Source organism: Xenopus laevis, chromosome 1L, assembly GCF_017654675.1.
Source record: "Xenopus laevis strain J_2021 chromosome 1L, Xenopus_laevis_v10.1, whole genome shotgun sequence".
In the NCBI taxonomy this organism is placed as follows: domain Eukaryota; kingdom Metazoa; phylum Chordata; class Amphibia; order Anura; family Pipidae; genus Xenopus; species Xenopus laevis.
The window spans coordinates 50,379,327-50,440,274 of record NC_054371.1 but is presented as its reverse complement, the minus strand read 5'-3'; the positions used below and the strand labels follow the sequence as shown (position 1 = coordinate 50,440,274).

The window sequence follows — 60,948 nt, the reverse complement described above, 5'->3', positions numbered from 1 at the left end:
CTATAGGTCCAAGTAATGGCTAATTAGGTATTATGTGGTCCTTGGTGCTTCACCTTTACCTTCCTTCAGTGTTCCCTGGACACTAATGCTTTTAATACTTTATCTTATTTTTCTCTCTGTTCTTTAGTGTTCACTATGTCAGTAAGAAATTACAAATTAATTCAGTATTTTCTATTATATTCTATTATACAAGATGAAATATGGTTTTAAAAAAAAACATATTCTTTGTTTTTAGATTTTAACCAATGGTTGGTATAAATCAACATAACTACAGTATGGCCTTCATTTATGTGCCATTTATTTGACTTGGAACAATTTATACAAAATTAGTATTCATTTCAATACAATTAAAATGCAGCAGCCCATTTTTCTCCAGCATCTTGCAACAGTGTGCTTAACATGGCTGACGATGAATTGGAACTGACACTTGATGACACGTAGCTTCTGTTTCCTTGCTTAACGGTGATTTCTTTAAACTGAACGTTAGCTTTGCTCCTAATGTCAGTCCCACCTTAAAACACAGAGGAAACAGAGAAGTCACAATGTGCTGACTCTAAATGCAGCAGATTTCTGTAAACACCCTAATCATAAATACTCAACCAAACTAAACACAAGCATGACGTTTTTGCTTTTGAAAGTGAGGTTATTCTGCAAACGATACACCCATAGACGCACCAATGATATCATATGAAACTAATTTTCGGATGATATTCGTATGATGGGAGACAAGCCGACTATTGGTAAAAGACTTGGATATCGATCGGGCTGGCCTGAAAATTTTGATCAGGCACCTTTGAAGGCACCCAAACATCGGCCATTGTTAGTGCTGAATCGTCAGATAAAGGTAGAACTCTATTGTTTCTATATGTATATCTGACGATTCAGCGCTACACGTGTGTATTGAAACGAACGATCTTTCCTGGAAAGATATTTTCCAGGAAAGATCATAATTGTAATGTCTATGGTCACCTTAAAGGAGAATTAAACCCTAAATATTAACGTGGCAAATAATACCATATTTTATATACTGAACTTATTGCACCAGCCTAAAGTTTCAGCTTGTCAATAGCAGCAATGATCCAGGACTTCAAACTTGTCACAGGGGGTCACCATCTTGGAAAGTGTCTGCGACACTCACATGCTCAGTGGGCTCTGAGCAGCTGTTGAGAAGCTAAGCTTAGGGGTTGTTGCAAATTATCAAGCAGAAAATGAGGTTTGTCTGTAATATATGAAATTCTGATGCTAATTGCACTGGTTTCTGTGCTGCCATGTAGTAATTATCTGTATTAGTTACTAATCAGATTATATTGTGACATTTCTATTCTATGTGTACTGTATATTGTGAGTGGGTCCCTAAGCTCAGTAAGTGACAGCAGCACAGAGCATGTGCAGTGAATCAGCAGAAAAGAAGATGGGGAGCTACTGGGGCATCTTTGGAGACACAGATCTTTCCTGCTAAAGGGCTGTGGTTGCCTTGGGCTGGTACAGAAGCCCAAAATATAATGTACAACATTTTTAGCTACTTCTTTAGTTAAGCTTAAGTTCTCCTTTAAGGCACAATTCTTTCTATAAATACAATGCATTCAGCCATAGGAATAAACTGTCTGTATCCACACAAACTGCAGAAATGGATTTATTTTCACGTTTACTGTATAAAATTCACATTATACTCACTGATAACTTTATATATGCATTTTAATACTCACTGGAAGCAGAGGAGGACTGTGATCTGTTTGAGAGGTTGTCATAACTATCACTTTTATTTCCTGCTGGTGGAACACGTATAGCAAGCTCACCCAGTGACGGTTTCACATTAAATCGTTCTGTTAGAAACAAAATTGTATCAGAGTCAGGTTTTTTTCTCATTTCTTTTTTTTTTTTTAATAATCTGAAAATCAGCCAAGCATGTATCCAAGGAGAAAGGTATGCATACAAAGCCTACTGGCTACATTTTGGAGGGGGTTAACTAATTGTTTACAGTAATTTGTAGAACCTTGCAGTCATGGCACATGAGTTAGAGTGCAGAATCCCTGCTGATGAGCTTCAAACAGGTCTTACAATGACACAGCTGAATGACACTGAGGAAAATTCTGGGGGGGGAAGGGTTACACCAATGCTTAAAGGGGAATTATTGTGAAAAGGAAAATTTAATATAAGCTTCGGAATACTGAAATAGATAGTGAAGATAAACTTGATTATTTCAGAAATGGTACAGAATTGATTGAATTTAGAAAGTGTCTTATTTCAGTATGCTGAAGCTTATATTAAATTTTCATTTTCGCGATAGTTCCCCTTTAAGGACCAGGTAGATATGGGGGAAGCAGTGCAATAAAGTGGGGGTGATGTACATTGGAGCTAATACAGCAGCCTCATTTAGTAAAACCAAATGGTTGAAGGGCTTTAGTTGCCCTTTAATTGTACAAAGAAACAGATTTTTTTTACATTCTAGACTAATCCTGAACCAATGCCATGCATATGAAGTAACACATTAATATCTCAGTAAAATCATTACTCACTTGGATCTTCAATTCTCTCCTGCTGTCTCTGTTGCAAATGTAAGCCCATCAGAGCCTGAACCTTCTGCTTATTTACTAGGATATCAGGCTCCGCCAGGATTTCAGTCAGGGTAACATTGCTTTTCACAGTCTTTGTTGCTGTAGATCTAGCAACCATAGGCAGCTTCTTTTGATAATGACAGTCAGTAAAATCAACTTCATTATCCTGAATGGTTTTTATCCTTAAAAAAATCAAAAGTAATAATTGATGCGACAAGCTCATACACCTTTATGTTATGCTGCGTATATTAACGTGTTATAAAGGATGTTTGTCTGCTTAATTCACGATACGCAAAGAATCTAAAACTGCTAGGTTGGATGAAACTGTCAAGTACCCTTTGCTATATGTAGATCACTGAATAAACTTGCGGCCCAATCTATTTATTTAGTATAAGTATGGGTATATATATAATTTATGTGAAAGTAGGGAGGGGTGTGTGTATGGATGCTGGGTTTTCATTTGGAGGGGTTGAACTTGATGGACTTTGTCTTTTTTCAACCTGATTTAACTATGTAACTATTAGGATCTGATGCTTACCCCTGCAATCTTCTTGACTTGAAACATTCCACTGTGCGTAGTAAGGTAAGCTTAGCGGTTAAAGGAGAAGGAAAGCTACCAAGGCAGTTTATTACCAATAGATTAGCTGATATAGTGTAAGCTAGAATGTTATATTTATGCTGCAGAATGCTTTATTATACCTGAGTAAACAGCTCTAGAAGCTCTCGGTTTGTTTAGGATAGCAGCCGCCATATTAGCTTGGTGTGACATCACTTCTGGAGTCTCTGCCTGTTCCCTCATAGCTCTAGGCTCCGATTACAGCAGGGAGGGGAGAAGTGAGAGGGAGAGAGGAGCAAACTGAGCATGCTCAAGCCCTAGCCTTGGAGGTTTATACTGAAAACAGGAAGTCTGATACAGAAGCCCATGTGTACACAATAGAAGGAAAGAAATGCACTGTTTCTTTTGACAGAGGACTCAGATCAGCATTACTTTGATGGTTTACTAGTGTATTTACTGTATATAGACCTTTGTGATAAAGCTTACTTAATTTTAACTTTACCTTCTCCTTTAAAGAACAAACATAAAGTGCAACTTTTTGAATTAATTCCACCACCTTTTAGGGTAAATTGTATACTGTTGTGTTTCAGTTAGAAACTCGGTTCAATGAATCATTGTAGATTATATATCAACACCAATAACTCTTGTTTACACGCTGTACTGTATATTTTCTTAGAAAAGACAAAACACAGAACTTACCGTCTGTTTGTCAGCATGACGTACATTTCCTGGATGAATAATTCTGCAGCTTCTGGTTTGCAGTGAATGGTGCCGTCCATTAATGCTTTGGTAACCTTCAGATTCCTTTTCATGAAGAACTATAAAACAAACATCTGGCCACTGGACTATACTATATCATTTTTCGGAATTTGTTAAACCCCGAGGATGGGAAAAGTCAGAATCTGAAAATCCGGCATCTCAGACCTGTCGAGTTTGCATATAAGTCAATGGGAAAAGTCCCAATGTTTTTTTGATGTGCGCTGGGTTTTTGGCAATACCCTGAAGTTTTCGGCCAAAATTATGAATTTTCGAATTGGGGGGCTTATGCATTCTTTGATGTCTCATTAGCTTCTGTTATTGTACAAAGAATATCTCTTACAGATATATATTTATAGATCTTATAGTTCGTTATAGTTCTGAACTGACATTTCAATGAACAACTACTGACAGTTTTTGCATTATTCATGTAAAATTGCTCACCTTCTCCAGTTGTGACCAGTTGCTCAATCTATTAGCTAGGGACGTCCCATTCTCGTAGGAATGCAGTTGGATGTCTTCTGGAAAGTACCAGTAGAATATCTCAGCTATAAGGTATCCATTTGAGAAATCTCTAAAAGAAACAACCACAATAACACGTTAATAGTTTACTTGTTACAGGAAGCCGGAAGCCTTGTGTTTGTGCTCAAGCTTCAGCTTTAATACATGTTTTCCAGTTGATCTTTTTTATAGATCTTTTTTTCTTGATATCTCCAAGGAAGATTTTTCACTGAAAACACTGTCTGTACATATACAACAATGTGCCCACAAATGTACTGCTGTAAATAGCACAAAAAGAAATCCATGGAATAATATAGCAATAGCACTATTAATAATTCTGCACTGTCAGTGAATGTATCGATAAACATTATGCTTCAACTCAGATGTGGCAGAACCGTATTCATTTCTTTTTTTTTATAAAATGAAAATATTTTCTACGCATCTATAATTCTGTAGAAGTCATGAGAATCCTTTGGAAATGGTGGAATTACACTACAGGTACAATTTTACTACTTTGACAAAAATTCGATTGACATCTATTTTACTCTAGCTGTAGAAGAGATTGTGGATATATATATATATACTGTATATATATATATATACTGTATATATATATATATATATATATATATATATATATATATATATATATATATATATATATATATAATGTACGAAGTTCAGCATTGCTGCAGGCAGAGAATTTGTATACAGACTGAGAAACTCCAAGGTAAGATCCTCAAATGTTATTTATAATAAACACATAATATGGCACAAGTGACATCTGATTGTAAGCATAGATTGTAAGCTCTATGGAGCAGGGCCATCTTAAACTTAACACTCTTCTATTGTACAACTCTGCCGGCCATGATAGATCTAGCACCATCTATAAGGAAATATTTTATAGGGCACTTGTTCATATACAGTATGTGCGTGTTAAAGTACACTTAGGGGGTTATTTACTAAAACTTGATTTTTTTTTTCTGGTCGGGCTTTTTGGGGCAAATATAAATCAATGGGAGATGTCCCTGTATCAATTGGAAGTTATCATGGCTTGCGCTGCCCGATAATCCGATATTTTCGGGGTTTTCGAGAAGAACCAAAAAAGAGAAAAATCTGGAAAAAAAGTTAAAAAAATCATACGACTTGGGTTTTACTCTCGATTTTATTGAGTTTTTTTCCCTAACCGATTTATTTTATTAATAAATGAGGGAAAATTGGGGATGGGAATTTGGTCATGCTTTTTTGATTTCAATTATGAGATAAATTCGAATTTTAGTAAATAACCCCTTAATCCCATGTCACTGTAAGTAGTGGGGGTTCTTATACAGCAGGAATCCTTTACTTTTGAGTCAGGGTGCTATAGAGATCCCCAAGCTACACTCACCTTTAATACAATAAAATGTCTTTCTACAACTGGCATAAAGGAAAGCAGAACCAGCACATGGAATAGCCGAGCCACAGGGTGTACCCCTAGTGCTTTATTGTGTTATGGACAACAGTGATTAGATAGAGAAGCATAATTAATGCTAAGCAATTATCATAAGCTCACACAAAGGGGCATATACTAAAGGGCAAAATGTAACATTTGGATTATTTGCCACAAATCACCAGTTTACAAAAAGGTGAGGACAAGTTCTGGCAAATTAACTGGCAATGAGTGGGGGCGAATACACTCTTTGCAATGAATTTATGGCAGCAAATATTTTCTGCATAATACACTTGCAATGTCATACTTCAACAAAGGACCAAACAGGATTCCTAGTAAATATGAGATGCAGTCGTCAAATAAACCCGGTGAATTAAGATGAACTTCTGCTGCTCTCCATGTATATGGGATTTTTTAAAGACATATTCATCAAATGGTGAGCTGTCAGCTAAAGGGGTGGTTCACCTTTAAGTTAACTTTTAGTATGTTATAGAATGGCCATTTCTAAGCAACTTTTCAATTAGTCTTCATTATTTATCTTTTATTGTTTTTTCATTTTTTGCCTTCTGCTTCTGACTCTTTCCAGCTTTTAAATGGTGGTCACTGACCCCAGCTAAAAAACAAATGCTCTGTGCGGCTACACATTAAGGGGCAAATTTACTTAAGGTCGAATATCGAGGGTTAATTAACCCTCGATATTCGACTGCCGAATTGAAATCCTTCGACTATCGAAGTCGAAGAATTTACCGCAATTCGTTTGATCCATCAAACGATTTTTCTTTGACCAAAAAAAGATAGCAAAGCCTATTGGGACCTTCCCCATAGGCTAACATTGACTTCGGTAAGTTTTAGGTGGCGAACTAGGGGGTCGAATGGTCGAATAGACGAACAATTTTTATTTAGAATCGTTCGATTCTAAGTCGAAGGTCAAAGTAGCCCATTCGATGGTCGAATTAGCCAAAAAAAACATTTAAAATTCTACGTTTTTTTTTCCTCTATTCCTTCACTCGAGCTAAGTAAATGGGCTCCCAATTGTCATTGCTACTTTTTATTACTCATCTTTCTATTCAGGCCTCTCCTATTCATTTTCCAGTCTCTTATTCAAATCAGTGCATGGTTTGCTAGGGTAGTTTGGACTGCTGAATACAAAGCTAAATAACTCAAAAATAACAAATAATAAAAAATTAAACCCAATTGCAAATTGTCTCAGAATATCACTCTCTACATCTACATCATCCTGAAAGTTTACTCAAAGTTGAACAACTCCTTTAAAGGAAAACTGTACCCCCCAAACAATGTAGGTCTCTATAAAAAGATATTGCATAAAACAGCTCATATGTAAAACCCAGCTTCATGTAAATAAACCATTTTCATAATAATATACTTTTCTAGTAGTATGTGCCATTGGGTAATCATAAATAGAAAATTGCCATTTTAAAAAATAAGGGCCGCCCCCTGGGATCGTAGGATTCACTGTGCTCACAAACATACCAACAAACCATACATGTTAGGTCACATGAGCCAATCGACAGAGTTGTGTCTTTTGCTTCCACACTTCTTCCTGTTACAGTTAGAGCTGCAGTATTTCTGGTCAGGTGATCTCTGAGGCAGCACACAGACCATCACGAAATGGTGGCTCAAGGCAAGAGATGTAAAAGGGCAATATTTACTTAAATATATATTCCAGTTTGGTAAGATTCTTTAATATGCCACTTAATATGATATGAACTATCTATTGCTTAAGTGTTCATTTTGGGGGTATAGTTTTCCTTTAATGAATAGGCTCCCAGAAATGCAATAGAAACAAAAAAAAGAGAGAGGCAGACTTTTAATATTTGATAAACATGCCCCAAATACTTTTTGTCCAGATTGTGCAATGGAGGTGATGCGCATAATCGAACTGTAGTTCCTGCACTGGTGCTTTGTACTGTATACAAGTATCTGCACAAAATGCCATGACAAAAAAACTGGGCAGGCCAGGACTGGCAAACGGTGGGCTCTCCAAGACAAAAAAAGAAAAAATTGAGGGCACACTGCCTTGTAAAATAAAAACCATTGTATATTATAACATTAAAAAACAGGTGGCTGCAGTGAAATGGACACCTTAGGCCGTAGGCATCCATTTCACAGCGGCCACCTGTTTTTTAATGTTATAATATACAATGGTTTTTATTTTACAAGGCAGTGTGCCCTCAATTTTTTCTTTTTTGTCTTGGATAGTGGCAGTTTGCGGAGCTCTGCATGAATGTTGCACACTGAATCCTCTGCAGTCTGTCTGTGATGTCTAGTGAAGGGAGCAGGGGTAGGTCGGGTTTGTTTTGCAATTTGTGGGTTCTGCCAAATACCAGGAGGGCTGCTGTAAGATGCCATAAACAATCACTATTTATTGGGCTGGTGGGGGGCTGTTTGGGTCTCTGTGTACCTGAAATGTCATGGCCTATTTTGAATCCTAGTCCAGAGCTGAAGCGGAGTCCTAAACTGCAGCAGTTACATGAGGGTGGACAGTTTCCATCAGCTGAGAGTCTGAGACACATTGACATAAGGGATAAGTAAGTGTAAGGGAAAGAGCAAGTGAGAGAGAAATGCTGATAAGTTATGATGCTGTATGTGCAAATAAAACACACTGGCAGCTGATAGGGTCGCAGGGGACAGGGAAGGGTTTCTGAGCAAAATGTTATACTGTATGGTCAGTTGCCATCTTTTACATGACAGTTGCACTTGATTCCAATAATGCCAGTACTTCTGCCTTCCAACAGGTGAGTATGAAGTTGGTTGTTGCCACCAATGACGTCAGGAACCTTTCAGCTGTCTCAGTGTAGCAAGGGATGCTGGGTAATGAACAAAATGACTGCCAAAGTAAACAATAATCCGAGTCCAAACAACGGCATGCAATTCCTATACACTACCTGCGGAAGTTCTTAGGGGATACACTTAGGTCCAAGCTCTGCAGCCATTTCAGTACTTCACGGGGCAGCCCGGTCCTACGCGGGACCTCCGAGTATGACGCCATAACCCGAGGGAGCAACCAGGCGACTCGCAACATTCAGCGAACTGGGAAGCGTTACGAGGCGCCTTGGAAACCGTTACTATGGTTACAGGCACCGCAACACGATATCCAATTGCACGTCGAGCAGAAAAAGAAAAGTTTACCACGCCCATCTCTGCAGTTGTAGTAGCGCGGAGAGTGTAGATGTTTTTAATCTGTTGTTGTACTCTAAACATTTCCTGATGTCTTTTTTTATAATGGGGAATCCATTCAAAACAGAGACAGACATTTTTATTAAGTGTCAGCCGCTCAGCCGAGGAGCGTAGCTACAGCCTCACGCTGATTGGTCCTTGTTTCCTGTGGCAATGTCAGTAGTGCAGAGGGTGAACTATTTATTTACAGGTGAAATGCAACAACACCTCCACACATAGAATTCCTTTGCGTCAACAAATGTCTCATTTCATATGGGAGAGGTGTAGGGTACTCAAGGATTTAGGTCCCCTTCTAGTAGATGCCCAAAGTTATATATAAGGGTAGGAAGCACGTGGTTCTTTGTTCTTGAACCTGGTTGGATCATGTGCTAAGGAGTCTCAGTAAAAATACCTGCAGGTTTCTCAGTTATGCACCTTTTCACACAGCCTGCAGAAAGGGTTGCCACCTTTTCTGGAAAAAAATACCGGCCTTCCTATATATTTATCTTTTTTCCCTATTAATAACATTTGGATCAGCCTTCGTTTTTAACGGCCAGGCCGCTAAATTACTGGCCAGGTGGCAAGCAACCCTAGCTGCAGAGGGAACCCTGGCACACCAGCTTAAAGGAGTTGTTCACATTTGAGAACATTTGAACTTTTAGTATGGTGTAGAGATGGATATTCTGAGACAATTTGCAATTGGTTTTCATTTTTTATTATTTGTGGTTTTTGAGTTATTTAGCTTTTTATTTCAGCAGCTCATAACGCTTGCAATTTCAGCCATCTGGTTGCTAGGGTCCAAATTACCATAACAACCATGCATTGATTTGAATAAGAGGCTGGAATATGAATAGGAGAGGCCTGAATAGAAAGACGAGTAATATAAAGTAGCAATAACAATACATTAGTAGCCTTACAGAGTATTTGTCTTTAGGTGGGGTCAGTGACCCCCATTTGAAAGCTGGAAAGAGTCAGAAGAAGGCAAATCATTTACAAACAATAACAAACAAATAACGACAAGCAATTGATATAGAATTGGTATTCTATAACATACTAAAAGTTAACTTAAGGGTGAAGCACACCTTTAAAGGTGGCAGGTAGCTCCAGGGTTCCCCTGTGTCTAGGGTTGCCACCTGGCCGGTAAAAATTATGGTTGATCCCAATGCTATTTATAGGGGAAAACGAAACCATTTATGTCTCTCAGAAGAGAAGGCAGGACAGACATACTGGTGAAAAGCTTAACTATAGAAAAGTTGTTTTTGCAGCTACGGCCATAAATGAGCCCTTCATTTTCTCATAATGCTCTGCTAAAAACGAATTGCTTTTTGGTTTCTGTTGGTAACTGTAATAGTCTAATTTAGCATGTTAGTAAATCAGCCGCCATTCATACTTTTCAGTTTCCCACAACTGTGCGTAAAAAGTTACAGAATGCAATAAGGTGGCAATGGCCATTGTCCTGTTTCTGCAACAGTTAGTGCACCTACAGTATGTGGACTTCCATTGCATGGCTCTTACTTATTCAGGTAGTTAGGGGAGTGTAGATATAAAGCCTTAACATTTAACATCTTTGCTGCACTAACTTCAGCATCCCATTCTTTTACTTCTGCCCCACTCTCAGCCAGCATGGTAGACACACATCCCAGTGCTGTGGGGAAAAAAACAGGTTTGCATGCAGATGAATGCAATGATATTCAAAAAAATGTCACCTGACTCCAGACAAGTCACAGGTATGGGATCCATTATCCCGAAACCCGTTATCCAGAAAGCTCCGGATTACGGGAAGTCCATCTCAGATGCACTCTATTTTATCCAAATAATCAAAATTTTTTAAAAATGATTTCCTTTTTCTCTGTAATAATAAAACAGTACCTTGAACTTGATCCAAACTAAGATATAATTAATCCTTATTAGAAGCAAAACCAACATATTGGGTTTATTTAATATTTACATGATTTTCTAGTAGACTTAAGTTATGAAGATCCAAATTACGGAAAGATCCGTTATCTGGAAAACCCCAGGTCCCATACCTGTACTATTAGAATTTTCTACTGTGTGACCCTGACTGTGCAATCCCAATAATGGCAGACTGTGAGGAAAGATGTACTTATGGCAATGACTTGTAACAATGTCTAGTTGGGAAAATACAGCAATTACTCAGGATGGTTGTGCTGTTGAATTTAAATGTATCCAAGTACCTTGGCCTATAAAAATGCAACATAACTGTACATGTACTGTATCAGGCGTGCTAACTTTGCGTTTTCTATTTTCTTCAGTCTAGTGCTCATTAATGTTACCGTTAAACATTGCATTATCATATTAATGATCTATTGTTTGCCTTCTTTTTAAATAGTTCAGGAACCTTTACCTTAAAGGGATACTGTCATGGGGAAAAAAAATGTTTTTAAAATGAATCAGTTAATAGTGCTGCTCCAGCAGAATTCTGCGCTGAAATCCATTTCTCAAAAGAGCAAACAGATTTTTGAGATTCTGGGTCTTTCAGCAGGTAATATCATTACAGATAGTGGGACTTATTTAAAGGGCAATTAAAGCCCACTTCCAATGTTTCCACTCCTGTTAGGTTGGTTCCCCTGTAACACAATCAAGTTCATTATAGAATAATTCTGTACAAAGCCTATTTAATAGTGGCAAAAGCTTGGCACTTTTCACATCATGACTTATTATTATAACTGGAATGCTGGACCACAAGTGAGTTGATCAATGGGTGGACACACTAAAATCGACTAGAAAATAGTATTTCAGGCTTTTGGTGTCTGCTAGAAATATTTTTGGAAGTGATTGTAATCCAAGTCTGACCCTAACCTGAATTTTGAAATTTATAGGGGACTTCTATTTAAACTATTGCGTCATACTCATACCTCCCAACATTTTGGAAACAGAAAGATGGATAAAAAGATTTGCCGCCCATAGCGCAATGAATTTTTTTTTTGACCATGCCCAATTTGTGGCTACACCCCCTAATTACCATGTTCATTTTACAAAATTTGGCAGGTTATGAAAGTTTGAACACATTTCTGTGCTTTTTATGTGTTATTACAGTTTTGCTAATGAAGGTGAATTGCCCTTTAAAGGAGAACTAAACCCTAAAAATTAATTTGGCTAAAAATGCCATATTTTATATACTAAACTTATTGCACCAGCCTAAAGTTTGAGCTTCTCGATAGCAGCAATGATCCAGGACTTCAAACCAGGTCTGGACTGGGAGTCAAAATAGGCCCTGGCATTCCAAGTACTCAAAGGCCCAAATAATCCTCCTCCAGCCCACTTTATAGTGATTGTCTATGGGACCTTACAGCAGCCCCTTTGGCATTTGCCAGACCCCACAGATTTCTGGCTGTTCAGTACAGGAGATCAAAGAGAAAGTCAGGACATTTCAGTAAAAAACCTGGGACTGTGGGCTAAGCTGTCAAAATCGGAACAGTCCCGCGAAATACGGGACAGTTGGGAGGTACTGTATGTCATAGTGTATTGTGTAATTGATATTATGAGACAATTTGCAATTGGTTTTCATGTTTTATTATTTGTGGTTTTTGCGTTATTTAGCTTTTTAAACAGCAGTTCTCCAATTTGCAATTACGGCAATCTGGTTGCTATTGTGCAAATTACCCTAGCAACCGTGCATTGATTTGTTTTATAGATGGAGTTGGTGACCCCATTCGTAAGCTGGAAAGAGTCAGGGCAATTATTCAAAAGCTATAAAAAAGAAATCATAAAAAACAATTGAAAAGTTGGTTAGAATTTGCCATTCTATAATATACTAAAAGTAAACCGAAAGGTGAACCACCCCTTTAATAAAGCACTAAACAATAAAGCAATAAACAAATGTAACTGAAAAGTGTAACTTGGTTTCTTAGAGGTAAATCATACATCACCTCTGTAAATGGAGCTGCTTCTGCTTCGTAGACTGAGATTTATTTCTTGTTACAGAACTGAGCTGTGTCGGCTTTATAGTCATGGTTTCTTCTCAGAAAGAAGAGGGGCAAGCAGAATTCTTGTTATTAGCCAATGGGCATAGTTTGGCAGACTGGGAGTGTGGGGGAATTGGGTAGATTGGGACATGCAACCCAACTGCACCCCAAGTGTTTTACAAAGAACTGTCAACACTGACAAATGTATCACTCAGACATGGAAGTGACTTGCTGAAGCCTTATAGGATCATAGGGGCAAATTTACTAAAGGGCGAAGTGACTAACACTGGCGAAAATTCGCCAGCGTGACTTAATTTCTGTACTTTGCCGATTTACTAACGGGCGCAGGTGTCACCTAGTTAGCGAAAAAGGCGCTCATTCGCACTCAATCGCCAGGCAAAGTTGCACTCTGGCGAAAGGACGTAACTACACAAATTCACTAAGAATCGGATTTTACTGAGGGTTATCCTCTTGCGCCAGACTTGCCTTCGCAACCTAAGACCAGGCGAATTGCAATAGAGTAGATAGGACTTCCTCAAACTTTAGTTGAACATTTTTCTAAGTCCCAAAAATACTCTGGCGTCTCTTCCTTTCTTCACACATTTCCTAACATATGGCACATAAACTATACACTGGGCTCATGTGTAGGGCAATATAACAACTTTATTTTCTTTTATTAAAGGGATACTTGTGTAGTGTAATGTATTTAACTTCCTGCCGTATGCAAATTAGCCAATGCTATCGCAACTTCGCCAGCGTTCGGCACCCTGGACACAACTTTGCATGTTAGTAAATTAGCGCTGTCTGTGTGAATTTAGTCTAGTGAAGTGTTGCTCTGCCTGCGAAGTCGTTGCTGGCGAATTTTCGCCGCTTAGTAAATTTGCCGCAGCTGCTTTTGCTGAAATTTTTTGTTTGAAGCAAATTACCATTATCTTACACTGGTGTGTGAATATATTTTGGTGTTTAGAGATCTCTGTAGAGGGTGCAATGCATTTGCTTCTTTTCAAGGGTAAAGTACCACTAACATAGTCAGTAAAGGAATAGCAATTGTGAATATAACATCAGATTGGTATATTAATTATTTTATTTTTACATTTTTATTCATATTTACCTTCTGTACGTGCTTTACATTTGTAAATGTCATTATTTGGTTAGAGATAGTCTTTTACTTTCATGTCAAATATATATATATATATATCTACACATTCACACAAATTATTAAAAGTTTCTTATACTTTCTCGATACTGTAAGAAATCTTTTAGTACTGTTGGAAGCTGGAGTTGTGGAATAAGATGAAATCTGGATCTTCCTATGCAGTTTCGGATACATAATCTGCACAGCTGACAGAGTGAACGTGGAGTAGCTAAATAAAATAGAAAATATCATTAATATAAAAATAAAAATCTATAATATACTTCTAAACAAAATATCTGTTTTTCGCAGTTAAGGGGGGTTCTGTAAACGTTGTTGAGGTGCATACTTTTCAAGCTATAGTTCTGAAACATGTTGCATGTGTTAAAAACTATTTTGTACTGGGCAACACAGTGAGATGGATTTAGCAGTACAGACAGCATGGAAAACATTTGCATTAAAAAGATGAACTACCCCTTTAATCAAACAGAAGGTTGGGGCTGCTATGATAACCTGAAGTTACATTTGCCACATTTGCCGGACTTGGTGAGTGAGATTGTTGCTGACTTCAATGTATTTAAAGTTCAATTGATCAACTCTAAGGGGCACATTTACGAAGCTCAAGTGAAGGATTCGAAGTTAAAAAACTTTGAATTTCGATTTTTTTTTTTGAGTACTTCGACCATCGAATAGGCTACTACGACCTTCAACTACGGCTTTGATTTGAACGATTCGAACTAAAAATCGTTTGAATATTCGACAATTCGATAGTCAAAGTACTGTCTCTTTAAAAAAAACTTTGACTACATATTTCGCCACTTTAAACCTACCGAGCTACAATGTTAGCCTATGGGGACCTTCCCCATCACTTTTCTTAGGTTTTTTTGATCAAAGGAAAATCGTTCGTTCAATCGATTAAAATCCTTCGAATTTTCCTTCAATCATTGGATTTGCGGTAAATCCTACGAATTTGATATTCGAATTTGAGGGATTTTACCTCGAGGGTCGAATTTGAGGGTTTATTAACCCTCGATATTCGACCCTTAGTAAATGTGCCCCTAAGTGTTGGACCTGGGGTTTTTACACCCAGGTCAACTGTCCAATTAGGTGAGCTACAGTTCATTGTTTTGTTTCGGCACTATAGATTTTTAAGCGCTTAAACAGTGTTGCGCTTTTGAATAAATTTAAGGGAAGTTACAGGGATTAGAGCCGGCAAAATTTATTTTTGGCCACAGTAGTTGAAAAACTCATGCTTGCCCTTTAATGTGCATGGCAGTTTCCAGTATATCTCACTCCAGATATTATTGAATGTTCTCACAACATTAAGGGGCAGATTTACTAAGGGTCGAATATCGAGGGTTAATTAACCCTCGATATTCGACCAGGAACTAAAATCGTTCGACTTCGAATATCGAAGTCGAACGATTTAGCGCAAATCCTGCGATCGAACGATTCGAAGGATTTTAATCCAACGATCGAACGAATATCCTTCGATCAAAAAAACGCAGGCAAGCCTATGGGGACCTTCCCCATAGGCTAACATTGAGTTCGGTAGCTTTTAGCTGCCGAACTAGGGGGTCGAAGTTTTTCTTAAAGAGACAGTACTTCGATTATCGAATGGTCGAATAGTCGAACGATTTTTAGTTCGAATCGTTCGATTCGAAGTCGAAGTAGTAGTCGAAGGTCGAACTAGCCCATTCGATGGTCGAAGTAGCCAAAAAAACACTTCGAAATTCGAAGTTTTTTTAATTCGAATCCTTCACTCGAGCTTTGTAAATGTGCCCCTAAATAAACTTTAAAATAACCCCAGCATTTAATGGCATAGTTGACCCAAACATATAATTGCAGAGAAAAAGATGGACAAGAGTGCATGTATTCTGGCAACAAATAAACATATATTTATAGACTCATTTTTAAAACCATAAAGAGGGGGTGCAATGTGGCTGTGAGCACAAAATTCATATAGACAATTACAAGAGGTCCTCTGCACTCAACCCATTATCAATATATTAAGGACACCGAGATATTTTGTGCCTTAAGCTACTAAAAAAAGAATGAATCAGCTGAAAGTTGAGTGTAGGACTGGCCAGACCAGGGATGACTTTGATGTAGTTGGCCATCTTAAATATATTGCAATATATGGCAAACAATCCCTGTTTTGTTCAAAGGACTACAGAACTAAAGCCTAACTAAAGAAGTAGCTAGAAATGTTGTACATTATGTTTGGGCTTCTCCAGTCCAAGGGAACCACAGCCCTTTAGCAGTAACAATTTGTGTCTCCAAAGATGCCCCAGTAGCTCCCCATCTTCTTTTCTGTTGATTCACTGCACATGCTCTCTGCTGCTGTCATTTACTGAGCTTAGGGACTGACTCACAATATACAATACACAGAATACAAATGTCTCAAATATAAGGCTGATTAGTAATTAATACAGATAATTACTACATGGCAGCATAGAAACCAGTGCAATTAGCATCAGAATTTAAAAATCAGCCCTGTATCAACAGTTTATATTAGAGGCCAACCCCATTTTCTGTTTGATAATTTGCAACGACCCCTAAGCTTAGCTTCCGAACAGCTGCTCAGAGCCCACTGAGCATGTCAGTGTCACAGACACTTTCCAAGATGCGACCCCCTGTGACAAGTTTGAAGTCCTGGATCATTGCTGCTATTGAGAAGCTGAAACTTTAGGCTGGTGCAATAAGTTCAGTATATAAAACATGGCATTTTTAGCTGTATAAATGTTTAGGGTTAAGTTCTCCTTTAAAGGGTAAGTCATTTTTAGCTTACAAAATGTCTCAACGTTCTAGATATATTGATAATGGCTTGTGTGTAGAGGACCTCTTGGATTTGTTTATATATAGTGAATAAAGTACCCCCTCTTGGAAAATATAAGGAGTTTCATGACCATATAAAAACATGAGGCCAAAGGCTTTTATAAAGGTCATGGAACTTCAAGGTAACTTCTAATATCCTCATATTTTGCAACTGGGGTACTTTAGTTATTATAATACACAAATTTCAGTGAGTCATGTGACAGAAATGACATCAGAACTCACCATTTATAAGTGATGACATCAGAACTCATCGTTTATAAGGATATAATTTACAAGATATTCTTGTTTTTTGCGATTATAAGGATATAATTTACAAGATATTCATGGCTTTTGTGTATTATGTATTTATAACATAATTAATTCTTTGTCCTATTTGTCTATTCTCAATCATGCTTTCTGTAGGGATATGTATAATGAAGGACATGAATTGAATATATGCATTTGGCGATGCATATGAAAATATAAGATTATAACCAATACCTTCTTATCCTGAAGTACAGCTTACCTTCATACATCAACAAGTGCCTTTCCACCAAGCTTCTTGCAGCAGCAACATCAACTGGGCGTTTAAAGTCTATATTTTTGGCATTTATATCTGCACCAAAGTCCAGTAATAAGTTAACAATGTCTGCATTGGACTGCTGAGCAGCAGCATGTAATGGAGTGTCTAAATGTCTACCATGCTGGACATTAGCACCTAAGAAAGGAAAAGAGTTATTTTATTGTTCAATGTTTCCAAGACATCCCTGCTTCAATTTTTTCTCACAAGGGTGAGAGTTTTGGGTAATCTATGCACAGTGCAGTGGGCACCATATTAAATGGGGGACTTAGTTCACTGCATTTTAAATTGTTGAGGTTAACCCACTGTACTATATTGTACATACTCTATTTTCTCAAAGGTCCTAGACTCAAACTATGTGTATTTATTGGATATTTGTTTTTTATATGTTCTCTACTGGAGGGGTGCATTGGGACACATGAAGAATATACATTAACTTGTATTGAAGGCTTATTCTCCGTAAAGAACATTCTGTATAAATATAATACAAATGATATGATTGGCGTTGAACTGTTTTAGCTTTAAGTTCCATATTCACCTGCATATAAGAGCTTTCGTACACAGCTGATATGTTGGCCTTTACAAGCAACATAAAGAGGAGTTCCTAAATGAGGAATGTCTTGGTCCACGTCTATACCCCAGGAAATCAGTACATCTAAGCATTCGCTGTGCCCTGTGAAAGTAAACATTTATACTATAAAATATCTAGATTTGTAATAACCTACATGTAATAACCTACATGTTAAACTACTGGCCCATCTATGCTAAAGGGTAATGGACAAGGTGTGGACAAGATACAATCTTCCAAGTTTTAAGGAAATTGTTGCAGGACTGTTAAACGAGAAGTCAACCCTTACTCCATACTTACCCCTCTGCGCAGATTCTTCCAGTGGAGTTGCACGCGTCCATCTTCCGCGATCTCTGTTAGCTGACTGAGAGATTGGCAATTTCCGTGTAATTTCACGCATGCGCAGAAATACCGATTGCTCAGTCAGCTTACAGAGATCGCAGAAGATGAACGCTGCAAGAATCTGCGCAGAGGGTTAAGTATGGGGCATCTCCCCGGGGGGGGGGGGTAGTTAGCCTGGGGGGAGGAGGGAGAGGGGTCTACCTGGGGTGGGGGGGTACGGGTTTTTTTACAAACAGGTTGAATTCTCCTTTAAGAAAAAAACTCAAATCCTCCACCCTACGGAGAACCACCTCCCTCCTCCCCCCAGCCTAACTGCGCCTGAGAAAATGCCCCATACTTTATACTTACCCCTTGGCGCGGATTCTGGCATCAAAGTTCCACGCAGCCGTCTTCCGAGTCTTCGTGTCCGCTTCCAGCGCTTCGGCAATTTTCACGAGTTTCAGGCCGGCAAATTGCTCCAAGTACACATGCGCCAACATGTCGATCTCCCACTCAGCTTGCCGAAGACCTGGAAGATGGATGCGCGGAACTCCGATGCCAGAATCTGTGCCGAGGGTTAAGTATAAAGTATGGGGCATTCCCCGGGGGGGGGGTCAGTTAGGCTGGGGGAAGGAGGGAGGGGGGTCTCCGTGGGGTGGGGAGTACGAGGTTTTTCTTAAAGGGTTGACTTCTCCTTTAAACCTATGCGCCTGGACAAATGAATGGTTGTGTGGACCTGATAATTATTTTGGGAGGGATCAATGGTGGGATCGCTTTGTGGAAGCTGTGATATTATTAAATAACTAAAGGTTTCCAGAAATGCCTATTTCAAAAAGTAATGTCTTGCTTTTCTATAATCCTTTTTATAAATGAATGCCAATCAGCCATAATGCTTTTTAATGAAAATGAGTTGCAAAAATGTGGTCTGCCTTGTGGGTAATTTTATCTAGGGCACATGCATGTACATTTGTTCTTTTTGAATTCAATTTTGCTCTCTGACAAATAATATTTTAGGCGTCAGTTAAAGAAACTGAGCACCGATACAATAGTCGTTTAGACTAAGGGGGCTATTTACTAAAACTCGAATTAATCTATTTTTTATCGCGGATCTTCTCAATAGTGAGTTGAGTTTTGTTTGTTTTTTTCTGATCACGCCTACTTCTAATGGTGTCACTTCCGGTTTACAATGACAGCACTTCCTGTTTTACTTCTTTTTTTCTGATCACGCCTACTTCTAATGATATAACTTCCGGTTAACAATGAAAGCACTTCCTGTTTCTTGATGGTCAGCGGATCGGGTTGCGGATAAGGTACTTGTGGGTCAGGAAGCGGGTCCAGGAAGGTAAGTATGCGGGTTTCGGGTGCAGGTTGCGGGTTGGGTTTAACAAATTGGTTCCGCGCAGGACTCTGCTTCAGGGAAATCTGCCATTGACTTCTACATGACCATGGCAGGTTTGAGATATTTTCGGATTTTTAACAGCTTTGGGATATAACAAATTCTAGTTTTTTTTCCCCCCTAAAAAATTTGACGTTTAATAAATGGGCCCCTAAATGTCATGAATAAGCCCTAGTGTGTTTGCCAATATAATTGTCAAAAAAAGCGTAAAAGAAAATTTCCAACACCTTATGGGTCACTTTAGGACCACCCATCCACTTTGGTCCCTATTTCTTTTAGATCTGGCTGGCCAGTTTTTTATTTTAAAAAAAATATTACTAAAACAGGGCAATACAATAACTCACTTTGGGATTATTGGGCTTCATTTATTATTTACAAAAAAAGAGTAAAAACTATAATTTAAAAGAAATAAAGCATTACTGAAAATATCAACAGAAAATAAAACAAATGTATAAAAACTTAAAGGCCCCTAATTTATCGATGCTCAGGCAAAATCTAATTTGCATTGTCTGATTTTTTTTATATGTTACTCCATGTCAATCCAGGATAGGGTTGCTACCTGTTCGACCCGGTTTTTCAAGAGGCTGTCTGGATCAGTGTTTTCAACGTTCTGAAAAACGGGCAGCAATCCCCCAACTTGCGTCTGACAGATGCAATAATCCTGCCCACAACATCATCACAGTGTCCAAAACGTCACATTTTGCTACCGACGTCACCTAACACATAGGCTGTCTACACTCCAGCCAGTCAGTCTTGACACCAGTAATTATTGTATTGTATTATTATTGTACACCTGTACTATGAGCTCAAACTGATGTTCATTACCAAAAAAACCCCATAAATGACAACACAAATTATACACACTGGACTCAATGCAAACTACAAGGTCCGATTTTTCTATAATTTCCTGTATATTATATAAATATATTTATTTGAGTTTGTTTGCTACTTATTTTGGATACTATTTATAGTTAGTTTGCAACAATATTAACATGTGGCTACATGTTATCAAGGATGTAACAACCCTTGAGGGTAATATAAATCACTTCTTTCAGAATACAGAGTTTTTTAAGGTATAGAAGTTTTTCAAGATATTTACATTTTAGACATTTTGGAATGTCTTTTTATAATATTTTATTCACTATTGAAGATTACTGATTGTTATATGCAAATGTGTCACGTGGTTAATGAATTGTGGTTGGTGATTGGTATATTTTAAATATTTAAATTGTGTGTTTATTGAACGGTTCAGAATGGAACTGAAATGCTAAATTTACAAACAGAAGACAGGCAATCTTGCCAAGGCTAACTTCTACTGTAATGCAGGAAAGAAATTGACATCAGTATCGACTTTTGTACAGACTGTGGCACATGTAATAATATAACTCAATTTCTCATGCAAAATGCAAATGTTTCTTCTCGATGAAGGTGTTCTGTTGTTAGACTATACAAATAGAAAATACAAAAGATATAGCTTTGGCTTTTGTTTTAACTTAAATGTAATAAGGGCCAGAATGGAGCAACACGTTAACATTGCTGGAGTGTCAGCCAAGAGGAAATTCTAGAAATATAAATATAACTTGGGCACACTATTTATGTACTCATTACCTTTACTTGATGCTTCATGTATCGGTGAAGGAAGACATATTTCCAACTGTGCTTTTGCACCATACTCCAAAAGAAGCTCCACACAACTAGCGCTGCCTCTTGAACATGCATTAAATAAGGGAGTCACTCCATCAATTGTTGTGGCATTCACCTAAAACATATCACAAAATGTCTAGGGGCAGGCAGGAAGTAAGTTATAAATGAGCTCATATATAGCCATAGGGTTATGAATATATATACGGTATATATATACTGATCATTATGATTTTGAAGAGTTTAGTTTGATACCTGGACATCTATAAGTATAAGACTAGCAGTATTATTGGATATCATGTTACAACAGACACGTTTTTTTAACAATTGACAAAATACATCAAATAATTCCTAAAAAATATATAATATATAATAATCCTGGTGATTTCAAATCTAAAGCATGACAAGGGCAAAGCATGTGCTCCTGAAATGGGAAGTATATTGGGTTGGGGAATAAAAGAAAACTAATTATTCCAGTGATTTCTATTCATCCAGCTATGTGACCAGTAAAAGTCCTTATATTCCGCACTGTACTTCAAGAGCTCTTGAGTTGGCAGACTATTTTTTTGTGAATCCAGACGAAGGTATTGGCTGTACAATAGCAAACAGGATATCAAGAGCATTACATTGTTGCATTGCAACAGTCTTGTTTTAACAGCCTGATCTATCACACACTTGGACTACTGGGTCACCTATATGTCACTGCAGACTTGGGCACTTGATGCAAATTCATAAACAAAGCTCTTCTGAGGCTGCAAATTCTAAGGCCATGGATAAAAAAAAAATATCTGCATCATGGTTATACTTCTTTATGAAAAATAAGAGATACGCATTGTGCAGTACTGCAACGCTGTACAGAATTTCTCATTCTACTTAACCTTTCTTCATAGCATTTTTCCTTCTCACTATCTGATAGCACCCAAGCTCTGAATTTATCTCAGTATTTCTAAGATGAAAATCTGAGCAACTCCGAATTCCCGAATGGACCTTTTTTTATCATTCAAAAAAATAGGTTCGGCGAAACTTCAGACCTTTGCCTGAAAAGTCCAAAGTTTTTGGACTTTTCCCTAAAAACCACTAATTTTACGGAGATTTTGGACTTTTTTGGCCCAAAATCCCCAAAATCAACGGATAATGGTACTGACAACAGCGCAGACACTGGGACCTTCCCCATTGACTATGACAGGACCCCGAGAGCTTTGAGATGCCAGTTTTCAGATTCTGAATTTTCATACCATCTGACTTTTTTAAGGTCTGAAAAATCCGAATTTATTGGATTTCGGTATTCGGAGCTAAATAAATACCCCCCTAGTGTGCACTGTTTAATTTTTTCAAAGTAATTGATACTTCTTGTCATTGCAGGGAGGAAATATTATTTCCTGTCCTAGAAGTTCTTGGAACAATAGGAAAATGACTGATACAACTTTACTTGCCTATATCTATAGCTTTTATGAGCTAAAGGAAGCCCTAACCAAAGGCTGGAGCCCCAAAACGGACTTAAATTGAAAAAGGTATAATGTAACAAATATTATCTAAAATAGTATTTTATTAGTATTTTAATAGTTCTGACAGCATTCCTTTAACCAGAGAGGGGCTGTGGAAAAATGCTATGACACAGTTGGACTGGCCCACAGGGATACCAGGAAAAGTCCCGGTGGGCCCAGGTGTCAGTGGGCCCTCATGCTGCTAAACATTTGGCCTATTTCATGGCCATTCCCTATTTCTATAAGAGCAAAGAGGCTAAATAGATGGAAAAATAGATTATAGTATGTAAAGAAAAGAGACTAGCAGAATAGAGGTTGAGTGAGGAGAGGAAGAAAAATAGTACTAAGAGTGGGCCCCTGGTCTAAGATTAATTGGTGAGCCACTGGTCAAAGGTTTTTGGTTGGGCCCCTGCTTCTGATTTTCAATGTATGTCTTAATAGATAATTGTCTCAGTTTACACTGTACAAAGAAAAAGAAATTCTTTTTGAATGCACATGAGAAAAAGAAGTCATAAAGCTTAAGGGGATATTTATCAAGGGTCGAACTTCGAAATTTGAATTCAAAAAGACCAACTGAAATTAAGTCAATCGAAGGAATGGCGCATTCAATCAAATTCGATTCAAGGTTTTTCCAAAAAAAAACCCTTTAAAACAGCAATTTGACACGTTTTAGGTGGCGAATGGCCAAAGTCGTATTTTTAAAGAGTACATGATACATTTCAATATTCAGATTTTTTAATTTTTTTCAAATTTGAATCGAATTAAGACTATTCCCTAGTTGAAGTACACAAAAATAGCTCAAAATTCAAATTTTTTCATTCGAAAATTCACCTCAACCTTTGATAAATCTGCCACTTAATGTTTAGGAGGGTTAAAAGAAAGACAAAGCATATACCATACATATAATAACAGCAAATATGTGATCATCATAGTTAAACAAATGTGATGAACCATTGTTATCAGTATATAGCATGAAAACTTACATTTGCTCCAGCTTCTAAAAGGGTCCTTGCACATCCAACATGATCCCCCAGACAGGCGTCATGGAGCGGAGTCACGTGATCGATCGTCAGTGTGTTTACATTATAACCCTAGGTAAAATATTTTCCAGTAAATTATATAGATATTTTCCCAACAGTAATTCAATGAAAATAAGAGAATATTTGGAGTAATCTGTAAGTGAGCAGATTCAGATTTTTCTTCTTCATCATCATCATCATCATCATTTACTCAGCCAATCAGAGATAAAGATTACTGGCTGCATGTAATAAAATACTTGCCTCTGCAATAATGTTCTTGTTCATGTTAGATGAAGCCCAAGGGTCAGGGCACACGCTCAGATTCGGGGGAAAAAAAACCCCAAAATCTTCAGGTTATTTCACAAACCCAGCGCAGATCAAAAAATCTTTGGGACTTCTCCCATTGACATATGTAACCTCGGCAGGTCTGAGATGCCGGATTCAGACTTTTTCCATCCTTGGTGTATAATAAATTCCGAAAAGTTTGTGTTTTTTTAAAATTCAGATTTTACACTTAAAAAAACAAAAAATTTCTGCGTTCTGAGTTTTAGTAAATAACCCCCCTAGAGTGTCCACTATAAAATGAATAGAAGACAAGAATAATAGTTTAATGTCTTCAGTTGACCACATTGGCCCTTTGCATGTACGTATGTGTGTGGCCCACATTTAGAAGCAAAGGAAACAGCCTCAGACCATAATAGAGTATAAGATCTTCAAGGCAGGGACCTCATGCCAATTGTGTATATGTATTAAAATAGTGACTTTAAAGTTTTCATTCTCAAATATCAAATATCACAATGACTTCTGCCTGCTAGGAAGGTAATACGAATAAGTTAGATAAGCGTATTCCTAAGGTTTCTAATACTAGTAGATCTGGAGTGAAGAAGAAGAACAGCTGGTGCTACATTATTTACATGGCACTCAGTATTCAGTAAGCACTTGCTCTGCACCTAGTGGTGGATTAAAGATTGTTACTTAAACTCAATGTTTATTCTGACACTTACCTGTGAGAGCAATGTTTTCAAAGCTAGAAGACGACCCTGACTGGCTGCCTCATGCAGAGGTGATCGATCTGCCCATGACCCTAAAAATGAAATCATGTAAAAATCAACTCATATTACTTAATCAGTAAAATAGGTGCATAAGCAGTAATGGTAACAACAATACTAAAAGATCTATTATGCACCAACACAATATGCAGAAAGGTCTGAATTTCTGTAACGTTATCTCCCATAGAGTCCATTTTAGGCAAAAAAAAAATCTGATTTTTTTCAATTATTTCCTCAAAACATAATACATAAATACTTGATGGTAACTAAACAAATCCATATTAGTAGCAAAACACTAATGAATCCTTTTAAATTCCCAAGTCGGTCTTTAATAAATTGTCTCTTAATGGTGCACTGTGCGCGCACACACACACACATATATATATATATATATATACTGTACATACAGTCATATGAAAAAGTTTGGGAACCCCTCTTAATTCTTTGGCATTTTGTTTACCATTGGCTGAGCTTTCAAAGTAGCAACGTCCTTTTATACATAACATGTCTTATTGAAACAGTAGTATTTCAGCAGTGACATAAAGTTTATTGGATTAACAGAAAATATGCAATATGCATCATAACAAACTTAGACAGGTGCATAGATTTGAGCACCCCAACAGACATATTACATCAATACTTAGTTGAGCCTCCTTTTGCAAACGCAACAGCCTCTAGACGCCTCCTATAGCCTTTGATGAGTGTCTGGATTCTGGATGGCGGTATTTTTGACCATTCGTCCATACAAAATCTCTCCAGCTCAGTTCAATTTGATGGCTGCCGAGTATGGACAGCCTGATTCAAATCATCCCATAGATTTTCCATGATATTTAAGTCGGGGGGCTGAGACGGCCATTCCAGAATATTGTACTTCTCCCTCTGCATAAATGCCTTTGTAGATTTCCAAGTGTGTTTAGGGTCATTGAACTAGCCACACAGCCCCCCAGCATGATGGAACCTCCACCAAATTTGACAGTAGGAAGCAGGTGTTTTTATTGGAATGCGGTGTTCTTCTTCCACCATGCAAAGAACTTTTTTGTTATGACCAAATAACTCAATTTTTGTCTCATCAGTCCAAAGTTTGTTCCAAAATGACTGTGGCTAAATAAGCTTTTGCATACAACAAGCGATTCCTTACAGTTGAAACTGACAGTTTAAACCTCTGAGATATCAAATTAGCAAAATTACAAGGGTACCCACATTTTTGCACAGCCATCTTTTCACATTGATTTAATTAACTGAATACCGCTTCACTAAAAATCTTTGTTTAGAAAACACCCCAGTTCTCAGATGTTCCTGGAAAATACAAGACATACCACTGTTATCTTTTTTGTTGAAAGTGGACTAAATCATTCTGCAGGCTGGGATTCCCAAACTTTTTCATATGACTGTATAAAGGTCTGAGGAGTAGACTGAAACATTGGCCTTTTTTCCATTATTTTTAATTATTCTAATAAAATATGTTTACATTTTAAAAAGTTGCTTAATATATATATACATATATATATATATATATATATATATATATATATATATATATATATATATATATATATATATATATATATACACAGTATATATATATATATATATACAGTATATATATATATATATATACACACATATATATACTGTATATACACACACACATATTTCATTTAGCATCTTGTAAAACCCTACATCACTTTGAAAAAATTACGAACCTGAATCAATATCCAAGATTACACCTGCTGCATTCCAAACACTTTCATGTTCTTCATCGAGGAGATCGGTTAATATCTGCCACACAAAACGGGTCTTTTGACACTAGTGCATTAACTGTTCCGACATGTTTGTCACCACAAGCATAGTGCAGTCACGTTACCTACTGTATTCCAATAAACCTGCTGTTTCCATATTAATGAACTAACAAATTATATTACATAGTTTGACAGCATTTATGTCTTTTTCTACAGATGTTGGCTAACCAAGCACAAATCAGTCTCCCAGCAATATACTTACTCGCAGCATTATCCAGAGATGGTGTGAGTATATATTTAAAGAAGGGCAGTACAGTAAGTAATCCGAAAAGTACAAAGTGCAAAACAGAATTAAAAGAGGGCTATTAAACCAGTAAAAGCTCCAGTCGTAACTGATAAGTGAGTTGTTGTGCCCTGAAGTGAAGACTATAATTAGCAACATAACATGCTCCAAGTCATCACGGGAATAGAAATATCAGCCGGAATCCTAGTAGTTGCACATGCATGTAAACAAAACTTCACTATATGTAACACATCCTTATTAGGTGGAGGCTATAAACTTTCAATTCATACAGTACCTAGGTCTCCATCTCCCCATGGCACTTCAAACCATTCGTTATCTACCAGAAAAGCACTCATGCCGGTGTGTCATTGGACTCAAATGCCTGTTTGCTTAATTTAGGCTAACCATGTTTGGAAACATGAAATCCAACAACCCTTCACACACAACAGCCCTTCACAAACACACACACACACATAAAGATGACCATGCTGTAGTGGACTGTACTGTTCCCATATTTTCCTAGATTAGTTTGGAACAACTACTCTTTATATAATAACTTGGAATGATAATCAGTGGTAATGTAGGGGAACAGAGATCCCCCAAGAAACTATTCATGAGAATAGAGTAGATGTTTTACATGTAGAAGGGGCAAAATAAATGCATTATTAATAATACCTCTTGTTTTTTTAGACAATGTTTTGGAATATAAAAAATATGTGATTCCACATTTAGCATGTTTTTAAAAAAGGTCATTATTTTTTGGAAGTAAAGAGGCTTTAAGATAATACGTTTTTGGGGCAGGCTCTCTTTCATTTTGTTTTTAAGGGTTGGAATGGTTCTGGATAATTCGGTGTGTACTTACGTACGCATGTAACATCTTAAAGAGAAACTATATGTTTTATGATTCAGTTAAAATATCTTAAAAGTATGTACAATAAATACAACTCTTGTTCTGAAGCTGGGATGTACAAAATGCCTTCTTTAGTATAAATGGGATCCACTCATTGCCACATTTTTTTAGCGGGCAAATCGAATAGGGGGTTATTTAAAAAAAATAGTTTTTTAAATAATCATAGAAATTTCAGTTTTAAACCCTGAAAGGACTGTAACATCAACTCCTTGTTTACATTTGATGAGCACAGTTGACACCTCAGGATCAGAGAGAAATCTGGGGGTGGAGGGAACTCTTGCTATTTTAGTCCCTTTCCAGTTGGGGCTCTTTAATCTAGTCATGGTATATGGTGCCAGACAAAACATGATATGCATAGATCAAATAGAAACCTGGAAACATAACTTATACTACACTGGCAGTCAGGAAAATGACTTTGCTGTAGAGCAGTGATCCCCAACCAGTGGCTTGTGAGGAACATGTTGCACTCTAACCCCTTGGCTGTTGCTCTCAGTGGTCTCAAAGCAGATGCTTATTTTTGAATTCCAGACTTGGAGGAAAGTTTTGGTTGCATAAAAACCAGATTTAATGCCAAATAGAGCCTCCTGTAGACTGCTAGTTCACATATGGGCTACCAATAGCCATTCAAAGCCCTTGTTTGGTATCCCCAGGGACTTCCTCAAGCTTGTGTTGCTCCACAACTCTTTTTTACATTTAAATGTAGCTCATGGGTTAGAAAGGTTGGGGACCCCTGTTGTAGAAAATACAATATACAGTAGGTAAGCCCCACCATAAATAGGACATATAAGTTAAGGCATAGATGTTGGGCGAGGTCACAAATGACAAAAATATTTTGTTGTGTGTAATATATATATATTTTTTTATGAAGAAGATATTGTCTTGCCATATGACTTGCTGTGTGGCTTGACTAGGACTATAGAACTGAATAAGGCAACAGAATCATAGAGATATCAGCAAAATGTTATCATAATAAAACCTGTAGAAGGTTGAAGAGAATACAACTGGTGACACAACCATTTTCATGTGATCAATAGTCTGGTCCAAGGGCTAACAATCGAAATGTATCTGTTTTTTTTTAAAGCTGCAGATCCAAACAATAGAATTGTACACGTCAATCAATCTCAATCAGTGTGTGACTGCCTAACATGAACTTGCTGATCGTGCTATACTTTACATGGACAGCTTCAGCAACTAGCCGAGATAAATTTAATTAGCTAAAGTAAAGGTAAAATATAAACTAAACTTTTAAATGTTATACAAGCCTGATTGAAGTGGAATTCAAAACATAATATCAATTTTAAATTTCCTTACCACTAACCCTGCTCAAAGAACTAAGGAGATGAACTTGGCAGAGTACAAATTCCAATAAATGCTTCATTTCCATTTCTGAGGCAGTAGTATAACACTACCGTTCTTTAATAACCATTAAAATATTCTCATGTGACCTACAGCTTTAGGCATTTTAGATGTGTAGATAGTCCTGAGATGTGCTGCTCCATAGCAATTACTCGGTAACTAAAAAGCAAGTCTTCAAACACTTTATTGCTGTTGTATCCCCAGTGTTTCATTGGATTTCATGTTACCCCAGCAGAGAGTTTACTGGTAGTAACCAGTTACTGGCCTCCTCTCAAAGCAATATGTCATGTAGATGTCACTATTCCTAGTATGTAAACAACATAATTGTAAAACGGTATCATATAGTGAAAGTCCTATTGTCCACATACTGAATGAGCACCAAAAGTGGTTTTCCCTATGTAAAAGATTCAACGAAATGTGTATATTTTTTTAATTTTTTCGGCCAAATATCGAATCCTCCACAAAAGATTTGGTCAAATACTGAACTGGATCTAAGCCCTTATTAGAATCTTGGATTTAACCGAATCCCACTTAAAATGGCTAGTTTTTTTGCATAACGTATAAATTATTTTGTTAAACCCATTGGTATGGCGGGGAATTAAGCAAGGGTTCATTTCCAGGTAGCCTGCTGGAGAAGTTATCTTCTATAGAGCCTGGCTATCTGTTGTATTTTCTAGGAATTTGGTGTCTGTAAATAATAAAAATAGCCAATCAATACGTTTAGGCCTTGCACTACCATTCACCCTGTGTGTCTATAGTTATTTTAGTTTCTGGGTTGTTATTGGGAAGCATACGCCCTACCTTTCCTGTGTGAAGTTAAATTTTGCTTTAAAATTTAATGAAATCCTTTGGGGCCCAATACATTTTTAAGGAACATAATAAAGGGTTTCTTTTGCTGCATTATGTGGTGGATGTATGGACATGATTGGATAGTCACTCACTGAGTTTGCTGTGTGGTCAGTGTAAGCAAGCACTGTAAGAAATAAGATGCCACAGAAATAAAAAAACGCCAGATATGCCTCAGAATGCAGTGCAATCTACCCAGGTCTCCCCCCCCCCCGCACCAAACACTCCAACTAGGGCAGATTCATTAACCTGCAAAAAGTCACCGATTCACACCCATTGCCGCACTTCGCCAGATGAAAATTCGCTTAACTACGATAATTTGCTAAAATGCGGAGTTTCATCGTGGGCGCCCCTAGCGACTACCTTTCGCTAGTGAATTGGGGCCTGCACCCATTAGTAAATTGCCGATGTCCCTGTGGGCTGTAACGCTGGAGAATTGACATTAGTGTTTGCCCCTATGCCCTTTAGCAAATCTGCCCCGAAGATGTTTTCCCACACAGAAGGCCAGAGATCTCATGCACTGTAGGACACAGCCTGCCAGTAGGTGTTTGCAGGGGTACAACTGTCTGTCAGTAAGTGATGTGCCACTATATGCGTATCTCACATATTTTACAGCCACCCTTTCATGACCACTGCAGGGGTGAGAGAGCACCATTTGAATCATTTTATGCAGTTTGCTAACATCTTCAAACTGTGATTGCCTTGTGCAAAAATCTAAAACCTAATCTAAATCTAAACCAATGCAATGTCACCAGTTCTCAGGCCTAGAGCCCAGTTCCATTCCACTGACCTTGGTTAGTAAGAATGCCCCAGCTGGCTCTCCTCTTTGCTGGATACTTGTCTGCTGCTGCTGCTGCTGCACTGTGTGTGCTTGCTCTCTTCCTGCTAGTCGCCTGCACTGCTGCAGCTCCCACAGACATTCCCACAGCTCTTCCTTACACAAACTGGCCCCTGTACTGGATTCAGAGTCCTCCTAAGGGTGAATGTCCTTTCGCAGTGTCTCTTCTATTGCCCTGTCTTTAGAGAATGAATTCCCTGTATTTTCAGAGTCAGAATCACACAGTAATCTCTGCTGAATGGCACTTACAGGGCTGGGGCTGAACTAGTGGGTACTCACTGGGGGGGGGGGAAGGGATGGTCTGTCCTAGCACTTTCTATTTTTATTGCAGAGAAACAAGACACAGTGTGAGCCTTCATTCAGTGAGAAATAAGCACTGACACTAATGTAGATATATATGTTTGTCAAAGGCATAATACTGACTGTGGTTAACAGGATGACTGTCTAGAAGACAAGCCATTAAAGGAATTGTTCAATGTAAAAATAAAAACTGGATGAATATCTAAAATATACAAAATAAAAAATGTTCTATTATAATCGTTGCTTTTGAATCTGATCTTTTTGCTGAACAGTTATGTAACATGTGGCCCCCCTTAAAGTCGCTGCTGACTAACTCAGAGTTAGAGAGCTGAAAAGCAGGAAGTAGTGTTCTGGCTATTATGTGAGACATCCGCTCACTCCAGCCTTTATACATTACATTGTTGGCTAACCAACTATATTAGAAACATTTTTTATTTTGCCCAGTTTTTATTTTTACACTGAACTGTTCCTTTAAGGGCAAATAAGGCAAAAGTCCAGCCAGCAGTTACGTAAGGATAGCAGATGTTCTATCTAAAAAGCTCATCACTAACAAATAAAAGCTGCACTTGCAGATTTATACTTTCTGGGTCACAGACTTCATCATGGCATTTCATAGCACACTATCACACACACTATTAACCATGCAGTAATCTCGTTTTTCCATAGAAGGGTCTAGATAACAGAGCTATTATATATATATTTATTTTCCTGGTAAACAGAGATTGCATCACAGTCTTTTATGTGGTGGCTGCTCAGGGGTTATTTTTGTCCTGGGTGCAGTTTAGATGTTCCTATTATTGGTGTGCTGCCTTCACTCAGTTCCCTTACGCACAGTTCATATGCTTATTGCTTTGCTTATATTATGTTATTAAACACAGAATGTATTTTCTGGGTTTCGCACTAAACACGACTGATGTTCTTAACAAGATACCATAAATCTATGGGCCATGTCTAATTTAGGGGAATATTAAACAACATATACACAACATAGAGTTCACTTAGGACCACAATTGCAGTGTAAAAAAAGTTAAATTTTTGACATAATCTATCATGTTTATACCCCCAATGAAGGATTTTTCTCATAATTTCATACAGTCAAAATTGTCAGGAGTCAAGATTGCATAGATTTCAGGTACTCTGTGTTTATACAGTGTTTGCATGCGGTTTTTGATGGACAATTTCCCATAGATCCCACAGGATTGCATACATGTGAATCCTTTCTTCATACCTGAGCACTAGCGCCAGGGCCAGATTTATACAGCGGGTGCCCCTAGGCCCACTGCAGTTCATTGCCCCCAACCCTTCCCTTTATTCGTGCAAATTTTCATCATCGGGAACGAAGCAATGGGGATTGGCGCATGGGAAATTTAAAAAACAATTGTATCTCCTGTGAATACCCAATGTTTCTGACCCAGTATGGGTGTGGTTGGGCTTCATGCTGCCCCCTAAAATGCTGCCGCCCTAGGCCCGGGCCTTGGTGGTCTCTCCAAAAATCCGGGCCTGACTAGCGCATAGTCTCTGGTGCTCCGGAATCAAGCAAACTACTGCTGAGGCTGAGCGGGATGCCGCCCCTGAATTTATGCCATCCTAAGCCTGGGCCTTTGTGGCATTGCTGTAAATCCGGGCCTGTGCAGCCCCTTGTGGGAACCCTGAAATTACTGCCAAGTTCATGGTGGTGGTAATTTCAGGTATCCCCTGCGCCAATAGGCGCAATTGTGCATGATTAACCAGAAATGACTGGATGGACATCCATATGGCGATCATAAATGAGGCCTAAAGTAGCTCTTTTTTAACCTCAATGGAAGTGCAGCCCATGGCTTTGTAAGCTGCAGCCAAATATGGGTAGAACTAAACGGATGACTTCCTATATATATATATATATATATATATATATATATATATATATATATATATATATATATATATATATATATATATATATATCTGATGGTTAAGTATTCATTCTGGGGGTATATTTTTCCTTTAAAAGTCACTTAATGTTGCTGTAGCCATGCATTTTTTTCCACCGTTACTTCAAGCAAGTACATTTAGGGGGTTATTTATCAAAGGTCGAATTTTAGAGCTTTGTGAGCTTTTTTAGACCTCGAATGAACTCACAACTTGAATGGTTTCTAATTTAATAAAAAACTCGAATTTAAAAAAACTCAAATCAGTGTAGTGAAAACTCAAATTCATCGAGTTTTTGGTAAAAACACAATTTGCTCGAATTGATTGAGTTTTCGAGCGAAACCCACTGAAAAAAACTCCAACATCATGAAGGTTATTAACATCTTCAAATGGTTGATGGGACCTCTGCAATTGACTTCTACATGGCCTTGATAGGTTTTAGATGGTGTATTTTCGGATGTGGGCTATTTCCAGCTTCAGGGTATAATAAATCTCGAATTTTAGTTTCGTTTTTCAAATTTTTCATGGAAAAAAAACAACTCGACCTTTGATTAATAACCCCCTCAATATCTTTGCCTCTTTAAACTATTTTCCTGATCTTTCTTAGATACTGCCAAAGGGGCAGAACTTTAGAAAAGATTCCTAGTGGGGAATGTAGTCGGATATATGTGGCAAGAGGGAACTAGAAAGACTACTGCTGTATCCATTTCCAGTAATCTGATGCAACCTTACCAATAACAGTATGCTGGGAATTGATATGCAAGCATATATAAGCAGCACCTGTTTTGTAAAATTTTATAATTTAACAAAGTGCTACACAGTGGTTGCCATGCACAAATAGGCTACTTAGGTTTGTTCTGACCAAAGAACGATCTGCAGCACATTTGTTGTTCTTCCCCTGAGAGCGTCACCAACTTTTTCCTTCTGCAAATATTTCCTGTTTACTCCCATCATGGCAAGTCTAGAAGATTTACTTCTAGCCAGCTGGTCATGTTTCATTTCCCTACTCAGTGTGCCAATAAACATGAAGAAGGCATACCATCAAATCAAACATCATATACTGGATGCTGCCAGACCACAAGATGGCAAACCTTTTCAATATTCCTTTAGCAAACTCAGATTCCATTCTATCTGAATGCTAAAATGATACCAGCTATATTTAATTATGTACATACTTTTTATATCAAATCTATTTTGCTTACTCTAAACAAAATTTAAAAAAAATGATACACAAAATGATGCATTGGTAAAACTGATGTGTTTGCTTCAGAAACACTACTATAGTTCCTATAAACAAGCTGCAGTGTAGCGATGGCGGATGTGAAAAAAGGCTATGGGGCAGATTCACTAAAGGACGAAGTGGCTAATGCTAGTGACTTTTCGCCAGCGTTGCCACCCGCAGGGACATCACCAATTCACTAACAAGCGCCAATTTGCTAGCGACCGGGACTGTTGCTAGTGTTCATTCGGACTCATCAGGCAACTTTTCGCTCTGGCGAACTTTACTCTGCAAATTCACTAAAGTGTGGATATTACTGAACATTACCTCTTTCGCCAGAGTTAACTTTGCCACCTCAGACCAGGCATAGTGCTTAAAAGCTAGATCTCCCTCAATCTTCTGTCACTTACATCATATCCTGTGTGCCGAAAATGCATTAAAGTTCCAAAAACGCTGGCAACTTTTCCTTTTTTGAAGCAGAATTACCTGCAAACTTTTTTTGGGTAACCGATCCTTTTCTTCCACTTCTTCTGTTTTCAAATTTCCCAGGGCAGAGGCATACACAGTAGAATTAAATAGCTGGCTTTTCTCTTAAGTTTGGCTTTTCACAGAAAGAAGAAGCGGGAAGAAGAAGATGGCTTTGTGGTGATCGCTGGAAGAATCCTAGGCCATGGCAGTTTACTGCTGACAGTAGCACCAGTCTGGGGTATCAGGTAAGTAAAAACAATCACTTGGGGATACCTAACTTTTGGCACTCCCTAAGTAAAAAAAAAAGACTTTCCTTCTCCTTTTAGCCATCTTTGAGTGTCAGTGACCTTGCACATGCTTAGTGTGCTCTAAGCTAAGCTTAGGGGTTGTCAGAAGTTGTCCAGTAGAAAATAAGGTTTTGTCTGTATGCCATCAGAAATCACAGGGCCCCATACAACAACATTTCCTGGGCTTCCTGGGCTGCGCCCACCGCAAGCCCCACCTACAGGTCCGCCCTCCCCACCCCACAGGTCCGCCCCCACCACACAGTAAAAAAACAAAAAAAATATTGGTGGCTAGGGTTCCCACATGTTAAGAAAAATAAAAAGATATTGGTGGTCAGGGCCCCCCATAAAAAAACATTTGTGGCCAGGCCCCCCCATTAAAAAATATTGGTGGCTAGGACCCCACATGAGAAAAAAAAAATTGGTGGCCAGGGCCCCCCCATTATAAGAAAATTGGTGGCCAGGGCCCCTTAAATGTCCATGCCTTCCCCGAGTCAGCAGCTCTCAGAAAGATGGGGGGCCCGGCTAATCAAGTAAGTGTTGCGTGGCCGGGCCCCCCTTACCCTCGGGGCCCCCTACAACTCTCCACCCTGTCCCCCCCTGATGGCTGCCCCATCTGTAACAGAAGCGGATACTAAACATTTTATGCAAATCCACTACTTTCTAAGTATTCTGTATATTGTGAATCAGTTTCTACGGTCGTGTTACTGACAGCAGTGCTGTGAATCAGCAGAAAAGTAGTTGAGGAGCTACTGAGGCCATCTACTTCTTAGTCACAGACCTTCACAGTTAAATTGCCTTGTACTTCTAGAGAATCTCACATCTTAATGTGTAGTATTTCCAGCCTATTTCTTTGTTAATCTTTAGACTGACAAAAAATGATTTGAGGGGGGATAAAGTAAGAGTTCTAGATGATAACAGCAACAGATCCTACCAGTTTGCATGTTACGGTTTTATTTTTCCCTTCAATGCAATCCTAAAATGCTTTGAGCTTTATTAATAATAGAACTAATAATAGTGGCATGCAGCATCTGTTGGCATAAGGAAGGGGCTGCTCTGAGGAGAACATTCTATTACTATAGCTAGTCACAAAAAAAAAAACATTGTGAGAATGTATGATGCAGGATTAGGGTGAAGTGGGTCATGGGTTCTATTTTGATTGTGATTATTTCTCCTTTCATTTGCACCTTTGTTGATAGCTACATTGTTCCTTTCAAGAAATTATTTGGTACTTACAGCCTTTTGTACTAATGTAGCACTGAAGTTGAAATAGTTTACCATGAAGTAAATAAAAAACCATTAACCCTGTCGGAGTCCTGGGTTGTTGCTCCCCCCCCCCCTTAGAATAAAGGAGCATATGCATGTGCACAGTTGCTATTTGGTTACATGCACCAGGCACCCCCAATAGCCTAACCCCCAACCCACACCCACAAAATGTTCCTTTGCTTTAATTAATTTTCCACAAGCTCAAATTCCAACTTACTGTTGACTTCATTTGTGTATACGCTGCGAGAGAGTCATATGTCTTGCCAAAGTGGTTTCCTTGGAAGTAAATGAGAACAACATTGCTGGTCATGTGACTTACATGCCACTTTCAGGAAGGAATCCAAACGGAACTGTCAGCTAGTGAGGAAGATAACAGGGGTCATCTATCACAGCAAGGAGTTCAAGAGGTGGGGAAGCTGATGGGAGTTCTGGCACCTGTTATACACACCACTCCTCATGTCCCTAATAGCCAAAGCATACTTCAAACCCAAAGGCTAATTTATCGAAGGGATACAAAGTGAAAATAAAGCTTTTACTAATAATGCACTATTTGTTCCTGCACCCACTGCAACCTAGCACAAATAGCACATATTTGGATGCAAGTTCCCCTGCACTCTAAGAAGCATCCACTTGCATGTTATGCTCAAAATCCTTTATGGAGTACCCTATAAAACCAACGCAGGCAGCCAGCAAACGGTCTCTATATTGGGGGCTGCAGGTGAGGACATGATGGGCATCACTTATTCAAGATATCAAAAATACTGGTCTACTGCAGAAGACCTGATAGTTTGCTCAGGGTTCAATAGTTCTGTCCCTGACCTGAAACCAGGTGTCAAAGTCTTTGGCTTCGATCACTGGTTGTGCTTTAATTAGATGCTTATGCAAGAGGAGATAAGAAAATAAAAGTAGTTTGAGTACAGGTCTTCTACTTAAGGTGGCTATAGACGCACAGATAATATCGTATGAAACTAATTTTCATACGATATTCGGTGCGTGTATGGTGGGAAAAGAGCCGACCGATATCTCCAGAAGACTTGAATATCGGTCGGCTCGGCATCCAAACATGGGCCATTGTTAGTGCTGAATCGTCAGATACAGGTAGAATTTTATTGTTTCTACCTGTATATCAGACGATTCAGCTCTACACGCATGTATTGAAACGAACAATCTTTCTTGGAAAGATCTTTTCCAAGAAAGATCATAATTGTTAAGTCTATGGCCACCTTAAGGCTAACGTCATACTAGGTGGTGGAGGTCCAGCCCCATGTTTAGCAAGCAGTGGTAGGTATGGCATACAACCATCAGTAGTCACACAACATACAAAAAAGAAAATATCCCAAAACTGAAAATAGAGGTGCAACCTTGATGTTGTTACTTCCCAGTAATTTTAAAGGAGACCTGTCACCCTTAGAAATAATTCCAAATTATTTTCTATCATGTTAGTTGAGCAAAATAAAATTTACTTACACTACATGTATTATTTACATTTTGTTTCCTTCTGTCTTGGAATTACACAGTCACATCAAGCAGGCAGGAGCCATTTTCTGGACACTGTTATTAAGACAAATTGTGTATCACCTCAAAATCTTATGTATGCACCAAAATGGGGGACCTAATGCCCATACACAAACACACAAAGTAGTGCTACACAATCCTCACCGTCTGCTCAGGTCCGATCCATAATTCCAAACATATTTCCGCAGCACTCCAATATAGTGAAAATGTAATTTATTTGTGCAACAGGTGAAGCAATGTTTTGGGCTTAACCAGCCCTTCATCAAGCTTGATAAAGGGCTGGTTCAGCCCGGAGTGCTGCTGAAATATGTTTGGAAGTAATGCCCATACACAGTACCCTACCAAATTATAGAGTGTAGGAAAGAGGGGGGAATGTGTGGGGGCAGTGATATCTAGGAAGTGCTGAATGGAAAGTGAAAGTAAGTGACTGGCCCGCCTCTATGTCTGAGGCATAGAGGTGGGGCAGGTAATATTTGATTGACAGCTCAGATTTTTAAACACCTTTATAACAGGTCTGGATGCTTAATTGATAAAAAACTATTTGGGTTCCATGTTTAATATGTAAATTACTTTTATTATACAGCTTTTTATGTGTAGGTGACAGGTCCACTTTAAGGGAAAATTCACCAGCAGCTCCCCCAAGTAAGATTAAAGTACTGTTTAGAAAAGAGTCCATATAGCGGGAACTCACTCAAAACAGGGGATCTCACTACTGGGAATATGTTGGATAAACACACACTTTATTTATTCCAAATTTAAAATAGACAAACATACGTATTAAAAAGATTGGACACAGCAGCAATGTATTAGGTGTAGAATCAATCAGTTTGTTACACTAGCAGTAAAGTTAGTATCACATTTTATAAGAGTACCTGGGTACACAAAATGCTAGTAAGTAATAAATTATGTGACTATTCCATCAGAGATCTTGTGTCTTGTGAGGGGCCTACAGACCAGTCTGTCACATGTGTGGGAGATACTATGCTGCAAAGTGGAAGCTTTGAAGGGATTTTCAGAAAAATTATCAATACCATCTGCAGTTTGGCAGTTTGGAGTGCAAAGTTATATTTACTCATTTTGGAGTCAAGATAATGTGTACTTTTTAAAAAATATATGGCTTTCTGTGGTAAACTTTTTAACAGCTTTACCCTCATGCATTAGATGAAATGAGCCTCGATATGCACTATTTTCATTTTGGGATCCTTTATCATCATCATCATTTATTTATATAGCGCTGTCAAGATACGCAGTGCTTTACTGCAGTTATAGCAAACAGGGAATAAATGGTGGATAACAAACAAGGATTACAGAGTACAATAGGGTTAGAAGGACCTAGAGATTAGAGTTTACAAACTAAAAGGTTAGGGTACAATTGAGACAGTAGGATTATATAAACACTGTCATTTTTGATACAGCAATGATTAATTAAGGTACATCGAATAAGCCTCTTTAAACAGATGGGTCTTTAAGGAGCGCTTGAAAGTTTGGAAGGAAGGAGAAAGTCTGACAGCTTGTGGCAGAGAGTTCCAGAGAAAAGCAGAAGCCCGAGAGAAGTCTTGTAGACGAGAATGGGCAGAAGTGATCAGAGGAGAAGTGAGGCAAAGATCAGAAGCAGAGCATAGGTTTCGTGAAGGAGTGTATTTGGAGATTAGAGATGAAATATAGGGAGGGGTTTCATTATTAAGGGCCTTGAATGTGAGTGTAAGTAATATGAATTTGATTCTAGAAGAGATTGGGAGCCAGTGAAGGGACATGCAAATGGGAGCAGCTGATGTTGAGCGGCGAGCTAGATGAATGAGTCTAGCAGCCGCGTTTAGAACAGATTGGAGTTGTGAAAGGTGACTTGTTGGAATACCTGTGAGGAGTAAGTTGCAGTAATCAAGGAGGGAGGTGATGAGAGACTGAATCAGTGTTTTAGTTGATTCTGAACTGACATATGGTCGTATTCGAGCAATGTTGCGCAGTTGAATACGGCAAGATTTTGCAAGTGTTTGAATGTGTGGTGAAAAAGACAGAAGAGAGTCTAAGATAACTCCTAGGCAGCGTGCCTGTGTGGTGGGATGAAAGGTGGTGTTGTTTACGGTGAGTGATATCTGAGGGACAGGGGAAGATCTTGGAGGAAATATAATGAGTTCTGTTTTAGAAAGGTTCAGTTTCAGGTGGCGCTGTGACATCCAGGAGGAGACAGCAGAGAGACAGTCTGTGACTTGGGAAAGGACAGAATTAGAAAGATCAGGAGTAGACAAGTAGAGTTGGGTGTTATCAGCATAAAGGTGATACTGAAGTCCAAATGACTGAATAAGTTTTCCTAGTAAAGTTGTATAGAGTGAGAACAGCAGGGGGCCAAGAACAGAGCCTTGAGGAACTCCAACAGAGAGTGGGAAAGTAGTAGAAGTAGAGTTAGAGAAGGAAACTTCAAAGGAACAGTCAGACAGATAAGATGTAAACCATGAAAGAGCAGTGTCCCGAATGCCAGCTGAGTGTAGAATGTCAAGGAGGAGTGTGTGGTCAACTGTGTCAAAGGCTGCAGAGAGATCTAGAAGGATTAGAATGGAATAGTGACCTTTAGACTTTGCCAATAGAAGATCATTGGTTACTTTGGTGAGTGCAGTTTCAGTCGAGTGTGATGGGCGGAAGCCAGATTTCAAGGGGTCGAGAAGGGAGTTGTGAGTGAGATGCTGGATCAGGCGTTTGTAAACAAGCCTTTCTAGTAATTTGGATGCGAATGGAAGAAGGGAGACCGGTCGATAGTTAGTGGGAGAGCTGGGATCAAGGGAAGGTTTTTTGAGGATAGGAGTGATTAGTGCTTGTTTGTATAATGATGGAAAGGTACCAGTAGAGAGTGAAAGATTAAATAGGTGGGTAAGTGCAGGAGAGAGTGTATCAGAGATTGGGTGGAGGAGGCGAGAGGGTATGGGGTCATGCTAACTTCATCTAGAGTTGCAGGGGTGAAGGAGTGCAAAGTAGATGTGAGTGGACTGCACGTTGGTCTGAGATTGTTGTCGGATGGTATGCTCAGCCTAATGAGATCGATTTTTTCATTAAAGAAATGAGCAAGGTCTTGGGCGGTAACATTAATAGGTGGAGGGGGTGGAGGGGGCCATAGGAGTGAGTTAAATGTGGCAAACAGCTGCTGTGGTTTGGAGGACATAGTAGATATTAGATAAGAGAAGTATTGTTCTTTGGCTAATGATAGAGCTCGGTTATAGCAGGAGAGCATGAATTTGAAGTGGATGAAGTCAGGATCAGTTTGTGACTTTCTCCACCGTCGCTCAGCTGATCTACTACATCTTCTGAGGTACCGTGTTACACTAGTGTGCCAGGGTTGGGGTTTAGCTGGCCGGCTGTGACGGGTGGTAGAAGGTGCAAGGGAGTCAAGTGCTGTTGAAAGGGCATCGTTGTAGAGAGAAGCTGCCATATTGGGACAGGAGAGAGTATTAATATGAGATATGGATTGTGCTGATACTGTTGATAATTGTTGTGGTTCAAAGGCATTAAGGTTTCTGTATGTGTGGGTAGAGAGAGATGGTTGTGAAGGTGCAGATGAAAGCAGTATCTGAAAGGAGAGTAGATGATGGTCAGACAGAGGGTAGGGAGAGTTAATTAAGTTGGATGGGCAGCATGAGTAGCAGAATATAAGGTCAAGAGCATGACCCTCGATGTGGGAAGGTGAGTCGGTCCACTGAGAGAGACCAAATGAAGCTGTTAGAGAGAGAAGTTTAGAGGTGGCAGCAGAAGCAGAGTTGTCAATGGGGATGTTGAAGTCCCCTTTATGCCCTATACTGTTGACATTGGGTGCGTATAGTATTTCAACGACAAACACAGTGAATGTATCTACAATTACATGGAACAGGCAAGATATTATCCTATATAAACTTCTTGCATGGTCTACAATGTTCATTACATTTCTTGCTCATATGCCTCTATATGAAAGTATTGCAACATCCCAGCAGCCCCCATCATTGCATCTTTGCTGTTCTTATATAAGAAATATACAAGAAACCATTTCAGTTACACTACTACTATTATTTAAGGGAACTAGGCTCCTTGGATTGGATTGTGTTTTCAATATTTACATAGACTTATAATCCAAAATTGTGTACAGGTATGGGACCTGTTTTCCAGACTGCTTGCTGTAATCTGAATCTCCATCTCCACCTTAAACCCACTAAAAAATAATTTAAATATCAATTAAACCTAATAGGATTGTTTTCCATCCAATAAGGATTAATTATATCTTAGTTTGGATCAAGTACAAGGTAGTGTTTGATTATTACAGGAAAAAAAGGAATATGTTTTTAAATTTCAAAACATTTGGGGGCCGATTCACTAAGCTCGAGTGAAGGATTCGAATTAAAAAAATTCGAATTTCGAAGTATTTTTTGGGTACTTCGACCATCGAATTGGTTAAATTCGTTCGAATTCGAACGAAATCGAACGATTCGAACGAAAAATCGTTCGACTATTCGACCATTCGATAGTCGAAGTACTTTCCCTTTAAAAAAAACTTCGACCCCCTACTTCGGCAGCTAAAAGCTACCGAAGTAAATGCTTGCTAACCTTTTTTTGATCGAAGGATTTTCCTTCGATCGTTGGATTAAAATCGTTCGAATCGTTCGATTCGAACGATTTAATCGTTCGATCGAACGAAAAATCCTTCGATCGATCGAACGTAGGATTAGCGCTAAATCGTTCGACTTCGATATTCGAAGTCGAACGATTTTAGTTCCCAGTCGAATATCGAGGGTTAATTAACCCTCGATATTCGACTATTGATGAATCGGCCCCTTGGAGTCTATGGGGTATATTTATCAAAGAGTGAAGTTAATACTGAAGTTCCACCACTAGAGTGAAATTCCGCCATTCTCCATTCATTTCTATGGGATTTTTATAGGCGTATTTATCAAAGGGTGAACTTTCACTTTCACCCATTGATAAATACGCCTTTCAAAATCCCATAGAAATGAATTGAGAGCTGCGGAATTTCACTCTAGTGGCGGAACTTCACTCTTTGATAAATTAACCCCTATGGGAGATGGCCTTCCTGTAATTTGGAGCTTTCTGGATCCCATACCTGTACATGAATTACATAATATGTATATGCAGGGATCATGGGCATACAAAGTGCAATGCTTGTTTACTTTTTTTGGGCCGGTGCAGTTTAAAGTTGCATCTGTTATGTTAAGCAACATATTGTGAATGTATTTATAGACCTGTGATGTGTCTGGAATGAATGCTGGAAATTTGCCATTCTCAGTTTATTTCCCACAACAACTGCTGCTGACTGACATTATCAATTGTTAAGAATGAATGATAGGAAAACATAGCCCTGACCATACAGTGCTGCGAATACCCACTCAGTCTTTCCACTGTGGCATTTGGGAAGCGTGTACTTTCCATGTGAATCCCTGCTGCTGCATCTGAGTTGTGAATGTTCCTTTGAAAGGCAAGGCATCATTCATACTTGCAAATTCCATATGTACCCCATCTCTGGCAATGTCACCAATGGCATTTTGATCACTGTCATTTTCTCTGGGATTATCTGGGGGATCAAACACCCAGACATGTTGCTGATCACTTTCCCTTACTGCCACCGAGCACAAGGGAGTGATTATCATTGACAATATATAGAAACCAGAATTTCCTTCCAATCACTTCATATCAACCCAACAGACCTACAGCTAAGCCAGCAAAGCAGGAGGTCAATCAACATTGCAAAACGATCCCAACCCAAACCACTGTACTTGGTGGGAAGGGGGGGGATAAAAAGTTGCTCCCATACTATCAGGACACCTTGGCTAGCATTTGAGGGTATTATAATGTGAAATATTTACTTATTTATACAGAGCATTCATTTCAATTTGTTCTGCCTTGATACAAATTAGGGATGCACCGAATCCAGGATTGGGTTCAGGATTCGGTCAGGATTCGTGCCTGGCCGAACCGAATCCTAATTTGCATATGTAAATAAGGGGCGGGTAGGGAAATCATGTGACTTTTAGTCACAAAAGATTTTTTTCCTTTCCTGCCCCTAATTTGCATATGCAAATTAGGATTCAGTTTGGCCAGGCACAAGGATTCGGCCGAATCCCGAACCAAGTCCTGGATTTGGTGCATCCCTAATTTGTATCAAGGCAGAACTAATTCAAATGAATGCTCAAATAGTAGATTCGGTGCATCCCTAATACAAATAGATTATGAGCAAAAACCACTGTATTACTCCATCCAGGAGAGGCATTGTAAATAGGCTTTAAATAAATATCATACAGACTTGTCAGAAAACAACTGCTTTTTATTATTTATACTGGCATTCCATGGCTGAATAGGACCATTTGTTCCATCTATCCTGCCCATTAAGTGCTTAATTTTAGTTTTAAGTCTTAAAGTATAATGTTACATAAATTCTTTGTATTCATCCCTTAGTTCAATACCACTCTTGAAAAATGCTTCCCTTCTGATTTCTCTTGATATATTTTAAAGTTTCCATATCACCCCGCCCCTTCTTTCTTGTAAGCTGTACTTTTTCTGATATGCTCCATTTAGACCACAAATCATCTTGCCTCCCTGAGCACAGATGCTTTATTTAAAAGCTATTGCTCAGTAGAACCAAACAAGCACCATTTGGCCAGTAGAGTAGAGACACTGTTTCCATAGACTCTGTATATGAAACTTTAGGAGCCTCATGTATGAAGTGTAGCACACAAACATGCCATGTATCTTGCACTTTTGTACCAATGGAAACACAAGAACCTGCACTTTCCAAAACACCGCATTCATGAGTGGCGGGGGGGGGTGCAAATAGAACTATTCTCTAACTTGCACAAGTTGGGGAGAGCTGCCTTCTGCATCTCACAGATAAACATATTTCTATCAAATAAAGTTTGCATCCTATGCATTTTTTAAAAAAACATCATAAAAGTAAATCCTATCTTTAACGATGGTATAAGTCTCCTTTAAGGTAAAAAAAAACGTGCAATAAAAGATTTCCAGTGTTACTGTACCTGCCGCAAATTAGAGCAACTTTTCAGATCTAACAATTCAGGTGAAAAATTCGGAATATTGGACGGCATTTCTGGAAAAGGTTTATTGTAGCACCTAACGCGTTTTGGGATTATCTCCCTTAATCATAGACTATGATTAAGGGAGATAATCTCAAAACGCGTTAGGTGTTTGACCAGCAGCCTGCTACAATAAGCCTTTTCCAGAAGTGCCATCCAATATTCCAAGTTTTTTACTATTACAGTAGAACCCCCATTTTACATCCCCTGATTTTAAGTTTTCCCTCATTTTACATTGTTGTTTTGTGGTCCCACCTATATATTAAGCATAATACATTTCCCTGATTTTACATTTTCCTGGATTTTACACCATTTTTTTCTGGTCCCCTGAAAAATGAAAAATGGGGGTTCTACTGACTGAGCACCTGGGTGAAGGAATTATGGGGAGCTAGAGCGGTCTTTTACAGTTGCGTTTTACTGGAAGTAACAATTCAGGTTCAAAACTTTTTACTGTATTCACTGATTAGAAAATGACACACCATTTGGCACAGTTTGTGCCTGGAGTAAAAAAGAACAAAAGGGGCTTAATATGGGCAGGAAATGGATGTGTGCTGCATGATCTTCAATTGCATGTAAATTTGCATCATGCTAAAAAGAGTCTTATACATTATTCCTAGTTCATGACAAACACAGGATAATAGGCTCAGTAACAGGCCAATCAGTTGCTGATTAGGTCTGGGGGGCACGTTGGCAGCTAATATTGGCCTGTGAAGAAGACAAATTGCAACTAGTCCAGGTTTCTGTTTCCTTCCCCATTACAAGTGTCTCTTATGACTCTGTATGAAGATACTGAATAGGGAAAGCAATCATGTACGTGCAGTTATTATATTGTGCCTTATGTAACCCAGAAACATATACAGGGTTTTCATGATGATATCTGCTTTCTAGGTGGGCAGCTAAAACATGTGGTAAATAAGTACTAATAGAAATAAGAATATATACTACTAGTTTGTGGAAGTTATTTATCAAGGTTGAGTTGCGTTTTTCCCAAAAAATTCAATGGTAGTTTCAGTAAAAAATTGAATTTTTCGGGTTTAAAAAAAAAAAAAAAAATCAAATCTTTCGAGATTTATTATGTCACATAGCTGGAAATAGCTCAAATCCGAGAATACTTCAACTAAAACCAGTTGAGGTCATGTAAAATGGCAGAGGTCCCTTCAAGCATTTGAAGATGTTTGTAGCCTTCATCATGTTCAGGTTTTTGTCATTGGTGTTCGCTCAAAAACTCTATAAATTTGAGCAATTTAAGTTTATTTTTGCCAAAAACTCAATAAATTTAAGCATTCCGTTTTATCCCCCCAAATGCACTGATTCAAGCTTTTTACAATCAAGTTTTTTCAGAAATAAGCAAACATTTTATTATTCGAGGTATAAAAACAAACTCAACCTTTGATAAATAAAACCCCCTAAATGTACTACTATATATTGATACTTGCTAATGCTTTTCAGGATATCCTCAGTTATTAGGAAATCATATAAGTGAAGTACAGAAAGGCAAATATCTTTATTAAAAGTCTTAGTGGAATTTTAGTCTCACAAGCACAACGTAGGGTCCTATGCTAATCCTAGTGCTGCAGAAACTCTGAAAGTTATGAGTTATACCCAATGTATTAGTTGGTTATCTTAAGTTGACTGATGTTAAAATGTAAACATAATACAATGTAGCAGTGTAAGGTAATAAGGGATATAAAGCATTTGTACTTATACACTATACCGTTTGAAACACAGTCCTCTCATGCTCTCACAGGTACTCCTTTCACTTGTGCTAGTCGATGAGAGAATAAGTGCATACCATGGTATACTTCAGTAATAACTCAAGCAGTGCCAGGCTCATTTGTGAAAACAGGTATGGGATCCGTTATCCGGAAACCCGTTATCCAGAAAGCTCTGAATTACAAAAAGGCCGTCTACCATAGACTACATTTTATATAAATAATCCATATTTGTTAAAATGATTGCCTTTTTCTCTGTAATAATAAAACAGTAAATTACTTGTATGTACTTGATCCAAACTTAAATATAATTAATCCTTATTGGAGGCAAAACCAGCCTATTGGGTTTATTTAATGTTCACATGATTTTCTAGTATGCTTAAGGTATGTAGATCCAAATTACAGAAAGATCGTTTATCTGGTATACCTCAGTTCCCGAGCATTCTGCATAATAGGTCCCATACCTGTATTGTATTTTATTTATGGAAACTATGGAACTGGGCATACACGTTTTGCATAGAGCAATGCTGCACCTTTTCTATCCATTGAAATCCAATTCAGTTAAAAAAACAACTCCCTAATCCAATTGTTACGTTTCCCTAGATTTCTAATTTTCATGAGATAAACCAAATTGACTCTGGCCCAATACCTCAGGGTCATCTGCTTCGCTGTCAGTTTGGCTGTAGATTATAATCCCCTTCCATTGTCTTTTGCTCATCATCCCCTGACCCATAACTCCCACATCGGGATGTCAATCTTGTTATTCATTCCCTTCCAAATTTTTTTAATTGACACCATCAATAGCCCACTGTCCAGCAGTGGTATGATCCATACTTTCCCCATATCATTCGCTGTACCTGTACTCATTGTTAGATGCTGATTGTTTGATGATATAGATGCAATGCTTATGCAATAGTATATAGAGTATCTAGAAAGTAACACAGTGTAATACAACATATGACAAAACCATGAAAATGAGTTCTATTACAGGTATACTGTATATTTTCTTTTGTACCAACAATATAATCCTAAAAATGATTATCACTGCACTGTAAAAAGACAAGCATATAAATGATTATAATCCTAACAAGCCAGTACAGTACCTTGTCCTTGAGTAACTGTGTAGAACTCTGCTGCTATCCGTGCTGCCTCTTTCCGATTGCCTTTTACAATATAGAAATGACTGAGTATGACCAGGCTTATTTTCACGAATAATTTAAAGCAGAATAAGGCAAGGATAGTGAAGTAGACATTTGAGAGCTGCTGAGCAAAAGGTTTTTCCTCTAGCACCGTCATTGCTGTACCAGAGTCTTTGTCAGTGTTTGGGAGTGGGTCAGACTCTGTTGACAAGATCACATGGCTCCGGGCAGAATCTGCTCACAACAGCTGGTACTAAGGAAATAAGATATCAGGTGGTCATGATGCTTGCTGCTGAAAATATGACGATTATTTATGCTGCGCAAAACCTCTGAGTCCACTTCCAGCATCCTAAAGAAGGTATTTATAAGGAACACAGTGAAAATATATTAAAACCTTACAACAAGATTACACATGAAGGGAATATATGAACCATATTTATGATCAGTGGTCCGTGTATTTTCTGTATATAGTCAATAAGTTATGAAGGCATAGGTTATCGAGTCTGCGGAGTATAAACAAGCAGTCAGCACGACACTTATCAATTCTTCTTGAGGTTGTGCACGTTCTCCAATGGCCACTTTCCACTGGCACACCATAAGCAGGAATGTTGGAACAGCACCACAGATTCTTTTCACTTAAAAAGCCTTTATTAGTGCTTACGGCATTACAGCAATGTTTCAGGCCATGCAGCCTTTTATTTACCTTCATAAAAGGCTACATGGCCTGAAACTTTGCTGTAATGCCGTAAGCACTAATAAAGGCTTTTTAAGTGAATACAATCTGTGGTGCTGTTCCAACGTTCCTGCTTATGGTCAATAGACATAAACAAAAATAAATCTTCCTCATCCTTTCAGCTTTCATTTCACTCATAGAAAATAGTGGTTGGTGTCACTAGTGAGTCTATATAACATCTCATTCCAAAGTCAATGGTATTAATATCATGTATGTCCTCGCTCTACTGCTAAAACAGCTTTTCTACATCCATTGAATCAAGCCACACAAGAATTAGTGAGGATGAAACCGATGTTGGGGATCAGGCCTGGCTCACATCTTGGTTCCAGTTAATCGCTCTAATTTTCAGTTGGGTTGACGTTGGGGCTCTGCTGGCCAGCCATGTTCTTCCACTCTTCTACATGGACCTTACTTTATGCACTGGATTACTATCCTGCAAAAAGTAGCAAAGGGTCTTCCCCAAACTATATAATTCACGAACAAATAATTATGTGGAACAAATAAGAATACTAAAACTTCAAAGTTTTAATTTTCGTACGAATTTCGTACTAATTTTTGTGAACTTACAGATGATGAAACCCCCGAAAACCACTACAAGCTTGAAGCAAACAAAAGATTTAACAATTGGAAAAGGACAGTTCCCATAGACTTCCACATGACCATGCAAGCTTTTAGATGGCAACGTTTTGCATTTAAGCTGGCCATAGACCATCATAGCAAAGATCTGATCATACGAATCGAGGATTTGTACGATTTTCGGCCCGTGTGTGGAGAGCCCCGACATTTTTCATCCGGCGGAGATCAGTCGTTTGGTCGGTCGGACAGGTTGCGTGTATTGACGATCGTACGATTTTTAGAGGGAGACTGTCACTAGCTTTGGTCGGACATAACTTTCATACGATTGCTGTCAGGGGCAGAACATCGGCTGATCTGTTCGTTTGTACTTTATTTGATTGGAATGGTTAGTGGCAGGTCGGGAGATGGGAAAGTCCAATCATACGATGATTTGTACGATCGGATCTTTGCGTCTATGGACAGCTTAAGAGCTAAAAAGCTCAATTCAGGGAAATTAATTAAACAAAGAATGTTAATAGATCTGCCACTAAATGTAATTTCACACTGCGGAACGGCTCACTTGTGAGAAAATGTTGAAGCAGGCTTTCAGAAAAGTTTGGGAAAATCTTTTAGCTCATGAGCAAAAGTTCAGTCAGCTAGCGCTTAACTAGTTGTCTAAAACTCAACCAGTGCTCCCAATGAGTTGGTTTGCTAAGCACCTGTTTTTTATTCATGTATGGGACATACTTCTTCCTGAATGTTTTTGGCTGAAAGAAAAAAAAGCATGTGTGAAAGAAATCTGCTTGCACAATTGCTTGTGGGCCTTTAAGTGTTTTTATGGCTCGGATAATCTGCTTTGTATGGAATCATAGTTTTATAATCCAGACACCATTACAAGATAGGAGGCACCTGACCACATGTTGGCCTTTAATCAGGGATTTAGCCCAAAAAAGTGAAAAAACAAATAACTTTTCAAATTTAGTTTATTGGAGACATCACAACCCAGAGTCATTCAGTATGATGTAACACCCTGTGTAAACAAATGGCTGGACATGAAAAAATGGGCCAAGAATATTAGCATTTATAGCCGGCACTACTTTTGATATATGCTTATGTGGATGTTCTTTGCTTTGATGATCCATGCCTCTTGTGTTTTCGCTTGGATTAAACTGGGTATTTTGAGTTCTGACCTTGAAGCACAAGTGACAAGGTCTTAGAATTTACATTTTAGCAAATATAAATAGAAGAGGATAATCTCACCAAATCTTGAAAAAAACAAATAAATATACGTATGTGTATAAAACAAATTTCCAATCATTCTTTCCTTAACAAACCCTTTGTCTTTAGGATCACAGAGGAAATAGAATAAAAAAATTATTTTGCAATGCCTCATTCATACATTGCTAAATTAAATTATACATGACACACATGGAGTTCAGATGAGTTATATGGACAACTGGAGAACAGTCTAATGACTCAAACACTTTGCTGTACAGACAAATCAGATCTGGTCAGCATCAAAGTGACTGTCAAAATCATATTTTCTATAAATGCAGTTTTTCTAAAAAGTTCTGCCGTTCTCACACTTTAGAGGCTTTTTATTCACCACTTTTTTTACATTAGCTGGCAGTTAAAATTAAATTGTGTTGTTGTAAACCACACAGCACTGACCACACACACAAATGATGGTTGGAAATATTGTGATAATCATGTACAGTCAAGTCCCTCAGAACCTCCTTTCTCCAAACTCTAGCTCCTCACCAGAGCTAACTATGTCACACAGGCCTCACTGGGGACTTATGTCACTTTTTAAACTTAGTCGACTTTACAGTACAATGCAGTATTGATTTTACATTGGCTATAGAATTAGCTTTCTCCAATTAGGGGGGTTATTTAACAAATGTCGAATTCAAATTAGAGCTTTGTGAGCTTTTTTAGACCTCGAATGAATTTACAACTCTAATGGTTTCTAATTTAAGAAAAAACTTGAATGTAAAAAAACTTGAATCAATGTAGTTGGAGTGAAAACCTTAAATTGATCTAATTTTCGGCAGAAAAAACTCAAATCTCTTGAGTTTTCAAGCAAAACCACCAAAAGAAACTTAAACATCGTGAAGTATTTTCAAATCTTCAAATGGTTCAAGGAACCACTGACTTCTACATGACATTGACAGGTTTTAGATGATGTTTTTACAGTTTCAAGCAAATCCCAGTTTCGGGGTATAATAAATCTCAAACAATTTGATTTTTTTTTTTTAAAAAAAAAAACCTTCGAAAAATTTGAAGTTTTATTCTCTTTAACCTGAAAAATGTATTTCTGACTAAAAAATACCCTTGAAAACGCAAATTTTTCTTGGAAAACTCAACTCGACCTTTGATAAATAACCTCCTAAGAATTACTCTCTCCATTGCAGTTGTATTATACTTATACACCTACTCTCAATGTTTACATTCCAGCAATACATACTGTACTTGTTGCAGAAAAGTTGCAATATATATATAGAGAGAGAGAGAGAGAGAGAGAGAGAGAGAGAGAGAGAGAGAGAGAGAGAGAGAGAGAGAGAGAGAGAGAGAGAGAGAGAGATGTCAGAATTTCAGCCTCATTTTGAACCCTACTTGCCATTTTTAAAAAGCACAAGATAGGCAGGTAACATTTCTCAAAACAGACACCATATAAACATGCCAAAAATGGGGAAATGATATGGAATAGACGCCCAGATTAAATTAGCTTGTATAGCAGATGTCAGATTCAAAAGTTCCCATTTTCACCAGCTATGTATGTTACATAGCTCTCATGCGCACATTCTTATCTTTCTGTAAATCAGCTATAGCTACACACCTGCCAACTGTCTATCATGCTGATGAAGCTTGGGCCAAGCTTGATTTATAATGGCTATTTGTTCTGACATGAATAGCCAGGATAAATAGTTCCGGACATAATATTCAGATCCCTCTAAAGCCATAAGGCTTATTTTAAATAATGTGTCTAATAAAAACTAAAATATTGATGGGCTTCTTCCAAAAACATGGCTTAACATGTACAAAAGGTTAATGAGAGGACTGAGGTTTACTTGCAGAGCACTATAATACAAGTTTGAATGTGCAGATGTTCATTAAAGTGGTGATATATGACAGATCTGTAGCGTCAATGGTCCTATATGCCCTCATATGGGAAAGGGGAAACAAGATGCAAGCCAAATATGTGCCTCGGCTGGTTCCAGGAATCAGTCAACTCTGTTTGAATGCCAAGAAACTTTAGTCACTTTGCAAAACAGGATGAGTGAACAGGGAATGGGAAATCTGTGAAAAAATATATGTAATAAAAATACGAGTGCTATTGCGGGCAGGCATTCAGGGATACAGAATGAATAAGGTGAACATGAGGAGATCCTTCAGCTTCTGCCTGGTTATGTTAAACATCTCAGATCGGACATTTTAGCCACTTGCTAATGAGTATTCTTATACCAGTTTTATGCCATATATTATACCAATTATTTGCTGATCCATGGGGCTTGGTTCACGGTGAGAAACTTAGTTCCACCCATGGTTTCAAATGGATGGCAAGTCCAAACTATCTAGGGACTGTATCCAATGTACTCCCATCATGCCCTCCTATTTGTTGATGTCTATGCACTCAGCACAGGCGTCAAGCTGTATGTGGGTTAAAAATGTGAAGAGGACTTAGGGGACAGGTTGGACTAAAGTGGACAAGATATTTAAGTATGATAAATAGTATGACTAATTGATTAAAAGACCAAACACCTACTGAGAACCTATTGGTGGTTTGCAATAATAATCATGTGATAAGCTTAGACTGATACAGATGATCAGATTTGATAAACCAAGGGTGGGCTTTGAGCAGCTGTTGAGAAGTTTAGGTTAGGGGTCGTCGCAAATTATCAAGCAAAAAATGAGGTTGGCCTGTAATATAAACTGATGCTACATGGCTGATTATTAAATTCTGGTGCTAGTTGCACTGGTTTCTGTGTTGCCATGTAATAATTATCTGTATTAAATTACTAATCAGCCTTTCAACTTTTCTAGTCTACTTCTTTAGTTAAGCTTTAGTGCTCCTTTAATGCCAGAAGAGCCAGACGAAGTAGAATTGCTGCACAAGGAAATACTACTTAGCCTCTTCCGACTGTCCTCTACCCCTGGTAATTTACCAGCTAAGCCAATAGAAAACTGCATAACAACTTTTTAAAAAGATTACGATGAACTATTATTACACTATTTCATAGAGCAGTGGTTGTCAGACTTTTTGGGTTCAAGCCCCTAATTGAAGGACCAAACTTTATTTAGGGCTCACTTAGTGCAAAACAAGGTTACTAATATAGGGAGACAATGGTGCATCAGCTATGGCTTCAACAACAAAAAAATGGCAGCTCTAAAATTCACCCCTATGAATCCCGTTAGTAATACATTTTAAGAAATGTATTTTCCTGTAGGCTGAATAGCTCCAACAATCTATATGACAGCAAATGTGGTCACATGTCAAAATACATTAGAACAGAGAAATGCATGTTAAATTTCGAAATATGCACATACTGGCAAGAAAATGCATATACATCTAATACAACATTTCGACAAATGCACACCTGTGTTATGGCTGCATATTCAGACCTACATATGGGAACAAAAACTAGAGCTGTGACTATGAACTGATTCCGAACTTTATCAAACTGATCTGGTTATGTCTTGGATTAATGATAGGTATCAAGGTTAAGTGTCCAGACTACTCCTGAACTGTGAAGAGTGCTTAAATGTTGCAAAATCTAGATTTGGCAAACAAAAACTGATCATTTAAATTATAATATAAATATTATGCATGCCTGGACTGGGACTTAAAATAGGCCCTGGCATTTCAAGAACTCAGAGGCCCAAACATCCCCAAACAAACCTAATAGTGCCTGTCTACGTCATCTTATAGCAGCCCCTCTGGCATTTGCCAGAATTCACACATTGCCAGTCCAGGCCTGATATTATAGCTGTGCTAAACACAGGATTTTTTGTGAAACTTTGCCAATTTTATTTCACGTTCCGGATTACATTTTATACAGAAAGCAAAGCTGTGATGTAGCATTTAACCAGACTGTACATTAGGGAAGTCACATTTTGAAGCTGGGAAATCAGGTGTGAGTGTGTGTGTGGGGGGGGGGGAGGTGAGCACGTAGGGGTGGGTTTATATCATGGGCGGGATTATGACGTAGCAACAGGCGGCAACTCTACTATACACCAAAGTGAACATTTATGCAAACTAGAGTTGCCACCTTTGCTGGGATGGGCACATAGTTTTGGGGGTGGGGCAGTGATATAGGAACAGACATGATGACATCAGAGGTGGGCACAATGATGTTGGTGGAGTTCTGACACCGGAGCGAGGCTATTGCATCACTTAGATGAGGAGGCCAGTTGTTAAAAATATTTAAAAAGTCAAAATTTATTTGGGGAAACCCTGACCTGACAAAAAATGAATGGTTGCTATGGGTTACTGGTTACTGCCAGGTGAAGATTTGCCCAGTGTTAATATATGACTCCAACTCCAGTCGTGAAGATTTTTTCAATAGGTCAGGGCTTCTTTTATAAAAAAAAATAATGCACCAGCCCAGGGAAACAACAGAGTACAGAGCTGTCATTTTACTTACTTTACCCACGCGTCCTTAGCAATGACTAAAACTTGTGTTTAATATATTTTAATATAATGTATTTGCCATATTTGTTCTCCTTATTGTACTATTGCAGCATTTCAAAAGATATCTAGCAGAGGCTATGCCGCTATCTGAAGCTATACAGACATACACTGATTTTAGACTACCAACACCAGGAACTTTACCCACATCAACTATGGCCGCTTCAGGCTGAAGCTCTCTGATCACGTGCCGGTAACTTCCCCGGCACCTACCGAATGCAACGCCCAGTTTCCGGTTTGTATCCCGGAAGTAGAGTGGTATTGTGGCTCTGAAAGCGCCTTCAGACAGACAGCTCAGCTTTATCAGTGACTTCCTGTTGGTTATACCCAGCTGCCACTTCGCGCACCTTCATCTCCCGAGCCCCATTCATCTGGTGACATATAAGCGCAGCTCCTCGCCTTCGTTACCTTCTCTGTCACTGTTAAAGGGCTGCAGACGCCATGAACACCGTTCTTTCGCGAGCTAATTCGCTCTTTGCTTTTTCATTGAGCGTTATGGCGGCGCTCACCTTTGGTTGCTTTATCACCACCGCGTTCAAGGAGCGGATAGTTCCTGTCAACATCCATGTGTCTCGGGTGATGCTGTGAGTAGCGACCCTCTGATGAACTGCCTTTCCTTCTCATTTACAGTGTGTCCTGCCCTGTAGTCTCTGGGAAAAAACACGCTGCAAATATGTCTGTGGCCCCAGGGGTCCTAATAGTTACCATAGCTTATTAGGGGAAACCTGTGAAAGCTGCACTGCCCTAAGAGGGGACATATAAGAAAGATACACGCCTCATGGGTTTCCTGTTGCATGGCTACCATAGTCTTGCACTGTATGATAACAATGTCACTACATGTGCTAGTGTGGGGTTAGTACATGTACATTTTAATATGCAAGAAAACCACCACTTGCTTACCTTACTTATTTAACCTTAACTACCATTATGACAGACGTATTTGGACTTCCTTCTGGGTGGCAGTCAATAGCCTCATGTGCTGTATTGTGTGGCAACATATGTTATAACTGAAACTGCAGCTCTGACTTTATTTTTTCAGGGTTTATTCAACCTTTTCTATAAATGCAGCGTAGAACTTGCATCTTTAACTGAGCAGCTGCCAGCAATTCCTAAAAAAAAAAAAACACTAAAACTAAACTGAAAACATTTTTTGTTACTCCGGAGGCTGAATGAAAATGCTCTGAGTTCTGTTTTAGCGTCATAAATCCTTAAAACTGGAATAAATATATCTATTGCTCCACCTCTGTAGGGCACATGTACACCCACAAGGACAGGACAGTAGTGGTCCCTGCTCATTGCCCACAGTTAGTTGTGTATAGCACCACTTTCATTAAAGGCACTTGCACTTTTTAAAATGTGTTTTTTTTTGTGCATATTGCTGTGCTCAATGGTGTTTAGTCCTTTCTGCCTTCGGAAATGACGCCAGGCAGACTTTAAACTATTTGATGAGACTATCTCTGATTTTAGTTAAAGCACAAGCACAATTTTTGTGAATCAGAATTGCAGTAGGCACAGTGCAATTGCATCAATTTACAGCTGCAGTGACGGTGGAAATCTGAAAAAAAGCTGCACCGTGAGGCTAAAAAAACAGTTGTTTGTGCTCAAAATTGCATTTTGCTCACTGCATTTGCATACACTGTCAGAGTAGCACTTTGACAACAGCTAAAGACTTCTTACATGGGTCTTTGAAAGTCTATTCAAATGCCTGCTGAATGCATCAACATGCATATATTGTAGAGGTGCACCGAATCTACTATTTTGGATTCGGCCGAATCCCTGAATCCATCTTGGAAGATTCAGCCGAATCCCGAAATGAACCCTAAATTTGCATATGCAAATTAGGGGCGGGGAAGGGAAAAGTGGGAAAAAATTGGTTTACTTCCTTGTTTTGTAACAGTCATGTGAAATCCCGCCCTCCCCACAATTTGCATATGCAAATTAGGATTTGGATTCGGTTCAGCCAGGCACAAGGATTCGGCCGAATCCTGCTGAAAAAGGCCGAATCCCGACCCGAATCCTGGATTTGGTGCATCCCTAATACATTGCATTTCTACATTTTTATTTTGTTACCACATATTGAACTTGTGAAAAGGCACGTTTGTATGTTAAAGGTTTTTTCAAATGCATAAAACACAGCAGGCTGCATTTGAATAAACACAATGAAATGCATCAGTGCTAAAATGCAGATCTTGGTTCTTGTGAGTGAAATTATTCAGGATAAAACGAACTATACTCGTGCAGTTAGACATGTTCAAACATGAGTGACAAGTGACAAAAAAACCTGAATTTTCCAGAATTTGGCCTAACATGAAACCACTCCAGCAGAGAATGTCAAGGAGCCATGCAACTCCAGTAACTGTACTTAGAGGAGCATATTAATATCATCTCTTTTTCTTTAAATATGGTGCTTCATTGTTACCCTTATGTTGGTTAGCTCTTGGTAATGTATAGGCGTGCAATTTATTTCAAACTAGTCTGGTGCTAAAAAGTAAACTATTATTTTACCTTAAACTTGGAGTAACCCATTGAGGTCAACTTGCAGTCCCTCACTCTTTAACCTTTTATCCAGAGACTTAAAATCTGTTGCTCTGCATTCTGTCAGTGCTGTAGACTTCACTGTCTGTAGCATTTAAAAGGTTAAGTGGGAACAAAAAGCCTGTCAAAAAAGTTTGTGTTAGAAGTTGAGTTCCTTTTGTTACTCCAGTTGTCTCTCACACTCCAAAACATACACATGAATTGACTCCTTGTAAAACTGACCCTAGTGCGTGTGTGAGTGTAATAGGGATCTTAAATTGCAAGTTCCACTGGGGCAGAAACTGGTGTGAATGATGAACAGTTATTGCAAAGGGCTTTGTGACATGTCAGCACTATGTAAATAAAGTTTCATGATAAATTGAACATGTATAAAGTGCGCCTTGCAGTTATTTATTTATTTATTTATTTTTTTAAATAACTTCTTTTTGAGAAAGGCTCTTTTTTTGATCCAGCTGTTTAGCAGCTGTTACAGAGTGGGTTGCCCCAATGGTTAATCTTATATGGAGGATGTCTCTCTAGTGAGAAGCCTCAACTATAAGGTGCCCACTGTCTTTCCACTTTGATGTCACTGCTTTGGGTTCTGGAGTGATGGAGCAGTCTTCCAAAGTCTAAGATGGTTCTGTAACCTCTGCTTATTGTATTGTGGGACACAATACAGACATGGGGGGGGGGCCTTCAGCAACAGCTGCCACAAAACTGGACTGGAAGATGCTCATTCCATTAGCCCAAAAGTATGACATCACAGAGTACACTATGCAGGAAGCTTCTCATTGGAGAGGTCTTCACAAAGAATCAGCCTTTCACTTGTTTCATAGGAGCTGTCAAAGGAAATGTATTTTTTATTCCCCCCCCAAAAAAGGATTTATGTAAAAAGTAAATGTCAAAACTTGGACGTCTATTAGGTTGCTAATATCCTACTTACCCTGGCAACCAGGCAGCAGTGTAGAATGCATAGTGGAAAATAGAAAAGGGTCTATATGGAAACAGAAGCAGAAAACAACAGTGTTAAAATGTGGTCTCACACAGAATTGATTGTCAAGGTCAATGACAGAAAAACACAACAGATAACTGCATTCTGGGAAAAGTAAGAAATATAGAATGTAAATAATACAGCATAATAAAAACTGACAATTCAGAAAATGCCAATCTGTAACATACTAAGAGGCAAACATATTAACACTGGAGATTGGTTTGCCCATAGCAACCAATCTGAAATTTCATTTTAACTGTCACCTACAAGTTCGAAAACAAAACGAAGATCTGATTGGTTGCTAAGGACAATATCACTGGTGATGTTTGTCTCCATGGGATTCTTCACATTTAAAATCATTTTTAGTATGATGTAGAGAGTCATATTCTGAGACTATTTGCCATTGGTTTTCATTTCTGATTATTTGTGGGTTTTGAGTTATTTAGCTTTTTATTCAGCAGCTCTTGGTTGCTAGGGTCTGTGTCCTGTGCTGCTTAAACGTGTCAATCTGAAACTATGGGTAATTTTGTTATCTGAGCGGTTTTCCTTGTTGCTACTCTGTTAAAAATAATACATAATCACTAACACATACTAAACGTCTGATTTATTAAGTTATTGTGATTTCATTGGAAGGAGGTAACATTGCCTCATGGATATGGATAGGTACACATACAGAAAATGCGAATTTAACTTTTAAAGGGGTTGTTCACCTTCCAAACCCCATTTCCAGTTCAGTTGTTGTCAAACTGTTCACCAGAAATAAAGATACTTTTTTTTCAATTAGTAATTTTTTACCATTTTTTTTTAAAAAATATTAAAGTCTAAAAGTTAATGTTCCTGTTTGTGGTATTTGTCTGGCAGCTCAGTAATGCAGATTCTGAACGGTTACATTTAATTGTAACAATTGATACATTTCCTAGCAGCATCTGTGGGAATATTTGCAACTATTGTATCAATTCTAATAGCTGTCTCTGGGATTCTGCTCAGCAGGTAAGAAATGTATCAACTAAGTTGCAGATTTATTAAGGATCGAGTTGTGTTTTCCACAAAAATTCCAGTTTTCAAAGGTTATTTTTTTGGTCAAAAATCAATTTTTTGAGTAAAAAGAGATTTATTATACTATGGACACTGGAAATAGCTCAAATACACCATCTAAAACCTGTCAAAGTGATGTAGAAGTCAATGGCAGAGGTCCCTTTGAACCATTTGAAGTTGTTTACAGCCTTCATGATTTTCTATTTTTTTTATTTATTTATTTTTTTTGGAGTGTTTTTCCTGAAAACTAAATCAATTTGAGTTTTCTGGTTGTTAAACCCCAAACTTGCTGATTCGAGTTCTTTCTATTTACGTTTTTTCTTATCTTAGAAACCATTCGAGTTGTCAGTTCAATCGAGGTCTAAAAAACTCTAAAATTCGACCATTGATAAATAACCCTCTTGGATCAATTTAAAGCAGTTAACAGTCTGCGACACCCCCCCCCCCCTTCCAGAGCTGCTTCAGAAAGACATAAGAAGGTGAAAAATGAACTTTAAAACTTTAATATTAGAAAACTGTCGCAATTAGAAAATAGAAAGTATCTGAAAAAAGACTTTATTTCTGGTGAACTATCTGAAACCAACCGAACAGAAAAATAGGTGTTGGAAGGTGAACTAACCCTTTCCCAAGAAAAACTTGAACTTCCTTACTTCCATTAAATGTATGGCAAAATAATATCATTACAGAATGCTATGAAGAATTAACAGTTAACCATTTATAGGCACTTTTAAATTGCTCAGCAAGTTGTCCTGGGAAAAGGGGGGAGGCTGTAATCTTGCTGAATTTCCCTTTTACTTTGTGAGCACATCCTGCATGTATCTCTTTCTCTGTATTTCATTCAATATGTAACTATAATACACCCAATCCATGCAGTTTATGTCACTATTTATTCTGCTTAGCACAGGAGCAAGTTATGGAGTTAAATGACTGAGTTTTGTTCAGTTGCTTATCTGTTTTCACTTGCTGAATTTGCTTTGGCCAATAAAACACCAGCACGACAGCCTATTCTATTCAAATAGCACTGCTCCTCCTCTTCCATCTGCACTACTTGCTATTAAGTCAGAGTCACTGTGTGATTCACACCACCTTCCTTATTACAGCCAGAAATGCAAAGTACTCCTTTAACTTGGTGCTCCCTGAGAAATCTGCATGAAATAAACCCTCTGCGATGCTTCTTAATTTCTACTTATCCCTTAGTAATTTTATAGTAGAACATTGTTTTTATGTATGAATTTTATAGGGTAGAGTGCGCTATTAATTGCTGATAAAGTAATTCCCAGGGACCTGTATGGGGAGACAATATATAGAGTAGTACGCCCAAAAGAGAACCCTTACAGACTTTCTATGGAACTACTCACATGTTTGATGTTTTAAATGCGTATATATCGTCTCCGATGTGATCCTGCAATACAGAGACTTCAAATGGTGTTATATCGTCAGAGCCGCAGGTATCACCCTGCGAGATGTTTTCCACTTACGGGATCGTAGTCAAAAGGAAGCTTAGAATATAGCGCTATATTCTAAGCTTCCTTTTGGGCGTACTACTCTATATATTGTCTCCCCATACAGGTCCCTGGGAATTACTTTATCAGCAATTAATAGCGCACTCTACCCTATAAAATTCATATTTGAACACAGTGGACAGGTGGATCCACAAAAACCAGCAGTGCAGCTTTATTACAT

The 60,948-nt window shown here is 38.4% G+C and overlaps 3 protein-coding genes across 6 annotated transcripts in view; 1 reads left to right on the top strand and 2 right to left on the bottom strand.

The window, feature by feature from the left end:
- Positions 1-281: 281 nt before the first annotated feature.
- On the bottom strand, positions 282-9,030 carry spata4.L (spermatogenesis associated 4 L homeolog). Its single transcript, XM_018230759.2, is given in 7 exon segments — positions 282-511; positions 1,707-1,823; positions 2,517-2,737; positions 3,811-3,929; positions 4,312-4,441; positions 8,704-8,809; positions 8,812-9,030. Coding segments are annotated over 7 exon segments (1,065 nt in total). The 5' UTR covers positions 9,020-9,030; the 3' UTR covers positions 282-347.
- A 4,920-nt stretch (positions 9,031-13,950) lies between these two features.
- On the bottom strand, positions 13,951-47,982 carry asb5.L (ankyrin repeat and SOCS box containing 5 L homeolog). Of its 4 annotated transcripts, XM_041589135.1 has the most exons (8): positions 26,909-27,070; positions 26,611-26,686; positions 24,863-24,942; positions 23,823-23,930; positions 21,323-21,473; positions 17,968-18,102; positions 17,376-17,567; positions 13,951-14,264 (listed from the first exon to the last, which is right to left on the bottom strand). In XM_041589135.1, exons 1-8 carry the CDS (start codon positions 26,915-26,917, stop codon positions 14,119-14,121), a joined length of 897 nt encoding a protein of 298 aa, XP_041445069.1. In that variant the 5' UTR covers positions 26,918-27,070; the 3' UTR covers positions 13,951-14,118. The 4 variants fall into 4 exon arrangements, with proteins under 4 accessions (XP_041445069.1, XP_018086235.1, XP_018086228.1 ...); XM_018230746.2 differs by lacking the exons at positions 26,611-26,686; positions 26,909-27,070 and adding an exon at positions 47,713-47,982; XM_018230739.2 differs by lacking the exons at positions 26,611-26,686; positions 26,909-27,070 and adding an exon at positions 30,832-31,127.
- A 7,066-nt stretch (positions 47,983-55,048) lies between these two features.
- spcs3.L (signal peptidase complex subunit 3 L homeolog) overlaps positions 55,049-60,948 on the top strand; it is a 14,698-nt gene continuing 8,798 nt past the window's right edge. The window contains 1 exon segment of the mRNA NM_001091748.1: positions 55,049-55,309. Coding sequence (NP_001085217.1) covers positions 55,167-55,309 — 143 coding nt within the window. The 5' untranslated portion in view covers positions 55,049-55,166.

Bases quoted from the DNA above. Each gene is read 5' to 3' on its own strand.
- asb5.L (XM_018230746.2), bottom strand. From the start codon at position 47,905: ATGACGGTGCTAGAGGAAAAACCTTTTGCTCAGCAGCTCTCAAATGTC. The intron at 18,103-21,322 runs GTAATGAGTACA...TTACTTTCACAG, and splicing joins ACATGAAGCATCAAGTAAAG to GGCACAGCGAATGCTTAGAT. The intron at 17,568-17,967 runs GTGAATATGGAA...TTCCTTTCTTAG, and splicing joins ACGAAAGCTCTTATATGCAG to GTGCTAATGTCCAGCATGGT.